This window comes from Castanea sativa, chromosome 11 (assembly GCF_040712315.1).
Source record: "Castanea sativa cultivar Marrone di Chiusa Pesio chromosome 11, ASM4071231v1".
NCBI classification, from domain to species: Eukaryota; Viridiplantae; Streptophyta; class Magnoliopsida; order Fagales; family Fagaceae; genus Castanea; species Castanea sativa.
In genome coordinates, this window is record NC_134023.1 from 49,327,728 (window position 1) to 49,399,816 (window position 72,089).

The following is a 72,089-nucleotide window of genomic DNA, read 5'->3' on the forward strand; positions in this document are numbered from 1 at the left end:
TCTGTTAATGGCATAAATCTCTGCAATAAATTTAAAACACGATGCCCAAGACAGATTGTAGAATACTACAGAGCAGTAACAAGTGACCTATAATAGAATTTACAGCTAAAGAAACCCTTATAATTTGATGATAAATGTGCTACTATAATGCTCTAAGTTGAAGGAGAGTGCTTCCACCTTTTGAATGGCATATCAGTTTGAGAAGTTTATAAGCACATTCACTCCCCTTTCATCATAGTCTAAACATTATGATAATCTCACAATTTCCCTAAAGAGAGAGAAAAATTGAACAACTTTGGCTCAAATTGCATTTCCTTTTCTTCACACAATCAACCCGATAAACAAGCCCAACATCAATAATCCATTTCAAAAATTAAAGAATCAAAGAATTCAGAGGAATAATTTCATTTTTGACTAGAACACATCCTAATATATTACCAAACAAACAACAAAAAAACAGATAACACATTGAACACAACACATCAGATAATAAAAAAAATAAAAAAATAAAAACTCATGAGGTGGCGGCGACGAGGTGGTTTGGAGTTGCTAGGTGGCGGCCACTGAGTTGACGTGGTTTGGTGGTGGTGGTGGTGGGGTTGTTGTGAAGACAGTAGCAATGGTGGGATTTTGGGTCTGTAAGGGAGAGTGAGAGAAAGAGAGAGAGAGAGCTAGAGAGAGAGAGATAGGGTTTAAAAGATAGATAGTGTTTGGATGGGATTTTGGGTCTGCGAGAGAGAGCCGGGACTTTGGGTCTCTGAAGTGAATGAGATAGAGATACAGTGAATGAGAGAGTTACATTGAATGAGAGATAGAGAGATATAGTGTTTTTGGCAAAAATGAAAAGCCAAAAAAAAAAAAAAAACCAGAGGGAAGGTTTGGGGAGAGGTGGTGATTTAGAAGGTCTATAGCGGCGGTCCAACTTGCCGCTATAACTAAGAAAAACCACCGCAAAAAGGAGTACCTATTGCGATAGTCATGCAAACACCACTATAGTTTGCATATTGTGGCGTTTTTCTTTACCGTCACTATAGTATCTGCACAAAATGAAGTATTTATTGCGGCGAGTTTCAAGAGCGCCGCTATATCTGAGTTACTGCTGCTAAAACATATATATTGCAGCGGTTTTATGTCCCACCACTGTAGGGCACTGCAAAAGACTATACATATAGTGGCGGTCCCAAAAAATGCCGCAATAGACCCTATGTACAGCGGCGGTCACAAAAAACGCCACAATTGGTGACATATAGCGGCAGTTTTTGCACCTACCGCAAAATAACCGCCGCAATAGTACATATTTCTTGTAGTGGAAGTCCAAGTCTGAAGTTAGGCAATTAATTCTCTCTTTTTATACCATGGTACATACTCAATTTGAACTAAGAATCAAAGCTATAAGAACTGATAATGGTATGGAATTTCATATGCCAGAGTTCTTTAATGTTGATGGTATAATCTATCAACATAGTTATGTTTATACTCCACAACAAAACTCTATTGTGGAGAGAAAACACCAACACTTACTTTCCATAGCTAGAGCCTTACAAATACAATCTCACCTTCTAATCCAGTTTTGAGGTGATTGTGTTCTAAATGCAGTTTATCTGATCAGCGAACTACCTTCACCCTTGTTGAATGATAAAACCTCTTTTGAACTTCTTTTCACAAACCTCTAGATTATGGTCATCTCAAGGTCTTTGGTTATCTTTCTTTTGCCTCTACTATTGCTCAAACTAGAAATAAGTTTTCTCCCAAGGCTAGGAAGTGTGTTTTTCTTAGATATCCTTTGAATGTGAAAGGTTATAAGCTATTTGATCTTCAATCCTACACTGTTTCATTTCCAGGGATGTTGTGTTTCATGAAATTGTTTTTTCCCTATGGGTCCATTGCTATGCTTCTACTCTGTCCGATTCTACCATTTCTCTTCCTTTGGTTTTCAATTAAGAGCAAAAAAAGACTAAATCATTGCTCAAGAAAAACACAAATAAATCATAATAAATTTGAACTAAATTGATAACAAACTATTTGTAGATAAATTCTATATTAATTTTTTGATTCAAATAGTAAACACTAAAAATTATCAAAAGCTTTAGAAACATATTTGAAAACATGTTAAGAGAAAAATAACTTGCAAAAATTACACCCAGATGTCATAACATATGAAGTGACAACAGTTTCCATTTAGTTTATTCCGTAGGAATTTTTACTAATTAAGAGAGAGAGAGAGAGAGATGAACTTGGTGCCGCTGGAAGGAAGGAGAAGGTGTCGTTGTCCTCACGTTAGGGATTTTGGATTTTAGGGAGATAGTGTTTTAGATGGGTCTACCCTTGTCTAACAAAATAAGTAAAATTTATTATCAAATTAAAAAGATTTGATTTTGGTTTTCTAAAAAAAAATTGACGTGTTATCTCAAAAAAAAAAAAACTAACATGTTAGTCTAGGTGGCAGTTGATGTGGCAATTTAAAAAAAAAAATTTATTTAGATTATTTGACACATCAGACTTTTCCATTTAAGAGATAACGACAGTGACTAAATTGATACAACACTGAAAGGTTAGGACCAAATTGACACAATTTAAATGTTAAGAACTAAATTGAAATATGATGTAAAGATTAAGAACTAAATTGAAATATGGTGTAAAGAATAGAGACCAAATATATAATTTACCATTTTGATAATTAATCCAATTATTCATTTTTACCAAATTTCTGATAGACAAACCTATACATAAAATATGACAACATGAAAGCATATGAATTTGTTCTCTGAACTGTAACGAAGTTTTGTCTTATCATAATTTTGTTTTTGTGAACCCCAAAAGAAACTATATTCCTTTGATTCGACTCCTATCCCTCTAGTCAAAATAATCATTGGTCCTTGTATCTTGCAAATGGAATATGGATCCCTTCTTTATTCTTTCCTTTCAACAAATCATGCGTACGGTTCCGTGTGCAAAGTTTCAGGATGCATAAAGTGCTATGGTATTGTTGAAGTCTCATAAACTTCAATGTGGCATCGTCTTATTCTTTCCTTTCAACAGATGATACCCATGCTTTTAACAAATGATTCGTATGGTTCCGTGTGCGAAGTTTTATGATGCGTAAAGTGCTATAGACTATAGTATTGTTGAAGCTCCATCTATTCAATGAGATTTTGTATTATCATAATTTTTATGCGAATCGCGAAAGAAAATACCTTCATTTAATTCTCCTTTTTCTCTCCATTGAAAATAGGCATCAATCCTTTGTGTATCTTGCATCCTGATCCCTTAATCCCTTAATTATTCTTTCCTTCCAACAAATCACATGTACAGATTCCATGATGCGTAAAGTGCTATAGCAATTTGTGGAGCACCCATGACCACTGATTTCTCTCTATAAATAATGCCAATTACCATTATTTTTTCAAGAAACTAATTCCAAAGACATGGCTGACAGTAGCAACGAGTCCAGCGGTGCTCCTGTCAACAACCCAAACAAGGCACCCGGTATGTTTTCCTCCTAGATATTTTATAAAAGTACATCATTATTGCGATTTATTTTTTTCCTACTTTAAGTTGGAACTCTTTGATGGCATATACTTTAAATGTATGAAGAGAACTCCAAACTTCCGAAACTCCAATCCATGGGAGTTTTTTTAATTTCCCATCTACTCTTTCTAAAGATTTAAATTTAAAAAAAAACGATCTTTAATAGTTAGATAGACACCAAGCTAGTCTCAAAAAAAAAAAAAAAAAAAAAAAAAAAAAAAAAAAAAAAAAGATAGACACCAAGCTTACTAATGTAAATTTTATGTTAGTATGTAACTATACCATTTCTTTTATTGCTTATTGCACAAATTTTATGAAGGAGAATAAATTATTATATAAAATATTTAAGGTTCTATTAATTTTTTTTTATATTAATTTTGAAAGATAATAGTAATAATAATGTTCTTTTTTCCCATTTTGTTTAAATCTTATCTTCATCCTAGAAAAATTAATATATCAATAAAAAAAATACATCAAAGAAATTCACCAAGTAAAAAGAAGAAAAGAAAATAGAATATAATTGGAGAGAAGGAAATAATATAGATTATATATATGAGTTGTTTAATTTCCACTCTACTCTTTCAAAAGATTTAAGTATTAAAATAACGATGATATCTTAAATCCGTTCGCGAGCTGGCGAGATATTGAAGTGGGCATAACAAATGAAAAGAATATGATCATATTATGAGGATTATAGGTTTTTTTGGTGTGTGTCGGTCTTCCAATCACTATCATAGATTATTACTTATTATCAGGGAAATTAATGGAGGGCTTATCTCGATCATCTAAAACAATAAACATTTGGCAAATATACAAATTACATCTTTTAACTTTGATGAGTTGTCATTTTTGTCTCATAATATACATACACACACACACACACACATATATATATATATATATATATATATATATATTTTTTTTTTTTTTGGAGAGAGAGTTCATCTCATAAGTTTTCTTCTTCTTCTTCTTCTTCTTCTTCTTTTTTTTTTTTTTTTTTTTTTTGTAATTTTTCATATCTAAAGTTCACATCTGTTACTAATATTAATCCTTCTACCCTCAATTAAAATTTGTGCCAACTAATTGAGTTATAATTATTATTATGGTTTATTTGAATTGGAATATTGTTTCAAAAAAAAAAAAATTGGAATATATGTGTTTTGGTAGATTTGTGTACTACTTTGTGAATTAGGAAAGAAATTTCATAAAAAAAAAAAAAAAAAAATTTGTTTGCTTAGACCCCTTAAAACAGAGATTGTTTATGAAAGTTCGGATTTGTGTTAAAAACACAAGAGCTATTTAGACTCCAAAATAAAAAATTACGGCTCAGTTGATTTTACTCTAACTTATCTAAGTGTGGAAACAAAAGTAAATGAAGCGCAAACAACCGATACTACTCTAGTGCATAAACATGAACAAAAAAAAAATAAAAATAAAATAAAGCACAAGAGTAAGGGAAGAGAGATGTAAACACAAGATAACACGCTAATATGTTATCGAAGAGGAAGCCGAAGAACTCGGCGAAAAACCTCTCCGCCGCCCTCCAAGGGGTAAATCGATTCATTAGACAATAAGTTGAGATACACGAATAGCAAGAGACTCTCTAAGCCTAATCTACTCAATGTACCTAAGCCTTCCAAGCTCCTACTCCAACAAGGCTTCTTAGAGCCGTGTCTTGTCTATCTTTTTAGGTCCCGCAATATGCCCGATTACCTCCGCTAAGCCTCACCGGCTTCTTTTGGCAAATCCCCAAAACTTCCCAAGTTCCAAAACACTTTCTACACTCTGAAAATGTGTGGGTTGTGTTTGGGTCCAAATCTCCTCTTAAGGTATGATAATGGAAAAGGAAAGGAGAAGAGACTAGGATGATTTCTCACTAAGTATTAGTAGCTCTCTCTCTAAAAGATGGGTTTGTGTGTGTGTTGTAGAAAACCTATCTAGGGTTTTTTCTCTCTGAATGGCCTCTTTACAATTTTTGTGGATAATGAGGGTAATATAGTATGGGTGAAGGGTAAGAAAGTCACACTTAAAAAACCTCCAAGCAGAGAGTTTTGCAGGTATCTCATGGGAATGCCTTACCTGCGAAATACTCGCGAAATTGACAACCTGACACAACTTTTCAACTTCCAATCATGTTCTTCTCACATGCTCTTTTCGCGGGAACCCTTCTCGTGAGCTAGTCGCGAAATGCACTAATCTTCAATTAAGCTTGAGTCTTCACCAACTTAATACTAAACTCAATACAATAGAATCCCACAAAAATACAAGAAAACAAATTAAAGCAATTACAATACTTTTTGTCATGGAATAAAGTCAACATAAAACATAATTGTAAATTACAACTTTACAGTTTAACCTAATTAATTAACCAAGTTAATAGTTAGGTTTATTATTCAGATTTAGGTTAAATAGAATTAAATCATATCATGCAGTGTGGAAAAATAAATAAGGCAATGATACGATTACCTAGGGAAACCAATAAAACCAACAATTTCAAGGTAAAAAATCTGGGGAGGATTTAACTTGACTTATCCTAAAGGCAAACAAGTCCACTAATAGAGAATTGAAGTTTTTACAATAAGATTTAACCCTAAATCTATTGCTACCCCCAGTAGTAACTTACTAACATAACCACGTTTAAGCTCCGAATCCACAGACTCTTTTCTCTTAGATTTACAGCACACAAGCTCCCACGTTTATGACTTTGAGATCTCACTCAAAGATTTCAGATCACCACTTGTTGATCTTGCAGCAATAACTAGATTACACCAACACTTGATTGTAGATTTTGTTTTGGTAGATACTTGTAAAGTTAGAAGGCACAAAACCTCCAAGATCTCACAGGAGTAACTCAAAGGTCTTCTAAGAGTCTTCACAATGTAATTAGCGTTTTCCTTTTTTACTTAGGAATGTTGGACTGAGACCCTAACTGTTTTCACAAGCTTGGGCCTAATTAAAAATTCTACAGAATCTGTTTTTCTGCAATTTTCAATTGGTTGAGCCTGTCCTTTGATTAATTGAGTTTCACTGAAATTTAATGCCTTTTTTTGCAACTTGAATGTTCTTAAGACTTGACTTGAATCACCTTGAGCAATGTCTAACACCTATTCTAGACATATTTTTGTTCTCAAATGTTTTCAAAAACCACATTCTCTTCAACTAAATCAATTATTTATCAAGATTCAAAACTTTTCTTCTAAAAAATCACATGTATAATATTTAACAAAGATTTGCGTGAAGTGTGTGCAACTAGTAAGTGTAAAAGATACATAAAAGGTGATACGTAAATAGTAATTAAACAAATTTTCTACAACTTCAGCTACATTAGTTTGAAAGTGACTATCACCTAAATAGTTATATCATATAACTCCCACATCTCTTAAAAAACCCATTTGCAATTATGTAAAAGCATTTTATTTTTATTTTTTGCTTTTCTTTTTCTTTTGATTTTCTTATTCTTTTTGAAATTAACACCTTGTTTAATCTTGCTATGCAAGTGTTATACCTTATTGAACATAGCTTTTATGATTTGTACGCGGGTGTTCATGATTGGCGAGTAACAGTAGTGAGATGGTTATTTATGTCTTTTTCCTAGGATTTTTTAATCCTTAAAATCAAAAGAATGTGACATCAAAATTAAGAGCATATGTTTAAAAACCATAAACAACTCACGTAATTAAGTATTACATAACACAAACTAGCAAAGTGCAGGAAAATAGCTCATCAAAGCTAAACAAGGTACAAGTCATGAAATGTAACTTTCATTGGCCAACCTTAATTACACACTTGGTGATGTTTAATACAATTTTTTTTTTTGTTTTCTATTTTATTTTATTTTAAAAAAAAAAAAACCTAGAATGAAATGCATGATTGTAGTACAAAAGAACTCACAGGTTTTATAAGTTTTGAATTATGGTATTTGTTAGTGTTGTATATGTGATAAATTTAAGTATACTCTAAGCTGTGGAAGTTAAATGGGTTTATTACTTGATAATTGTTCATTTTGAAATTAATAAATGTTGTCCACACCATGTCAAGCTATATTAGACATTGAAACTTAAGAATTATGATTCTATCCACGTACTTCAAATAAGGTACAGTATTTTGAAACTTGGTTTTTTTTTTTTTTTTGTTGAGAAAATGGGTTTATTAAATTGTTCATTTTGAAATTAATAAACGTTGTCCGCTGCATGCCAAGCAGTATTAATCATTGAAACTTAAAATTTATGATTCTATCCACATACTTTAATTAAGTTACTGTAATTTCAAGTTATAATTGAAACCCATTAAAAAAGAAATGAAATAAGAGTTCGAATATGTAACAGGCCGAATATATGCAGTTGTTAATGCACGATTCCAAAGAAATTTTTGCATATTAATTTTTTATTTTTTCATTCTTTTGTTTTCAATTAATGTTTCTTTCAATAATCGTTTTCTCATCTATGAGCCTTGTTGTAACGTTGTTAGATAATGTGATTGGGGTTAATAATGATTTTCAATACTTACCCAATATTTATAATGATTTTCATTACCCAATATCTATAGTTTGCCTCTTAATATTAAATATTCTATTGCAGCAATTACAAGATCAACAAGGGATTTACCTCCAGCTCATTTTTCACTTAAGATAGAGTCATACTCTTTACTGTCCCAGGCTGTACTGGAAAAGTTTGAGTCCTGTGTTTTTGAAGCTTGCCGGCATAAATGGTGGACTTCAATGCTCTATCTTCGTAATTGTTTGTTCCATCAAATTACTAGTATTTGCTTAGTCAGTCGTCTCTTTTTTTTCTAGGAGGTTGTATCTCTATCCAAGAGGAAAGGCGAAAATCATTGGGACTGGTCACATCTCTCTTTACTTGGCAATTGCTGAGACAGAAAAACTTCCTCTCGGTTGGGAGGTTAATGCTAGCTTCAAATTTTTCTTGTTTGATCAGATTCGGGACATGTACTTGACCATTCAAGGTTTGTACTCTCCCAACAAATATGCATGCTTAATATTATTATTTTTCATGATTTTGTTTGTTATATATCTTCTTTTGGGTACGTGTAGACTCTTTTGGGACAATTAGAAGATTCAATGACATAAAGAATGAATGGGGCTTTGCCAAAGCTCTTCCCGTTGACACTTTCAATGATCCGTCTCAAGGATACCTTGTCAATGATTGTTGTGTATTTGGCGTAGAGGTTTCTGTTTATGAGCGAAGTAACAAACGACAGTGTATTTCCATGATTAGAGAACCCCCAAACCGTACTATGACTTGGAAGATTGAAAAGTTTTCAACACTAGATGAAAGATTTTACTGTTCTCAAGAATTCACTGTTGAGGGTTTAAAGTGGTATTTTTTTTGGGGAAATAACTCTCACACACACCATATACATTTCAGTTAAAAACATGCATGTGTGTAATAACCATTGCTATTTATTTTTGTATTTTTATTGTTATAAAAGGGAAAGCTATTTTTTCTGGACTTACAAGCCGTTGTCTCCAACTCTTTTTACTGAATCCAGGAAGTTAAAGGTCTATCCTAAAGGAGATACTGATCAAATACCCGAAGCGATATCCATCTACATCACTTTATGCGACTGTTTTCCATCTGAGCACAAAATATATGCAGAATATAAGCTACGAATAAGGAACCAAGTCCAAAGAAATCACATGGAAAGACTAGGTAATTCAAATGTTTAATCATTTTCATTTTAATGATGGGAGAAGAGGGGGCGTCCTTTCAACATGCTTGATATAAGTATAGTCGAACTTGGGTTTCCTTTCTTCACTATGTAATTCTTTCCTGTAAGCGTAATTTGTTTAAATTTTTTTCTTTACAGGTAAACATTGGTTTTCTAACTCAGCGGGCTGGGGGTTTCGACAATTTATGTTTTTGAATGACCTCCATGATGCATTTAAGGGGTTCCTAGTAAATGATACTATAATTGTAGAAGCAGAAATTATTGTTATGTCTACTGTTAAGTAGATCCTAATTAGTAACAGTTCATATCTTGGAACTACTTTGGTTTGGGAATATCATTGTTGCAATTTGAGACATTATTATCAATACTAATACAGTTTTAATTCGTTAACACTGCTTTCTAAAAGTCCAAGCCAGATGGAAATAGCAAGCCCAAGTATTGCTGGGTCCATTATTTTGTCTTTTTCTACATCCTTGTGCCTAAAGCCCATATGATACTTTAACTGTACAAGCAGAAATTATAGTAATGTCTAACTTTATGTAGTCAAGAAACAGTACATACTTATCTTGGAACTACATTCACTGGTATTGTAGGATATTATTGCTGCAATTTAGACGTATTGATTAGTTATTGTAATGTTAGAATCACATATAGTTCTACTGTATGGTAAATTGCACTTCTTTTTTTATACAAGATAAAATTTTTATTTTAACTTAATCTAAATGTATATGTATGTGAAGTTTTCTCTTGGAGATTTAAACATCGGCCCTTACTCCTCACACCTCTCAAGTATTTATACTTGTAGAGTGACCACCGTACCAAAGGGAGCAGTGGTAGTAAATTGCACTTCTAAAAGTACTAATAATTTACTATTGTGTAAATTACACTTGATTTTGAAATGAAAGGGGGACCGGGAGACATCGAAATTGAGAAATATTTAGAATGGGAGAGAGTGAATAAAATAAAAAAATAAAAAATACTATGGTGTTATCCTACTTGTAAGCGCACAATTGCACCTGGCCCCAAGAACAGTTATGGGCTCAGGCCCAATGAGCCTTAAACAATATGAATTTGTAGAGTGTGGGCTTGAAACCCAGGTTAGAAGTGTCTGAGGATTAAATGACAAGTCAAAAATTGTAAACACTTGAAAAACAACAAGGAATATTGTTCTTCAACCCGCTCGGACGTAAGCCGAGAGCTGTTCTTATATTATCTCTTTCTCTTTTTTCTTTTTCTTTTAGATTACAAAAAAGGGAATCTCTATTCCTGTTCTAGATTGCTCCTTAAATACTCCTCTTTTTGATACTTTGTACACGTGTTGCCCCAACTCCCCCTTAGCCTAGATATTTCTTTTCTCAGTGCCTTTGAATAGTAACCAGAAGTTTTCCTTCCACTGTTCAGGTGTCACTTCCCCATTAATGCGGCCAGGGTGGTAGGTGCAGGGTCTTTAATGTGGAGGTGGCAGCCTTTATCTTTGGTATTTCTCTAACATCGATGCTTCCAGGACATTCAAGGGTTCACCCCTTTTAACCATTGGTCTTGACCGTGTCATTCCCTAACCTTTACCATGAAGTCCCTAGTTCTCCGATGTCCGTCCGAGGAAAAATTCACCCTCGGCTGGATCCTCGGATCCTCGGCGTATGGGCCGACCCGTAGTACTAACAAATTCTAAACCCAAGAGCAGGTCGGCCTTCTTTAGCATGGCCCAAAGGCCCACATTCCCATCAGGGTCTTTTTACCCCCCACAATAGCCCCTCAAAACTCTAATTTTCAACGTCCGAGGAGAAAAATAGGGTTTTGATCTGACGAGAACCTACTCCACACACTTTGTGAGTGATTGCACGTGTGGAAATCGTTTCGCGTCCCAGAAGACGCCACTTGGCGGTTTTATTTTCAAAAACGCGCGCATTTATTGCTGTAAGCTACACTTTGTTCCCCACGTTCAACGGCGAGATGGGTATCCAACGGTCCTTGTTACTCCACGAAAATTTGGGTGGGACGAATATAATTTCGAGGCCGCTTTTCCGCACATCGTGACGCTTCGGGAACCTGCGCCTCCATTTAATTCCCCAGGGACTAATCCCATCAAAACATCAGCAATCATACTTTACCTGCAGAAAACCGTGGAAATTTGCACACCTTCAACTTTGTAAGTTCTTGCTCTTTCTCTATTCTTAACCTTTTCTCCTCGGACATAGTCCTCGGCTGTCCTCGTAGATATTCTCCCCTTTAGAGTTTAGCCTTTCGCTCATTTCTGATGGGTAGGTTTAAGTGTCTAGTTGATACCGCCGCGGGAATGGAAGGCTTCAGAGCCAAGTATCACATTCCCGGCGATGTAGGTTTAGAATATTTCCCGGCAGAAGCCGTGGCCGATTCTAGAAAAGAGGGAGAGGTTATCATCCCAATGATAGCCTTTATAGAGGGTGGGATGACCCTCCCAATGAAACCTGTAACTAGGGAGTACCTTCGCAGCCACCGGTTGTGCCCCGATCAGTGCCTCCCAAACGTTTTTAGAGTTTTGGGTAGCGTCGATGCTCTAAACAAGCAAATGGGTCTAAACCTCACTTGGCACGATGTCTTCTTTCTGTATGAATCCCACAAACTCTCCAAAGTAGGTTACTACATTAAATCCCGTTCCAGCGTCGTTAGGCTAATCTCCTGTCTACCCAAATCCAACAAAGGCATGAAGGACGACTACCTTATCGTCTCTGGGAACTGGCACGACGGCCTCCACTGCCCAGTTGAGTGGGGAAATCCAGGTGCAACACCTTAGGATTAACCTCCCCATCTCACGACTTCCTTTAATACTCACAAACATGCACACTAACATGTATTTATATTTGTTTAACTTTATCACTTGCTGTGTGAATCTGACCATGTTCGTTTGCTTTGGTGTCTTTCTTCGCAGATAGGCAACACGTGCGCCCACGCTTAAGCCACTGCAACGTTGCAGATCTCAACCGAGTGCTTCGCTCCGAGATGTTTGTCAGCGAGGACTTACAACTTAGAGCTGCTCATCTAATTCTGGGGTATACTCCCATCTCTTCGGACTTCCAGGAGATAGAAAACGCCATAATCGCGGGTGACCGAAGACGAAGGAGAATAAACGTAGCCCGGCCCCACTTCTTGGACGAACACGATCTCCCTGACGCCCCTGACACCGTTTTGTACAACCAGCCCATAGCGGCAATTCCCCTCGCTGTGCACTCTCAGGCAATTGCTGTTCCAGAAGAGCAGGTGTCCTCTTCAAACACGCTAGACGAGGAGATAGAACAGTTCCAACTTGAGGACACCGAAAGACCTCGAGGGAGCCAGTTCATTGTACTCTCTGACGAGGAAGAAGAAGCCACAGAGGCTTCAGGAATTGCAGGGTTAGTTGTTGCCCAGCCAGAGGACGAATCCGAGGAGGATATGGACAGGATGAAGGGTCTCCTGACTAACAGAGCTGCGAAGGTTGTTGAGAAAAAGACGGGGACGTCCCAAGCTCTTCCATCTTTGCCACCTCCCCCTCCTCCAACCGAGCTAAAACTCCCAGCCGAGGACCCCAAAAAGAAGAGAAAGGGGGAGGCCGAAGAGACGATCAGCAAGGACCCCAAGAAACCATGACGACAACCTCCACCAGTTCAGCAGCATAAGCTGGACAAAGGCAAGGGTAGGGCTCGCTCAGTTAAAGCGGGGAAATCAGGGACGAGGCCGAAGTGCGCTGAGCACCGACCACCTGGTCCCCTGACTTAAGACTGGACGGCGCACCCATCTCCTGCCAATCCAGTATAAGGGCGGTTCAACAAGGCCATGCTCACCACTTGGCAGAAGTATTGGAGCGCCCTCTTTTGCTGCCCAAGGACATGGAAACCTTGGAAAAAATGAGCCAGCCACAACTATTCCTCTCTTTAAAAAGAGACTTAGCACTGGTAAGTTTACCCCTTTTTAGGAAGATTCCACCTTTAACAATATTCATAAGTCTTTTACTATTCCTGATTCCATCATACTTTGTTACAGGCCATTCAAGAGGTCTTTATAGCCGAGAAGTTCATAGAAGACACTCGGAAGAAGGCTAGAACTGAGCTGGAGATCAGAATGGAGACTGAGAAGTCCTTGGGCACAGCCCTTGCTGAGAATGAGAAGCTTACCTCGGAGGTGGCTGATCTAAAGAGAGAAAAGAATGGGGCCGAGGCCAATCTGAAGACCATGAAGACCCAGATAGAAGGGCAGCGCAAGCTCCTTCGCGAAAAAGATGACGAGCTCTCCCAAGCCCAAAGGGAGCGCTCGGATTTGGAACAGGAACTTGCGCGAATGAAGGAAGAAGCCAGCTCATTCCAACGCTCTCTATAGGCTGCTAAGCAGACGAGCTACGAGGAAGGGGTAGCGACCACCGAGGAGCAGCTGACAGAGGCTTTCGGGGCTTTGTGCCGGGAGTACTGTCAGAAAGTCTGGGGGGAAGCCCTAAACGTGGCTGGAGTTCCTCTATCCTCGGATCTGAGGAAGTCCGAGAACGTTTGGCTTCCCCTGGAGATACAGGAGATTGAAGAGGCTCCTGCTGCTACTCCTACCCCTGAGTCAACTCTCCCTGCTCTGCCTCCGATGGTCCCACAGCTAATTCTAGATCCTACAGAACCTTCTGGTTCCAACAAAGAGAAGGAAGGAGGCGGGGATGCAGAGAAGGACTTGAGCCAGAAAGTGGAACCCAACATCCTTCCAACGAAGACAACAGACAAAGGAAAGCAAGTCCTGTCTTCCTTTGAGTTGGAGTTGAGAAAAATCGAGGCCACCAGTACTTCTCAGCAAGACCCCCCTCCAAAAGCAATAATAATAATAATAATAATAATAATAATAATAATAATAATAATAATAATAATAATAATAATAATAATAGTTTAGAATTTACTTGAATCTAGATTGTTTGATTTTTGCACTCAATAATTTACTTGTCACAAAAATTTAAAATTAGATGGGACACATGGTGTAAAATTAAACTCCAATTAAAATTAAGTTTTGAATTTAATTGAATTTAGACTCTTTGATTTTTGCACCTATTAATAAACTTGATGCACAAATTTAAAATTAGATTAAACACATGGCGCAAAATTAGACTCCAATTTAGAATTTAATCAAATTTTCTTTCAGATTTGGCTATTAATATATTCTAATATGTAACTCGTGTTTCCACACGGAAATGGTCAATTGTAGTGGTTCTATTGGTGTTAACTTAAATTATTAAACATAGTTATTTTTATTTTATTTATTTATTATTATTATTTGGCTGTCAATCTGTTGGCAGCCTAAACAACCCTCTAAAACTAAAAAAGACAAGAAAATGGTTGCTAAAACCATTTGAGACTCATCTAGATTTCAACCTTTTTTTTTTTTTTTTTTTTTTTTTTTACAATAAAAAATATTATACACATTGTACAATACACCAACCAAGGCATGGAAGAATGTCGATGTGCCTAGATCTATACCTTACACGTGGAGCGACTATGAGCAAGGGAGAGGAAACGTTGGCTACAAGATATTATCCTTAGCTCGTGCCAACGGTGTGACTACCTTGGAAAAGAAGTAAGATATGAATCTGGCGTGGGTACTCAAGCACTCACAAAAAGGGAGATAGTGACCTCTTAAGGTTAGATACTATGGAAACATCCCTTATTGGTTGAGTGAATGTTGGACCACTTTGGAGACACGTGTATCGTCCTCAACACCTTTAATGTCCCTCTCCTTGCTTAAGAATTGTTCCACATGCCACAGTCTTGATATTGGCGTTCTCTATCCTCTAGCCACCAAATAGTACCTTTGTTGTAGTAAGGTTCAAAATAAGGAAACGATGACTTGACACCTATCTTTGTATTCAGCCATATTCCTCAAACTATAAGAGGAACATGCTACTAGACTATTAGAGCAAGAACCTAAGTAGATCTTTTGAGAAAAGAGTAGAAAGTTGATAAGGAAGTAAGGTAGGAAACAAGGTCTCTCTTCTGAGAAAGAACATCCTTATTGTACAAGAGATACCCTTATTCCCCACGTAATATAAGCTAAACAGAGCAAGAGTGATTCTGTCTTGCTCAAACTGTGATTTTTCATCCCTTTGTTAGGGTTTTCCACGTACATCCATTGCCTACTTTACATTCTTGTAAACACTTTCTTTTTCTCTAGATATTATGATGTCAAAGATTGCATTTTTGTCACTTATGAGCCTTTTCATCAAGATGTACTGTTAGATAGCTTATTTAATCTCTCATATAAGTTCAAATCTAACTTGCATGTACATTTTTGGTGATTGCATTGGGGAAATCTCTGGTTATTTTCTTTTTGAGTAGGTTTTCTATTTATTCGCATATTTTCAACTATTTTCATCCTCTTTATGCCTTTAAGGAAGAAAGGCATAGGAGCACCAGCTGGTTCGAATGAAAACCAGTAAGTGGAGCCAAGTGCAGATCATATATCCATGCATACCGAAGGCATGGAGTCTTCTGATGAAGTTGGTCAACCAAAAAATAGAAATATTGTGGCAACTATTGAGGACCTCCAGCATTCTCAGGCTACTATGTGGGCAGAATTCTAGTCTCTGCGCTAAAGGACATTCATACCTCAGGTCCCACAAAGTGGTAAAGGGCCTCACAGGGATTCAAAAGGTCGAATCTTGTTCCACCTCAGAATTAGAATCTAGACTTAGACCATAGGGCACCTCTACAAGATGAAGGTCCTTAGGAATCTCCATATTTGACTAGGGAAGATATTATTCGAAGCCAAGAAAGTACTGTCTATATTGATATCAGGTCTCCCTATCCCAAGGAGGTGGCTAGTAGGCCTTATCCTATATCTTTCCTATGTATGATAGCATGACAAGGAACACTTAGGAGCACATCAAGCAGTATGTAGATGCATTAAGGGCTCATTACCATGATCATGAGCTAAGGCTCAAGGAGTTTTCCAAGTATTTAAAAGGCCGTGCCTTTACTTGGTACACTAGTCTTGCACTAGGGTTTGTTATGAGTTGGAACAATATGGCAACACAGGTCATGAAAAAGTTCTTTGCTTTGGAAAAGAAGCTCACATTGTCAAATCTACAACAAGAAAAGCAAAGGGTGTCTAAAGGATTGTTGGAGTACATTCGTAGGTTTAGAGACCTCTCTTTGCTATGTTATGACCCTATGGAGGAGGAAAGCTTGACAGATGTTTGCATCTTTGTTATGTCATATGAATATCGTCCTTATCTTAAGAATCTACAGATCTCCAGCTTTAAAAGGGTTGTAGAAGCATCAAGAAGAGAAGGACGATTATGTATGTAAGGAAGCATTCAAAGGGCTCGACTTCACAAACTTCGAATGCACCTAGGCAACCTTGGTGGATAGAAGGCGAAGGTAGAAGTTGTTGTGGTGGAAGAGTCCATAAAGGCATCCAAGGGTAAAAATTAGGAGAGAGGAAGTAATCCTCCTCCTTTTACTATTTCAATTGAAGAATTATACAGCATCCTAGAAACCTGGTTAAAGGATGGCGTGGTGGTGTTGCTTGAGTGCAAGTGTGAGCCCACAGATGAAGAAAAGTGGGGTCCACTTTACTGTAGGTACCACAGAAGGTGTGATCATCATACCATGGACTGTTATGCCTTAAGGAATATTTTCCATGAAAGGGTAGCCAAAGGTGACTTGGTTATCAAAGGTGGGAAACGAACATTCCCAAGGATGCATAGGCTAGAGGTGGCTATGACTTTCTTCATGAATCAAGAAGATCCCATGGAAGAAGAAGTTGAGAATATGGCTAGTAGTAGTTCAGTGCATCCACCTTTACAAGATGAGGAAATGGTTTTGAGAATTCAGCAAGATGATAAGATACATTCCTTCCTTGAAGGAATAGGTCTTAGGCCATTGACCAAGAGAGAAGTAGCCCAAACTCTGACTAGAGTGATGGGAAGGAATCAGGAAGTGGTAGCTTGTGAAGGAAGTTTAATGCAGGTGGCATACCAGGAAGCAAGGGATTCAGTTACCTTTCAAATAGAGATTTGGCCAACCAGATTATTGATGGTGATAGACCTCTGTATCTTACTACCTTTTTAGGAGCCTCTCAAATCAAAAGGGCCTTGGTAGATACTAGCACATCCACAAATATCCTGCCTCTCCCTACATTCAATGCTTTGGACATCCTAAGAGAAAAGATTATTCTAGAGCCACTTCAGGTGGCAAGAATAGGGTCTTTGCAAAAGTGTACACTGGGCCATGTGTCTCTAAATCTTAGGGTTGGGCCAATTCAAGCATCTACTCTCATGCACGTAATGGAGGGGAATACTTCTTATAATATTATACTAGGCTACTCGTGACTTAAGGTGTATAAAGCTGTGGCTTCCACATATCGCCAATGTGTAAAGGCTGTCTAAAGGAATAGGCAGGTGGTCATTAAGGCCACTAGAATGCCTTTTGACAAAGCGGAGCTTCATTTTGTTAAGGCAGCCCTATATCAAAAGTATAAGCTCGAAGGGGAAATTTTTTTTTTTTTGCCTTTAATCCCATTTCTTTGGAAAGAGAGGAAGAAGATAATGTCAAGGTTATGGAGCCAAAAAGGCTCTCTAAGATAAGGAGAACCACCAACCCTAGTGGCAAGGTGGTGTTCGAATTTTTACGGTTAGAAGAAGGGGATGAAGAGGATGGCGAGCCTGATCCTCCAAATCTAACTTAATAGCCAAAAGAGGTTCATGTAGTTGAAGAACTTGTGAAAGAAGCTTCTGAATACATGAATGATGTTGTAAAGAATGTACAAGAGGAGCTTGTTAAGATTGATCTAAACAATGGAGAGGGAGAAGAAAAGCTAGTTAAAGTTAGCAAAGGACTGCCTGAAGAAGAAAGAAGAAGGTTGATAGCCTTGTTGAAGGAATACAAGGATGTCTTAGCTTGGAGTCAAGAAGAAATTCCAGGTTTGAGTCCAGAGTTGGTAACACATAAGTTAAAGGTGGATTCTAATGCTAAGCTTGTAAAGCAACCACCAAGAAAATATTGTCTAGATGTGGAAGAAAAGATCACAGCTGAAGTAAATAAGCTTCTGAGGGCAAGATTTATAAAGGAAATTGAATGTCCAAATTGCTTGGCTAATATAGTTCCTGTAAAGAAGAAAGGCGGCTAGATAAGAATTTGTGTAATAGGGTTGTTCTTGTATTTAAGCATTTCATAATATATGTAAGTTTTGTTATGAATTTTTGAAGGGGGAGATTGTTAGGTTCTAAAAGTTTAGAACAACTGGCAAACCGTGAGCACAAAATTGTCTAGGTATTGAACTTAGAGTCTATAGAGTTTATTAGACAATGCACAAGGTACAACAAGTCAAAATACAAAAACATTCAAGCGGCAGAAAGGAGAGTTCAAATTTAGTGAAATCTGACTGATTGAAAATTAGATCGGATGATAAAAAGGATCCACAGTTGCAGTCGAATCCAAAAAAGTCTCTTTAGTAGCAGGCATGGTACCACAAGCAAGAGCTGTAGTAGAAGCTTCTTCTGGTGATCTCTTTAACGTCCTAGTGCTTAGTTCAGTACTTTTCATTTGTGTCTGTCACTATCTAAGAAAGGTGGCTCTTATGGGGGCAATAATGTGTACTAACTCTAAAGGAGGAAACTCAAATAATCCTAAAAACCTCAAAATCCTATAAATGTACATGGGAAAGAACAATTTTTTACCTTTACTCTTACTCCTAGAAATATCAAAAATGGTTTGGAGAAACAAAGATGGAAAACACATAGAACCATCAGTAACAAGAGCATAAAGAAAAGCACATCTATCTTTGGGAATTGTATGAACATGAGATATAGGATAGATGTTATGACATGAAATCCTTAAATATAAAGAATTAGGCTCTGTAAATTTACAAGAATTGATTCTTGGTTTAGTACCCCAAGAAATAGACCTACCACAAAGAAGAGACATGATATCATCAACAGAAAGGAAATCAGTGTATGGGTAAGTGGGTTTGCGAACTAAGGGCACTCCTAAAGCTTCAGAAACTATTTGTTTGGTAATGGTAAACTCTTGACCTCAAATCCAGGAAGTCAAGTAATTAATGACCACTTGCAACCTTAGAATAGATAGAGAGGTTAAAGTAAAACACTCTAATCAAAGCTATAAGAGGAGGATCATACACCTCACACAAAGACACCCAGTTCCTAGACATAAAGTTTCTACGAATGGAGGGATCCAACTCACTCAGAATAATTTCCCTCTCACCCCATATAGACCTATATTTAGTTGAGGTTTCATAAGTCTCCTCACATTTGGCAAACAATAACCTAACTCTATCAACTAAGGTAGAGCCAGAAGAGGATGACCCAAGATTCCTATTAGCTCTAGTCTTAATTTTCCTACCTACCTTAGGGGCCACGACTAAAGACAAAAACAAAACAACACAACAAAACCGAGGGTAGACTACATTAAGAAGGGTTAGAGACAAGATAACATGAAATTTTTTAAAAAGTATATGATGCAGGACGTTAGAATTCATGTGATGCATGCTTTAATGTTTTTAAAATAGTCAAATTTCATGACAATCTTGAAAATTTACCAAGAAAATTAAGAATTTTAGAAAATCCTCAATTTGGAAAAACTTAATTTAAATAAAAAAAAATCTTATAATGATTAATTGAACAGCATAACAAGCATCAATCATGTTATAATCACTTAATCTATCAATAACACAAGCCAATTTTATTCAATTTTACCCAATTTCACAAAATCTCTAAATCTCTCAAGAACTTAAGAACCCTAATTTCAAAAAATTTATAAACCATGAAAATTTCAAAATTAGAGTATGGGAATCATGTTTAAATGATACATGAAGAAAAACCCATGATTCAGTTTTGAACAAAATGCCCAAAAACATCAAAAACCCCAAATTTCTAAAAATGCAAAAATCCCTAAGAAAATGCATGAAATCATGTAATTTGATGAAAAAGAAAGGGCAAAAGTGTCTTACCTTAAGATTTTGAAGAAGAAATTTGGATCTTTGACCAAACGGGAAAAAAAAAATTGCAAGAAGGGATCGAGAGAGGAATCAGAGAGAGAGACAAGGAATGGTTTAAAAAGTTTGATTTGATTCCTATATGTTAAAAAAAATGAAATCCGATCGATCAAGAGGAATCAGGAAGGGATTGAAATATTCATAAAAATAGGCTCGACTAATCGAAAGGAATTGGGAAGGAATTGAGAAAGCCTGAGACTTTAAGCTGAAAAACTTAATTTTCCTCTTCCCTTTTTGTTCAGTTGAAAAATAGATTCGATCAATCAAATTCTAAAGAAACATAAATTTTGAAAATTCTGGAAAACTTTTTCTGCAGAACCATTTGAAAACATATTATTATGATATGAGATGTATGTTCATGATTTCAAATGTTTTACAAAACCAAAATTTTCTAAGAAAAATTGAAACTTTAACAAAACTCTTCAATATTTTCTTTCCTCACTCCCCTAAAATGCATTAAACACATCAAGAAGTTAAATTTGGGAAGGCCATAAAACTTAACACACAATCACATGTATAGAGCTTAACAAAGATTTGCTTGTGGTGTGTGCAACTAGTAAGTGTGTGAGATACTCACAAGGTGATATGTAGACAGAAAATAAGCACAATTTTTACATTATTCATCACATAAGTTTGAAAGTGACTATTACCTTAAGAGTTACATCATATAACTCTCACATCTCCTTAAAAACACACGCTTGCAACCATGCAATTTTTTTTTCTTTTAAATTTTGCTTTTTCTTTTTCTTTTTCTTTTGAAGCATATTTTTCTTTATTTTTCATTTTACTTTTTGCTTCATTTATTTATTGTACAGTAACACTTTAAGTATTTTGCTGTGCACGTGCTACACCTTACCAAGCACAACTTTTATGATTTGCAACTAGTAAGTGTATGAAATGCTCACAAGGTGATATGTAGACAGAAAATAAGCACAATTTCTACATTATCCATCACATAAGTTTGAAAGTGACTATCACCTAAAGAGTTACATCATATAACTCCCACATCTCCTAAAAAACATGCTTGCAACCATGCAATTTTTTTTAATTTTTCCTTTTCTTTTTCTCTTGAAGCATATTTTTCTTTATTTTTCATTTTACTTTTTGCTTCTTTTATCTATTGTACAGTAACACCTTAAGTATTTTGCTATGCAAGTGCTACACTTTACCGAACACCATTTTTATGATTTGCACACAATTGTTCATGATTGGCAAGTAATAGTCGTGAGATGGTTATTTATGTCTTTCTCCTAGGAGTTTTTAGTCCTTACATTCAAAAGAATGTGGCTTCAAAATCAATATCATGTGTTTAAATATTATAAACAACTCACACAATATGAGCACTATATAGCACAAACTAGCAAAGTGTAAAAAAATAAAGCTCATCAAAGCTAAACAATGTATACAATTATGAAATGTAAATTTCATAGGCCAACCTCTATTATACATCTTGAAGATTTATAATACAAAAACCTTTTTTTTTTGTTTTCTGATTTTCTATTTTTTTATATTAAAAGAAAACTAAAAAATAGCAAAAACAAACCTAGAATGCCATGTATGAATGTTATGTAAATGCAAACCCTAAAGAAAAACAATTTTGGTCACAAGAGATTGAAAAAATTAACACAAGGACCACGAAACTCATAGGTGACTAGGGACATGTGATCACACCAATCACTTGACGAAGAGATTCAAACTTACTTCTATTAAGTGGTTTGGTAAAGATGTTAGCATCCCAACCCTCAGTAAGAATGTACTCAAGAGCAACAACCTTTCTTTGAACAAGATTCCTATTGAAGTGATATCTAATCTCTATATGTTTAGTCTTAGAATGTTGTACTGGATTCTTAGAGATATCAATAGCACTAGAATTATCACAGTGGACAACCATAGTTTCTTCTGATAGACCATAACCACCTAAAAGCTTCTTCATCCAAAGAAGTTGTGAAAAACAACTTCCAGCAGCAATATATTTTGCTTTTGCAGTTGATAGAGAGACAAGTTTTTTTCTTTTTTCTCATCCAAGCAACAAGATTGGTTCCCACATAAAAACATCCTCTAGTGGTGCTTTTCCTACCTTTAGCATTACCAGCCCAATCTACATTTGAATACCCAGCAAGAGAGACATTTGACTCTTTGCTATAAAACAATCCAAACTCACAAGTATGACTAACATATTTGATTATTCTCTTTACAACATTAAGATGTGATTCTTTTGGATTAGATTTAAATCTAGCACATACACCAACACTAAAAGCTATACCAGGCCTACTAGCAGTCAATTACAATAGACTACCAATCATACTTCTATATAAAGTGATATCAACAGACTGACCTGATAGATCATTCCCAAGTTTTGTATTGGTAGCCATTGGTGTTCTAACATATGCAACCTTTTCAAGTTCAAATCTCTTGATAAGGTTTTTAGCATATTTTGCTTGGTTAATGCATATTTCTGTGTCCGTTTGCTTTATCTGCAATCCCAAAAAGTAGGTAAGTTCACCTACCATGCTTATCTCAAACATTTTCTTCATTTCATCTGCAAAATATTTAGCAAAATAATTATTAGTAGAGCCAAATACAACATCATCAACATAGACTTGAGCTACAACAAAATTATTTTTATCCTTCCGAATGAAGAGAGTAGTATCAACATTTTCTCTCTTGAATCCATTCCTTGTGAGATAAGAGGTCAGTCTATCGTACCAAGCTCGAGGAGCTTGTTTAAGACCATACAATGCCCTTTTTAGTTTGTAGATATCATCAGGCCTATGAGGATCCCCAAATCCTTTGGGCTGCACTACATTCACTTCTTCTTGCAAAATCCTATTCAAGAAATCACTTTTGACATCCATTTGATACAACTTCAAATTCAAGTGGCAAGCAATGGCTAAGAGTATCCGGATAGACTTAAGTCTAGCTACATGTGCAAATGTCTCATCCAAGTCAACTCCTTCAACTTGAGTGTATCCTTGTGCAACAAGTCTTGGTTTATTTCTAATGACTGTACCATGCTCATTAGACTTGTTTTTTAAGATCCATTTAGTGCCAATTACATTGACTCCTTCATGCCAATTCCCACACATCATTTCGAACAAATTGATGGAGTTCTTCATGCATTGAGTTAATCCAATCAGCATCTTGCAAAGCTTCATCAACTTTCTTAGGTTTGGGAAAGATAACATGAGTGTGTAATGACATTCAATGCTTTAGATCTTAGTCTCATGTGGTAATTTAAACTTCCCAAGATATTGGAGGAAGGATGATTAAGCATGTGGTCATTTAAGCATGACTCTACTAGATAGACCTTTCACTAAAGAAGTTGTTGTATTCTTTTGCCCAGATGGTGTGCTTGACTCATCCTGTTCCTACGGAGTTTCTTTAACTAGGGTTATTGGTTCTAAAACAGTATCATTTAGAATTAACAATTTTCATCATTAGACTTTTCAACATACTCCTTAGGGAGAGTATCTTCAACTTCTGTAGATCTCTCTTGAACACTTTGAGCTTCTTCAGCATGAGTTTCAGCACATTGTTCATCATTGATCACCACATTAGCAGATTCCATCACAGTTTTGGTTTTGAGATTGTATGACCTATATGCTCTGCTTGATGAACAATATCCAAGAAAGAACCCTTTATCACTTTTTGCATCAAATTTTTCAAGGTTCTCTCTATCTCAAAAGATGTAACAATCACTGCCAAAAATTCTGAAATATTTTACCACCGGTTTCTTTCCCCTCCAGAGTTCATATGGGGTCTTCTTAGTATCAGGAAGAAAGTCCACTATATTCAAGGTATGACATGCAATGTTTACAGCTTCTCCCCAAAAAGATATTGGCATGCTTTCGTTATTCAAGATGACCCTAGCCATCTCTTGAATTACTCTATTCTGCTGAAGTGTCTTGGAGTGTAGAGAATTCTTGTTTTGTTCTTTGATCATTGCAAAAAGATATGAGTTTAAAGTTGTCAAATTTTCTTCCATGATCACTTCTGTTCCAAGCAATCATGATATTCTTCTCTACTTGCAACTTCTTACACAAATGAATTATCTTGTCAGCAGCTTCAAACTTTTCTTTCAAAAGAACCACCTAAGTATATCTTGTAAAATCATCCACCATAACAAGGATGTACTTCATTCCACCTAAGTTTTGAACTCTGGCAAGACCCATAAGATCAATATGCAGCAACTCCAAGGGTCTAGATGTTTGAACTTCACTGATTGATGGATGCCTAGATTTCACTTGTTTGCCGATCTGACATGGTCCACAGATACTTTTCTCTGTCTTTTCAAACTTTGGTAGCCCAAGAATTGCCTCACACTTGGAAATTTTTTCTATTTGCTTGTGACTAGCATGCCTTAGTCGTTGATGCCATAAATCCACCTGATTAATTTTTACACTATAACACTTATGATTTATGCTTGGTGTTATACTATAACAATTATTAGCTATTCTTATTCCGACACATGTACAATCACCTCCGACACGTGTAGTTACCTCCGTCATCAAGTATCTCACATTTATACTTAGTGAACAACACATTCAGCCCAATGTCGCAGATTTGATTGATACTCAACAAGTTCGCCTTCAACCCATCCACAAGCCACACATCTTCAAACACGGGCAGTCCTGGAATGTCTATTATTCCAATGCCTTGAATGACTGACTTGCTTCCATCTCCAAATGTGGCAGTACCAATCATTCCTTGAAAAAGAGTCTTGAATAAAGCTTTGTTACCTGTCATGTACCTGGACCAACCACTATCCAAATACCAAAGACAAGTATCATGTGTCTTTAAGGTAGTTAAAGTAGTATAACAAACATGATTATTGCAAGAAGTAGTTATCCGTAACTATTCAAGGATATGATTAGCACATTTAAAAAGCCATATAGTCCAAGAAGAAATAAATTCAATTCTCATCCTAGTTACTTTCAAGAAAAGAGACAAAGAATCCATAACAGTAGGGGTCAAGGATTAACTCTAGGTTAAGAAACCTATAAACAAGAGCTAACTCATTCTGATACCACTTGTTTGTTCGTTTAAACCCCTTATATCAAATTGTTTAACCTAATATATTAACCAAGTGATTATTTAGATTAATTATTCAGATCTATGTTAAACACAAATAAATCATATCATGCAAAGCAGCGAAAAATAAATAACACTACAATATGATGACCTAGGAAAACCGATGAAACTAACCGTTTCAAGGTAAAAATCTAGGGAGGATTTGACATAACTATCCTTAAGGTAAAGTAAATACACTATAAGAGAGTTGAAGTTTTTACAATCATATTTAACCCTGAATCTATTGCTACCTAATGTAGTGACTTACTAGCATGACTACATGCAAGCCCCAAATCCACATACTCCTTCTCTTCTTGGATTTACACCAACACAAACACTCTTGCTTGTAACTTTAATATCTCACTCAAAGGTTTTAGATCACCATCAGTAATGATCTTGATGTAGTAACTATGTTCTACCAACACTTGATTGTAGATCTTGCTCCCGTAGATTCTCGTGTAGTTAGAAGGTACAAAACCTTTCAGATCTCACAAAAGAGTAACACACAATTCTTCCAAAAGTCTGAAAAACATAATTAGGGTTTCCCTTTTGTATGTGAAGAAGATTAAATAAATCCATAAACGTTTTCGCAGGCTTGAGCCCGATTTAAAAATTTGCAGAATTTCTATTCCTGCAATTTTTGATTGGTCGAGTAAGGCAATAACTCTCTTCCTTTTTCTGCAGTCGGCTAGACTTGAAAGTTAAAACCAACACTTTTAAGCATTGCCTAACACCTAAATTAGACGTGTTTTGTTCTCAGTTTGCCAACATAATAAAAATATGATTCTAAACATTTAAACCTAAATCTTTAGAACCTAACGCATATGGTTCCATGTGCAAGTTTCATGATGCATAAAGTGCTATGGTAATGGTATTGTTGAAGTTTCATAAACTTCAATGAGGCATCGTCTTATCATAACTGTTTTGTGAATCACGAATGAAAATACTTTCCTTGGATTCTTCTTTTCACTCCAATCAAAATAGGCAACGATCCTTCTTCTATCTTGAATATAAATCCATTCTTTATTCTTTCCTTTCAACAAATCATACATATGGTTCCGTGTGCGAAGTTTTATGATGTGTAAAGTGTTGTAGACTATAGTATTGTTGAAGTTCCATTTACTTCAATGAGATTGTCTTATCATAATTTTTACGTGATTCACGAAAGAAAATACCTTCATTTAATTCTCCTCTCTCCAATCAAAATAGGCATCAATCCTTCGTGTATCTTGCATCCTGAAACCATCCCTGAATTATTCTTTCCTTCCAACAAATCCCATGTACGGATTCCATGATGCGTAAAGTTCTATAGTAATGTTGTGGAGCACCCATGACTATTGATTTATCTCTATAAATAATGCCAATTAGCCAACATTTTATTTCAAGAAGGACGATTTTCAAGAAACTTATTCCAAAGACATGGCTGGCAATAGCAACAAGTCCAGCGCTGTTCCTGTTAGCAACCAAAACAAGGCACTCGGTATGTTTTCCTACTATTGTTTTCTTTCTTATTTATTTGATTTCAATATTTATAAAAGGACAACATTATTGTGATTTCTTTTTGCCTAAACTTTAAGTTGGAACTCTTTGATGGCATATACTTTGAATGTATGAACAGAACTCCAAACTTCCGCAACTTGATCCGTAGCCGTGATCATGCAAGAAATGTAATATATAGGTTTAAGTATTAAAATTCCGCAACTTTTTCCCTACTACTCTTTCAAAAGATTTAAGTATTAAAATAACGATAATTTCTTGAACCCTTTGAGCTGGCGAGATATTGAAGTGGGCATAACTATGATCAGTGGCGGAGCTAGGATTTTAGTTTAGAGGGGACAAAATTAAAAGACGATATTAAAAATAAAATTTATCTAAAAAACATTAATCAACAATAATAACAAAATAAATAAACGATTGTAAGCAAATATGAATATATTTCATATTATTAAAATAAATAAACAAAAACAACCAATTCATAGCTACTAAAAAATTTATAAACTGATGGAGTAAAAATATGATTAGTGTTACTTAAAAAATATAATGAATAAATGTTTGAAATTATTTTTTATGATTGATAACATGCCAATTTGTAAGACATAAGTAGTAAAATTTATAATATCTCTAGCATCATTCAAAGATAAAATGCTGTGAAAAGTATCATAAATATTAAAAATTGTGTAAATAATGATATAAAATAAAAATAAAAAAATAGTGAAATAGGTAATTTGGTCACTTTCAAGTTTCAATATGTAGAATTTTTTTTATTTTTTTTTCCCTCCATGTGACTACTAATACCAAAAAAAAAATTAGGAGTCAGGGGGGGCAGGTGCCCCCCCTCGCCCCCCTTTGGCTCCGCCAGTGACTATGATCATATTATTAAGTTGAGGATTATAGGTTTTTTTTTTTTTGGTGTTTTTATCTCAGTCTTCCAATCCCTGTTACAGATTATTACTTAATGTGTGTTTGGATGGCACTGATAAATGAGGCATTTTGTGTTTGGCGTTTTTTCCCTGGATCTCGTGCATTGTTTATAGGACCCGCAAGTACGAAAAAACACAAATTTTGCTTTAAAACTAGGTCCCACGGCACTATTCACATATTTAAAAATTATTTTACTACAGTATTTTCAGCAATAAATTTTCAGTTTTCAACAAAAAGCGGTATCCAAACAGACCCTTATTACCAATTGGGAAATTAATGGAGGGCTTATCTCAACCATCTAAAATTAGTATTAAAAAAAAAAAACCATCTAAAATCATAAACATTTGGCAAATATACAAATAACATCTTTTAACTCTGATGAGATGTCATTTTTTTCTCAAATTTTTTTTAGAGAGAGAATTCGTCTAATAAGTTTTTTTATTTTTTCTTTTCTTTTGTAATTTTCATCTCTAAATTTCACATTTTTTGCTAATGTCAATCCTTCTATCCTCAATTCAAAGTTGTGCCCCAGCTAATTGAGTTACAACAGTTACTTTAGTTTATTTGAATTGGAATTTATCTGTTTTGGTAGATCTGTGTACTGCTTTGTGCAATTAGGAAAGAAATTTCGTAGTAATTTTTTCTTTGATTGAGATAATTTGGTAATAATTTTCTGTCTTTCTTCTTTTTCTGGTTGGATTTATTTAATTTTTATTGGTATTATTCAATTTGGTTGATGAGAAAATGAAAGAAAAAAGGATTCATTTTATCATATATTACCATATTTATTTTGTGGATTTTTGTCCTGGTAGATTTTCCAAAGCTTGATTTAATTTATTTTATTTTAGTGTGTGTGTTTTAATTTTATTTATAATTAAAATAAATTTTAATAGCTTTTGGAAATAAAAATCATTTTTAATGGGCAACGGTGGTTTGTGACAAAAGGACCAAGGGTGACAACAAATTTGAACTGCATATACCAAAATGAAAAATATAAATTTAAGGGGAAATAATGAAAATTCACAAACCTTAACACGTATAATTGTTTTTAAAATAACATTTTTTTACACTAGTTTTTGGTGGAGTTTGTGTAATGTTTTTTGTGTTAGAACCTTGTTTCATATTTTCTATGTGTGTATTTGTTTCAAAAAAATAATTGTTTTGTATTACTTAAGAAAGTGCGTTGTATGTAATATAATCTGTCTCACTATCCCTGAAAAGCTATACAAAGATGTTTGGGTGAATCATAAGTGTACAGCTGTTGGTGAATTCTCACCCTCCCTTATTATCTGAGGCATGGGATGTATACTGGTGTATTCTCTTTCATTAATATTTTGATTGTTTCATATATATATAGAAAAAATATGGCTACAAACTTAGTTATAGCTTAAGGTTACAACTTCTACTAATAAAATTAATATGGTCACATATTTTCAAAATCGAACTATTGGATTGTATGTTTTTATACTCTTAACACATATGTCAAATTTTGTGTCAATGAGATATTATTTAATATATATGATCTAGAATCTTATTTTTTATGCAAAATTTTAGGTTACAAAAATTTAAAATTTAAGCAATTGATTGATTATATAATCATTGATCTTTAATTTTCTTGAAATTTTGCAAGCATTGAGGATGTATGAAGAAAATATAATTCAATAGTAGATTTGTCAAAACTCACCTCCAATAAAAAGATATGATGTGAAGTTGTTGCCAAACTTTTTCATATATATATATTGAATTTTATGCTTTACTAACCGCATATTCTATCTTATTTCTTAAAAAAACAATACATATTCTTATTCTTTTTCCAATTGCCACGGTCTCAAAATTTAGTGCTATATCCCCCTGAGCCTTTACAACAATTTCCTTCTGAAACAGATGCATCCCCAAGCAAGGGAAAACAACCATTAATAACACCACGCTGCATTCCAGTTGGAGAAGGGAAACCATCAAACATGGAGGCTTTTAATAAGCTCAGAGATGATATCTCTAAGACCATAAGTGAACTGGAACCAAAACCCAAGTCTACCAGTTCCTCTTCTTCTAGTTCCACAAAAGAGACCACTTCTGATCAACTACTCTGCGCGCGTGAAGAGCTTAAAGTTTGTTTAAATTCCCCCATTGATAGTGCCTTCAAAACTTGTGCTGACTTAAATTTGTTCAGAGAAGATGCTGAACTCCTAATTAATAAGAGTCAAGATCTTAACGATACCGAGCGTGGCCTTTTAGCTGTCTTCAGCAATGACCTTGATAGGATTGATAATAAAATAAAGAGTGCAGGTGAAACAAAGAGAGAGCAAGACAAGGATGCAGTAGAGAAAAACAAACTGGTCAAAACACGAGACGATTACAAGAGTGAGCTTCAAAGCTGTCTAGATGAAATGAATAGGTTGACTGATGAGTATGAACAACTGCAGAAGAAGCTTCGTGAGCATGAAGCAAAAATGAATGAAAAAAAGAGAAATTGCCACGAAGTGTATCGTAAAAAACCCTTCATTTTTGGAACAATAGCGCAACTTAAAGAGCTTGAGGCGCGTTGCGAACAAGAAGCTGCTGAGATTGAAAAATTGCGTAAAGTTCCTGAAATTGGTTGGAAGGGTCTGAAAGATATTAAAATCTTGCAAATTAGTTAAACAATAAGAAGGTGTTTAATGCATGTTTTTAAACAACAATTTTCACTTTTTAAACAACATTATATGAATTTCACACACTTTTTCATCCACACGTATTTAAAAAAAAACATTTTAAACTTGAAAACTATTGTTGAAACATACGTACCAGACGGACTCCAAATTTGACTAAAGTAAATTTTATGTTTGGAAAACAAACAATAAATAATTTTCCAAATTTAAATTTGTATGGATGAATAAATATGTACGATTCTTTATATTGATTGTTGAAAGTAAACGAGAAGAGTCGGAAAGAGATATTGAAATTGTATATATTATATATTGCTTGTTTATACGATACAAGAGACAATGTATGATCACGTGTTTACCCATTATTATATTTTCTGCATTTTATTATTGGCATTTTATTATTGGACCATTGCACATTAAAAATATAACATCTCAGCATTTTGTTAGGATACCCAGTATAAAAGTTAAAGAAAGTTAGTGGAAGGACATAAAGTTTAAAATAAAAAATTTTCAAAATTTTAGAGATCAAAAATTAAACTTTTTAAAGTTTGAAGACTAAAAACAAACTCTTTGCAAAGTTTAAGAATAAAAATGATATTTTAGTTATTATTATATTTTTCGCATTTGCAGATATTTTGAGTGACTAAAATTGCTAGTCAACCTGAAAATAATTTTAGGTTGATGGTAAAATAAAGACTCTTTGTGGGTATCTTGAATCAATCTAAGTTTTGCAAACTCTAACACCACAATCTCTGCCTTTGTACCACCAATCTCAATTTCTCTACCTTCTTTTTGCAACCATCAATCATCCACAACCACCGCTAATTTGTCCTATATTGATCACCCACAACCACTGATCTCTCTCTCTCTCTCTCTCTCTCTCTCTCTCTCTCTCTCTCTCTCTTTGTTTTTTGTTATTTTGAATTTTATTGGTTGAAATGTAATATTTTTGTTTATCAATATTTGTTTGGGAGATAAGAAAATGCTAGAAAGTAATCAAAAAATATGTTTTTCATAGCATTTTTCTAACCCAGTGAGACCCTTTAGGACGCATAGTTTCTCCCCCAAAAATTACTTCTCTAGAAGGTGAACGCATTAGAAATTTACCTAAACCGGCAAGTCTTTTGATCCCATGTGAGCCCAAAGGTTAACATAACAGTAAATACTTGAGCTTAAGAAGATTCTGGTCCAACGACCTCTAAAATTACTAGGATAAGCAGTAATATTGAACCCAAAAAAAAAAAAACATAAAAAAGATAAATCGTCTAAACTATAAGACAAGTAAGCATTCCTAGATCATACATGCACATGGTGTGTCCATACAAAAGGTTTTGTTAAGATTTTGGAAATAAAAGTTAAAGGCTTATTAGAGTATAAATAAGAAAGATTTAGTACTTGTTTGATATTGTCGTGGAATGTAGAGTTTTAATCATAGAGTAGCTTTTACGATATAGAGGTTTAACTAAAGGTATGTTTAGCAGTTGGACTTCTTAAAAAATAAATTATTTAGCAGTTAGAAATTTACTTTGAATAATACTTTAAGGTTTTAAATTTTTAAAACTTGAATAGTGCTTTTTCCCAAAATTTTTAAATTTCAATTTTAAACTTAAAGTTGCTTTCAGCTTTATGGTCCTCTCAAAATTCTCTAGCAAAATTTCCAAAACATTGGTTATTTCAACTAAAAGTGTCTTAACCCCTTAAAACAATTCTTGACCCCTCCAAAAGCAAACCAAACAAAACCTAAATATTATATACATTCTAAAAGAGATTAATGTATATAGAGATTGTCTTGAAAAACTTTAGTACAGTTAGACATGGCAAAGAAGGCGCGTTGGGTCAAGTTGAGTCAGGTCGGGTCAATCGGGTTGCGGGTCAAACAGGGAGTGGGTCAAAATGGGTCATTTTAAGTGGGTTAAAAATGGGTCCGAGTTAATCAGGTCGACCCGTATTTTTCACATTAATTTTTCTTTTTTTTTTATAAAAAAAATAATACGTATTTTCCATTTGGAAAGTCATGCAACAAATTGCTTGATGTAAAATGCATTACTTTGAATTCACCACTTATATCAAGAGTGAACTCAATTAAACTTATTAATACTTATTTAATAATTTTAAAATTAAACAAATTCTAACATTGCTATCTAAAACAAAATAACACAAAGATAAGTAAAATATATACACAAGTTTTATTTCTACACAATATCAACATCCCAAAATATGAAACAAAATTACAAATTACTTATTAGATAATTTATTTGATAAAGAATAAAAACATATAAGAAATTTACAATCTTGAAAATTTTATAATCTATTGTCAATTGTGGTTGGCACTCTATTTCAATTTGAAATATACATTAAAGTTTGATTGTTTACTTATTTATACATGGTCTTTTTTATGAATATCATATTATTGTTAAGAAACACACACTCAAGGAAATATCATAATTTATTTTGAAAAATTATTTATTTTGGACATAAATTGTTAAAAAATAGGTCTAAGCATTCATAATTTATGTTAATTTGATACTTTGGCTTTACTATTTTCACACTTGTTAGTTTTGAAAAGTTTTGGACTTGATTGGTATTAGCCAAAATCTCAGTGTAGGTTAACGGAATTTACCCATATTTCAAAATTCTTCAACTTTTAAGTTTTCTTATTTACTTATGATAGTGCACGTAGTTGGCAGGTGAACAAAACAATAAAAGAAGTAGATGAGAAGAATAAGAAGCAAACACAAATGATGAAGACGAAGACGCAGCTGTAGTTGGGGAGAGGGTGATCACTAATTTGAAAATCACCGGAGATATGGTGGTGACTGGTAGAGACGACAAAGACCCACGTTTGACTTTTTTTTGCTTCTTCCGGTCCGGTATTGATTACCAGTTGAAACATCTAATTTTCACTGCAACGTTTGGTATAGTCCTGTACTGGCTGGTATTTTGAGCGGACGATATGGAGGTGCTTCTATTCCAATTGACTAACCGGTAGGATAAATACCGGTCGTACCAACCAATATGGTATGGTATTCACTCCTTTGGTAATTACACCTAAAGATTTTAATAAACTTTCTTTTAGTGATTTGCACTAAACCCTAAAGTGCTCAGAAAGGAGGTGACACAATGTAGAAACTTCTCTAGCACCTTTTCTAGGGGAATTAAGTCCTCTTAATCTGGAGAGGATATCATTGAGCTCTTTTTATGTAGGATAGTTAATCCATCATGCTTCAATATGGTCAAAGCAGTTTGCACCTATTGTGGCTAGATTGGTACCAATTTATTATGCAAAAATGCCAAAAGAAAAAACAATCATTTTACTTGAAAAAAAATACTTTTAATCAGAGTTTTGACTTCGAATTCATCCATTTTAACTTTGAATTTGATCGACGAACTATCGTTTTGAAGAGATTTTCATGATATTTAAGATAGATAAAAATTTATCTCAATCAGATGGTAGGATCAAAAGGTCAACTTTTTGACTAATCTCAATTATTGTTTAGTCAATGTTGTCCAAACTTAGCCAAAAATGGCAAGTTTGAGATTTTGGACTCTTGGGTTATTAAAATGATATGTTCCAACATCCAATTAGGTTAAATAAGATTTCATTTCATGTAGTTCCCTACTTTCTTTTCTTTTTTTTGTTGTGAAAACATGGTTTTCAACCTTTTAGGCTTAAATCAGCATTTTGACACAATAATCGAGACCAGACAAAATATGGCAACAAAAGACACGAAGCAATTCAAAGGAACATCTATGCCTAAAGCTGAAATTAAATCAAAAGATCAATGTAAAGAGACAAATTGTAACCACATTATCCAAATGTATCTCAATTCTCAAAATACCATACATAAGAGTAAAAAGTACCCAATAAACTACAATCAGATCCAACAAAATATAAAGAAAACAAAAGCAAACTCCCCCTGAATCTGTGCAACTCTCCTTGTCACTATGCATATCCCCTAACTATAATCCCAAAATTGCTCTGAATCTCCCCCTCAGAACACAACTTTCTATGGAACAAAGTTTCTCCCCAAACTTCTCATATATTTCTTTTTCGGGTGTGAGTTTTGAAAATCCAACCGTTGAATTTCATGTTCTTTATGTTCTTAACATGCATATCAAATTTCGTTCAAATTAGATATTATTTACTATTTGATTAATTTACTTTTTTTTTTTAATATACAACTTTAGATTACAAAAACTTGAAATTATAATAATTCTTTGATGACATAGCAATTGATCTTTGATTTTCTTGAAATTTTGCAAGCATTAAGGATGCAATAAGAACATGGGCCAAAATGGGCATTTGCCCCTTTTGCTAAAAATTTTCAGCAAAATGCCTCATGTCTGAAACTATTTAAGGAAATGCCCCTATTTTGAAACTCGATTTTCTAAAAATCAAGTTTCAATTTAAAACTCGATTTTTAGACAATCGAGATATAGCAAATTGAAACTTAAAATGAAATAAATAAAAAATTGTGGAACTCGAGTTCCAAAATCGAGTTTCAATTTAAAACTCGATTTTTGGACAATCGAGATACAATGAATTGAAACTTTAAAAAAAAAAAAAAAAATTGTGGAACTCGAGTACCGTTCAAAGAATTCGAATTCATGGAACTCGAGTTTCTTGAAAATATTCAAGTGGAACTCGAGTTCTTTGAATGGTACTCGCGTTTATGGAACTCGAGTTCCAAATTTTTTTTTTCCAAGTTCAATTTCGCTATTGCTCAATTGTCTAAAAATTGAGTTTTACATTTAAAACTCGATTTTCTAAAAATTGAATTTCAAAACAGGGGCATATCCCTAAATAGTTTCAGGTAAAGGGCATTTTGCTGGAAAGTTTTTGAAAAAGGGGTAAAACTCCATTTTGGCCTAAGAACATGCAATCTAACGGTTAGATTTTCAAAATTCACACTCAATATAAATATATATGATGAGTTTGTAGAGTTTGTCTCCAAACTAGTTTGGAGAGAAACTTTGTTCCTTTCTATACATCACCATTTGCCTCGTTTGTCATGAAATGACAAAGGGACTCAAGTCGATGATTGATCATAATAAATAACATCCTCATGGAGTAGTTCTCCAATATCACGAACCGTGAGGGAAAGAGGGTTTTGATCTTTTAGAGCTTTGAGATACTTTTCCCTTGCCTTTGGATTGTGCTGAAAAAGATTGACCATGCTTAGTAGCCATCAACAAAGAAGTATATGTCCAAAAAACGAGCGTAGACAAGACAAGAATAAGGACTAATCCCAAAATGTAAGGTGTATATGATATGCATGTACTAGCCTATGTGAATGAAAAGCAAGGAGCAAACACAAAAAATCAAAATAGGCGCAAACAAGCATGTAAGGCCTGAAGGCAATGGCATGGTATAATAAGTGGAAATTGGCTACCAATTCAACGAGTGTGGATTCACCAATTTTGGCCTAGATATACTTTAAAATACCACAAGGAGCCAACATCAATATCACAAATCCACATATAACCTAATTCAATCAAGAAATTAGAAGAACAATGACAAATTAACCCAACTAAAACTAACCAAAACCCAACCATGATTGATGCAATGTATGATTCAAAAATGAGAAAGATGGATTAGGATTAGCTTAAGATGATGTTTGGAATGGATTTGAGTTGATTTTGAATGAATAAAAGCAAATTTGAATATTGGGAGTAAAAGGGGAAATAACAGATGAGTTGGACAACTGAAAGACAATTTAATTGTTTAAAATAATAGTTGGACTTAATATTTTATTGAAGAAAATATTTTAATTGCCACCAAAAGGGTAAAAAAAACAACAAAAAGACAATTTTTTTTCTTTCTTTCTTTTTAGGGTCATTTGGGTCTTTAGGGTCATTACTCATCGATTGAAATGTTGCAATGGCGAATGCTTTTTCTTTTTTCACGGGTCATAGACAGTCAGGCCAGAATGTGGGGACGCCAACACAAAGTTGTCAAGCACTAATTTTTTTTTTTTACTTTCTTTTTCTATCGTTTTGAGCATTTACATTGAAGTGTGTCATAAACTTAGCAATATGATTCTAAAAAAATACTTTATTTATTTTACTTTTTTATTTTATAATATATTTAACGTAGATCTATATTTTAAGTTATTTGATTAAAATAATATGAAAAATTCATTCAGAGGCCTTCAAGTTTTTATTTATTAAAAAGTAGTGTAAATGCAACAATTTAATAATATATATTTTTTACCTATGTGTTACTGTGCACAAGTAAAAGTAGCTGTACACTTTAGTTATGAAGTCAAAAAATATAGTTTTAGCTTCATCAATATAATCACATTTTAGTATTTGATAGTGCTAAAAATAATAATATAAGGACTATTTAGTAAGATTTTTTAAACAATAATTTTTAATGTTTAAAATACATTATATATATTTTCACATATTTTTTTACCCACATATATTTTTTTATACTTTTTCACTCGCATATATTTCTAAAAAAATATAACCAACGATATTACCGAACGAGATCACAGCTTTTTAACACTACCAATAGCAGTGCTCTAGAGTCTAGACATTTACCTCCGAGTCTCCGACCCTCCAAACGCGCCTTTATTTCCCTCTGTCTTCTAAAAAATTCTGAAAAAGAGGATTTTCAGAAACCAGAAAATTTTGAAGTGATGAAGTCTGGCGACTCTGCTACTACCAACTTCGGCGATGAACTCTGTATGTTCTCTTTTCCCTTCTCTTCACAATTATAAAATTTAAGTCTATTATGCTCTGTTTTTTTCGTTGTTTATTTCATTTCAGTGTTCATAAAAGTACATCATGAATATTATTTATTTTTCCATATGAGTTGTATGAATTTCCCAACTTCTTTTCTAAAAAGAATTAAGCAATTAGAATAAGTTCGATTATTATTATTATTATTTTTTTTGAATCAGTCTGTCGAGCCCGCAAATATTTTGCTGTAGTTGTATGTGATAAACATTAGAATCGTCATAATTGAAGTCGGCATCTCAAATGAGAAGTATATGATAGTCTGTTGCTGGAAAATAGGTTGGTGCTTACTAAGACCTCTCCAAAACCCCGCAAAAATAGAAGCTTTGTGCACTGATCAGGAGGACGTTTTTAGGTCTTTTCTTACTGCTTAATATTTGTAGAAAATGGCTCAAGTTAGGGTTAATAATCACTTTCTAAATGTGTTTTGCACTTCACGAAGAATGTCATGTCCGCATTTAGATTTTATCACTTCAATTAAATCATTGTATTTTCAAGTTGGATGCTTGGGATCCATTTAAGAAAAAGGGTCAAAATGGTCTTTTAAGTATCCATATAAACCTCAAATACTGGGCATTATGGAAGGTGCTGGTCCCACTGGACTAAGAGCTTGAATCCCCCGAAAAAAAGTATGTATGATTCCAAAATATTTTTTGTAGGAGTCTTGATCAAGTAGAGAATATATGTGATAAATTACAAAATGACATCTGCTTGATTTGCATGAACCAGTACTGCATTATTCAATTTAAAATTTCTTTGAGTTCAATGATTCTGCTTTAGGACTGCTTGTTGAAGACATTTCCGATCCCCAATCCATTTGTCATTACCCAATATTTAGAAAATTGCCTTTTAAATATTCCTAATGTATTTGCAGCAATTACAAGATCAAAAAGACATTTACCTCCAAGTCATTACATGCTTAAAATAGAGTCATACTCTATACTGTCCGAGACTGTGGAAAAGTATGAGTCCGGTGTTTTTGAAGCTGGCGGGCACAAATGGTGGACCCTAATGTTCTACCCTCTTAATTATTTTTTCAATAAAAATATAAATGTTTTCTTTGTCAAGAGGTCTGTCTTCTTTTACAGGAGGTTGTCTCTCTATCCAAAAGGAAACAAAAAAATGAATGGGACGGGTCATATATCTCTTTACTTAGCAATTGTAGAGACAGAAAATCTTCCTCTTGGTTGGGAGATTTATGTCAACTTCAAATTGTTCTTGTTTGATCAGATTCAGGACAAGTACTTGACCACTCATGGTTTGATCTCTCATAATTGATGCAATTAAATATGCATGTATGTATAATGGTTTCGTAAATTTATTTTCTATATCTTCTTTTGTCCAGATGCTGATGATAGTTCAATTAAAAGATTTCATGACATGAAGACTGAATGGGGCTTTACCAAATTTCTTCCCTTGGATACTTTCAATGATATTTCTCATGGATACCTTGTCAATGATTGTTGCCTATTTGGTGTCGAGGTTTTTGTTCATAAACATAGTGCCAAATTGGAGTGTGTTTCCATAACAAAAAAACCTGATAATTGTACTTTGACTTGGAAGATTGAAAACTTCTCGGCACTAGACGAAGAATCTTATTCTCAAGAATTCACTGTTGCAGATTCACAATGGTACTTTTTTTTTTGGATAAACAATTCACAATGGTACTTTTATTACTGGAAGTTGCACTTTTATTGTTATTAAAAGGAAAGTTAATTTTTATGTTTATCGGCATTATTTTTAATTCTTTTTCTTAATCCAGGAAGATACTGGTTTATCCCAAAGGAAATTCTAATGGAAAAGCCAAAGCGATTTCTGTCTACCTCTGCTCATGTAATTGTCTTCTATCGGATCTCAAATATTTTGCAAAATTCAAGCTGCGAATAAGGGACCAAATCAACAAAAATCATGTAGAAAACACAGGTAAATCAAATATTTTAATTTCAAATGTTGGGGAAATATAGGCTCCGGTGGGGGTTTTGTTTCTCAATTTGCTTAATATTCTACCAGAGCTATGGTTAAACCTGAGTTTCCTCATTATGTATGTGTTTCCTGTTCTCCTTCACTTGTTTTGTTCCATTGTAAACTTTGTTTCGTTCTCTTTTTTCAGCTAAACATTGGTTTTCTAAATCATTGAAAGCCTGGGGCTTTTCGAAATTTTTGCTTCTAGAGAATGTCAATGATGCATCGAAGGGTTTTCTGGTGAATGACACTTTAATTGTGGAAGCAGAAATTATGGCTGTGTCTAACATTAAGCTGTTCGCATAGTGATGGTGCCTACTATTTTTCTTGGAACCGCATTTGGTAAGATAGGGAGATTTTCTTTTTTCTTTTTGGAGACTGGGAGATTATCCTTATTGCAGTTGTAGAGATAATATCAAACTTGGAATAACTTATATATTTGTCATGGTTATCATAGATTGTGCATATTATGTTAAACGAATGTTCTGACTAATCTCTTTAGCTCCTAGTGTTTTGCATGCATATATATATATATATATATATAGAAGGTTTATTTATTTATTTATAGTTAGTTGTAGAAGGCAAAATCCGAGTAACTCGGGGCAAGTGTAGGCCGTGGTTGTGCTTGCAAAAATTCAGAAAGTGAGTCCTGAGCTTGCTTGTAGACTGAGTTAATGGGAAAGACCTGAGATGAATCTAAAGCTTGTTCCTTCTAAACCAGATCATCCATGAAATCATAGATAAAAGATCAACGTTGTCCTGGATTCCGTAACATAATGGACTAACTTTGAAAAGCTATCAAAAATATCATTCAAACGAAAATCCCAGTGGGAATCTCTTCTCCAAACCTCTTAAATACCTGGGCAGGACCACAACGCGTGGAGGGCATCTTCCAGATCGCGATGGCACACGCCACAGGTTGGATCATCAAACACAGTTCGGTGAGCAAGGCTAGCCTTTGTGGGAATAGCATTTTTGCAGGCTCTCCAAATAAAATTTCTAACTTTAGCCGGAGTTGATGAGCCCCAAATATTCTTCCAGAAAATTCCTGTTTGTCCTGTGATTGCAGAATTGGGTTGTAGCTGATGAGATTTAACAGAATAGAAGGTCTTTAGCAGTTGGGAAATTACTTTCAGCAATACTTGGTAAATTGTAGTGCTTTTTCCTATAAGTTCTGAATTTCAATTTTAAACTTCAAAATTGCTTTCAGCTTTAAGTTCCCAGTTAAAATTCTTTAGCCAAATTGCAAAAACGTTGGCAATTAGAGTTTTAACCCCTTAAAACACTTCTTGACCCCTCCAAAAGCAAACCAGACAAAGCCTAAATATTGTATATATTCTAAAAGGAAATCAAAGTATATAGATAATGTCTTGAAAAACTTTGGTATGGTGTCAAATTTTAATACTTGGGCATTTCTTTCAATTTATTCTTAAGTAATCAAGGTGTCTATTTAAAAGACCCCCCACCCCACTCATCACCGCGGACCAGCAAACCCATCAAAACCCATCGAGCCATAGTGACAACTTTGACCCACCTAAGGCCTAATTCGAGAGCCATAGTGACAACTTTGACCCACCTAAGGCCTAATTGGGGCTAGAGACCCAATACGAGGCACAACAGCAGATCTCTCACTCATCAAGACTGGCAACCGCGGACCCATGGCCATCTCGCAACACTATCGACAAATCCATGACCTCTAGCCATGTTGACTACTTTTGGGACAAATACCTTTTAATCTACAGTAAGCATAAAAAACAAAACACCCTCTATATTTTAAGTTATATGTTTTGGAAATCAATTTATTTATTTATTTTGTAACTTATACTCATTTCTTAACATTTTTTGGAATTAAATTTATTTTATGTTTTATATTTTAATCTTTTCCTCTTTTAGCTAAATCTCTGTTTGTCACTTTTAGAGTATTTACATTGTCTCCTCAAATATTTAGCTAAATTAATCCCAAAAAAATTTATTTTTGCTTGTTTAGCTATGTATTATTTTCATACTCATACATCAGTCTCAATATTTTATCAAGATTAAAATTTTATTATAGTGAGAATAGAAACTTACTACATGTAAAGATGAAACTATCCTCTTTAAAAACTTTAATTAATTTAGTGAGGTTGATGCGTTCTTATTTGGGTTGAGTTTAAATATTTTTTTGTTAAAATATTAAATTGGTGAAACTTATGTAAATGCCCCATACGATACACAATTGTTCTTCTTAATTGGCTATAGAAAATTTTCTTTAAAAGAAAAAAAAAAAGGTGGCTCTAGAAAATAGTGAACATTATTATATATGTCAATCACTAATCTCGCTTGAAAAATGTACCATTATTTTTATATGTATCTACAAATTTAACTGGATAGCCTTGTTCCCCTTCACCTCCAAGTTCAAACCAAAGACTATTCAGTTTGTTTAACTTTAGAGTATGTTTGTTTGGAGGTAAAATATGGTGGATGGAAAATTTTAGAGAGAAAATGAAGAGGCAAAATATTTTAGAGGGAGTTTGATTAGGAGGGAGAGAGGAACAAAATATGGTGGAGCTTGGGTGTGTTTTCTCCCTAGGCTTACCAAAATATTTTCTCCTTAAAATGGGGAGAAAATTATGAAAGATAGTGTGATTTGTTATATGGACAAAAATGCCCCTGTTGCTTTCCAGGGCAACGTTGGCTTTTTCTTTAATTTTTTTTTTTATAATCTTTTGCTTTCCTGCGACGCTTTGCGCATTTTTTATTTTTATTCTTTTGATTTCTTGGGGCGTGGGATGACAGTGATTTGTTCTCTTTTTGTTTGTTTTTTTTCTTGTTTAACTAGACGTAATCTTGTTTTTTATATGATTTTTATATTTTAATAAATTTGGGTGATTTCTTTTTCTTTTTCTTTTTTGCTTGTTTGTTACTTTTTTTTTTTTTTTAATTGGGCATTATTTTTTAACAAGAGTATGTAAGTAAATTTATATAAACTAATTTTTTTCCATTTATTCACTTTTTCACTCTCAACCAAACAAAAAGGAAGGAAATTAAAATATTTTCTATCATCCAACTTTTCTCATCTTGCCAACGTTTTCTATCCTCTCACTTTTCCACTCTTTCGACCAAAGACCAAACAGACACTTAAAGTGCATTGCATTGTTGCGAATTGCAGAGTATAAATGCACTTTGATTTCCCATGATTTGTTTAGTGCTTTGGATTGTTCCAAGGTATACATGACCTTTGATTTCCCTCTATAAATATAGCCATGGTAATTGATATAAAAGTTCTTTGCATTGTTGCTAGGTACACATGCCGTTTGATTTCCTTTGATTTCTATCTATAAATACATGTCTTACATTGTTATTTTTTGCTCATATTAGTTCAATATATTGTTATCTTGTTATAAAAGGTAGTTCCAGTAACCAAACTCTTCAGTAATGGGCGGTTCTTCTATCAACCAGAATGAACTCTGTACATTCACTTTCCCTCAAAAGTTATTTCGTTTCTTATTTATCCATTTTTATGTTCATATAAAGTATATATTATTTTCTATGATTAAAAAAAAGTCCACCATATTTTCTAGCGTACAAGGTACAAGTACTTATGGTTACGGTGGACTTTTTGATGACATTAGATTCTGAAGGTAAGAAAAGGACTCATAAATGCCAATACCCCATTCCAAAGGACCCAATCCCATCGAACATAGGGATATTATTTCAAATCTAAACCTTTTATTATTATTATTATTATTATTATTATTATTTTCTATAGTAGATAGAGATGATTGAATTTCACTTTTCTAAAAAATTGAGCTAGTAGAACATGCAATTCCATTCAATATGTCGTTTGCTAAGTTGTATATACTGAATCGTGAACACATTGGAATCGTGATTGGATTTGGCTTCTCAAATGAAATGCAGAAGATTTGTGTTTATCTAATGATTGCCTCTTTATTGTACCTACTGTATTTCAGCAGTCACAAGATCAGTAAGACATTTTCCGCCAACTCATTTCTTAAGATAAAATCAACAATCATTAGATAAACACAAATCTTCAGATAAACACAAATCTTCTGCGTGTGAGAGTGGATTAGGATTAGCTTAAGATGACGTTTGGAATGGATTTGAGTTGATTTTGAATGAATAAAAGCAAATTTGAATATTGGGAGTAAAAGGGGAGATAACAGATGAGTTGGACAACTGAAAGACAATTTAATTGTTTAAAATAATAGTTGGACATAAAATTTTATTGAAGAAAAATATATATATATATATATATATATATTTATACAAAATAAAATTATACTTTAGCCTAATCTAAGTGTATATGTATGTGAAACTTCCTCTTGGAGACTTGAAACCGACTCTTGCCCCCACACCCTACAAGCACTTGTACTTGTAGAGTGACCATCGCACTAAGGTCGTGCGGTATTGAAGAAAATATTTTAATAGCCAACAAAAGGAAAAAAAAAAAAAAACAACAACAACAAAAAGACAATTTTTTTTTCTTTCTTTCTTTTTAGGGCCGTTTGGGTCACTTGGAGTGTTTGACAAGCAAATTTAAACACGTTTTTACATATTTTAAATAATATTATACATTTTTTTACACACTTTTTTATTCACACGTATATTAAAAACAGCCAAACAACTTATATAAAACTATTCTCACACACAGCCCCTCTAATTCTTCAGTTGAAGTGTTGCCTTGGGGAATGTTTTTTCTTTTTTCACTGGTCGTGAACAGTCAGTCCAGATTGTGGGGGACGCCAACACAAAGTTGTCAAGCACTATTTTTTTTTTTACTTACTTTTTCTATCCTTTTGACCATTCACATTGGTAGATCCATCAATTTAGTAACATGAATCTATAAAAAAAATACTTCCTTTATTTCAGCTTCTTACTTTATAACATATCCAACATTAATATATCTATACTTTTAGTTACTTGATTAAAATAATATAAAAAATTTATTAAAAAACAGTGTGAACACAACCAAAAGAAATTTTTTTTATTAAAAAGCAGTGTGGACACAACAATTTAAAATATGTATATATTTTTTTTAAACATATAAGCTACAGTTTACAACCAAAAGTAACCATGCACTGTAACTATAGAGCCAAAAAATATAATTTTGGCTCTACCAATATAGTTTCATTTTGATATTTGGTGATGCTAAAAAACTAAAAATAGCAACATAGATTTTAGTACCACCAATACCAGTGCTTTTAGACATTTACCTCCGACCCCCCAAACGCGCCTTTATTTCCCTCTATCTTCTATATATAAAGAGGGATGCAAACTATCAATATTTTTCTCAAAAAGAGGATTTCCAGAAACCAGAAAATTTTGAAGTGATGAAGTCTGGCGACTCTGCTACTACCAACTTCTGCGATGAACTCTGTCTGTTCTCTTTTCCCTCCTCTTCACAATTTTAAAAAATTTGAGGCTATTATGCTCTGTTTCTTTGTTGTTTATTTCATTTCAGTGTTCATAAAAGTACATCATGAATATTATTTATTTTTCCATATGAGTTATATGAATTTCCCAACCGATTATTCAGCGTGATTCTTAAAAACATCGGGGTGGATTCTCAAAAATAGACAAAAAAACAAAAAAAAAAGAGTCAAAATGGTCTTTTAGGTATCCATATAGAGGGGAAAAAAGGTTTTCATGTAACAGGTCTGCAGTTGTCAATTTATGATCCCAAAATATTTTATGTTTATCTGTATGATATTTCCAAACTTAAAATTAGATTCTATTACTGTGCTTCAATTAAATCATTGTATTTCAAGTTGGATAATTGAAAATCATTAAAGAAAAAGAGTCAAAATGGTCTTATTATTATTATTATCTTTTGCTATGTAAAAATGGAGGGGTGGGGGGGAGATGGTGGGGGTTGGGTTTAAACCTCAAGTACTGGGCATTATAGAGGGTGCTGGTACCACTGGACTAACAGCTTGAATCCCCCAAAAAGAAGTATGCATGACTCCAAAATACTTTTTGTAGGATTCTTGATCAAGTAGAGAATATATGTGATAGATTACAAAATGACATCTGCTGCATTTGCATGAACCAGTACTGCATTGTTCATTTTAAAATTTCTTTGAGTTCATTGATTCTGCTTTAGTACTGCTTGGTTGAAAACATTTCCGAACCCCAATCTATATGTCATTAACCAATATTTAGAAGATTGCCTTTTGAATATTCCTAATGTATTTGCAGCAATCACAAGATCAAAAAGACATTTACCTCCAACACATTACATGCTTAAAATAGAGTCATTCTCTATACTGTCCGAGACTGCGGAAAAGTATGAGTCCGGTGTTTTTGAAGCTGGTGGGCACAAATGGTGGACTCTAATGCTCTACCTTCTTAATTATTTTTTCAATTAAAATATAAATGTTTTCTTTTTCAAGAGGTCTGTCTTCTTTTACAGGAGGTTGTCTCTCTATCCAAAAGGAAACAAAAAAATGAATGGGACTGGTCATATCTCCCTTTACTTAGCAATTGTAGAGACAGAAAATCTTCCTCTTGGTTGGGAGATTTATGTCAACTTCAAATTGTTCGTGTTTGATCAGATTCGGGACAAGTACTTGACCATTCATGGTTTGCTCTCTCATAATTGATGCAAATAAATATGCATGTATGTGTAATGGTTTCGTAAATTTATTTCCTATATCATCTTTTGTCCAGATGCTGATGATAGTTCAATTCAAAGATTTCATGACATGAAGACTGAATGGGGCTTTACCAAATTTCTTCCCTTGGATACTTTCAATGATGTTTCCCATGGATACCTTGTCAATGATTGTTGCCTATTTGGTGTCGAGGTTTTTGTTCATAAACATAGTGGCAAACTGGAGTGTGTTTCCATGACAAAAAAACCTGATAATTGTACTTTGACTTGGAAGATTGAAAACTTCTCGGCACTAGATGAAGAATCCTATTCTCAAAAATTCACTGTTGCAGATTCACAATGGTATTTTTATTACTGGAAGTTGCACTTTTATTGTAATTAAAAGGAAAGTTAAATTTTTTGTTTATCAGCATTGTTTTTAATTCTTTTTGCTGAATCCAGGAAGATACTGGTTTATCCAAAAGGAAATTCTATTGGAAAAGCCAAAGCGATTTCTGTCTACCTCTGCTCATGTAGTTGTCTTCTATCAGATCTCAAATATTTTGCAGAATTCAAACTGCGAATAAGGGACCAAATCAACAAAAATCATGTAGAAAACACAGGTAAATCAAATATTTTAACCATATTTTCATTTCAAATGTTGGGGAAATATAGGCTCCAGTGGAGGTTTTGTTTTTCAATTTGCTTAATATCCTACCAGAGCTATGGTTAAACCTGAGTTTCCTCATTATGTATCTGTTTCCTGTTCTCCTTCACTTGTTTTGTTCCACTGTAAACTTTGTTTTGTTCTCTTTTTTCAGCTAAACATTGGTTTTCTAAATCATTGAAAGACTGGGGCTTTTCGCAATTTTTGCTTCTAGAGAATCTCAATGATGCATCAAAGGGTTTTCTGGTGAATGACACTTTAATTGTGGAAGCAGAAATTATGGCTGTGTCTAACATTAAGCTGATTGCATAGTGATGGTGCCTACCATTTTTCTTGGAACCGCATTTGGTAAGATAGGGAGATTTTTTTTTTTCTTTTTGGTGAATGGAAGATTATCCTTATTGCAGTTGTAGAGATAATATCAAATTTGGATTAACTTACATATTTGTCATGGTTATCGTAGACTGTGCATGTTATGTTACATGAATGTTCTTACTAATCTCTTTAGCTCCTAGTGTTTTGCATGCGTATATATACACGGAAGGGTACCTATCAAAAATATATAGTGAAGGTTTTTTTTTTTTTGGGTTAGTTGTAGAAGGCAAAATCCAGGTAACTCAGGGCAAGTGTAGGCCGTGGTTGTGCTTGCAAAAATTCAGAAAGTGAGTCCTGAGCTTGCTTGTAGACTGAGTTAATGGGGAAGACCTGAGATGAATTCCAAAGCTTGCTCCTTCTAAACCAGATCGTCCATGAAATCATAGCAAAAAGATCAACGTTGTCCTGGATTCCATAACATAATGGACTAACTTTGAAAAGCTATCAAAAATAACATTTAAACAAAAGTCCCACTGGGAATCTCTTCTCCCAACCTCTTAAATACCTGGGCAAGACCACAATGCGTGGAGGGCATCTTCTGTATCGGGATGGCATATGTCACGGGTTTGATCATCAAACACAGTTCGGTGAGCAAGGCTAGCCTTTGTGGGAATAGCATTTTTGCAGGCTCTCCAAATAAAATTTCTAACCTTAGCTGGAGTTGATAAGCCCAAAATATTCTTCCAGAAAATTCCTGTTTGTCCTGTGATTGCAGAATTGGGTTGTAGCTGATGAGATTTACTTTTAACTTTTAGGGAACTGATAACCCGATTTAACAGAATAGAAGGTCTTTAGCAGTTGGAAAATTACTTTCAGCAATACTTGGTGAATTGTAGTGCCTTTTCCTAGAAGTACTGAATTTCAATTTTAAACTTCAAAATTGCTTTCAGCTTTAAGTTCCCTGTTAAAATTCTCTAGCCAAATTGCAAAAACGTTGGCAATTAGAGTTTTAACCCCTTAAACACTTCTTGACCCCTCCAAAAGCAAACCAGACAAAGCCTAAATATTGTATATATTCTAAAAGGAAATCAAAGTATATAGATAATGTCCTGAAAAACTTTGGTATGGTGTCAAATTTTAGTACTTGTGTATTTCTTTATTTTCTCAATTTATTCTTAAGTAATCAAGCTGTCTATTTAAAAGACCCCCCCACCCCACTCATCACCGCGGACCAGCAAACCCATCAAGACCCATCGAGAGCCATAGTTACACTTTGACCCACCTAAGGCCGAATTGGGGCTAGAGAGCCAATGCGAGACACAACAGCAGATCTCTCGCTCTCCCTCTTCAAGACTGGCAACAACGGACCCATGGCCATCTCGCAACACCATGACAAATCCATGACCTCTAGCCATATTGACTACTTTGGGACAAATATCTTTTAATCAACAGTAAGCATAAAAAACAAAACACCCTCTATATCTTTCTTAACATTTTTCGGGATTAAATTTATTTTATGTTTTATATTTTAATCATTTCCTTTTTAAACTAAATCTCTGTTTGTCACTTTTAGAGTATTCATATCAGTCTCCTCAAATATTTAGCTAAATTAATCCAAATTTTTTTTTACTTTTGCTTGTTAAGCTATCTATTATTTTCATACTCATACATCAGCCTCAATATTTTATCAACATTAAGATTTAATATAGTGAGGACAGAGGCTTACTTTTTCTTTTTCTTTTTTTATACACGATAGAATTTCTACTCTAGTCTAATCTAAGTGTATATGTATGTAAAACTCTCTCCTGGAGGCTTACTACATGTAAAGATGAGATTATCCTCTTTAAAAACTTTAATTAATTTAGTGAGGTTGATGCATTCTTATTTGGGTTGAGTTTAAATAATTTTTGCTAAAATATTAAATTGGTAAAACTAATATAAATGCCCCTTACAATACACAATTGTCCTTAAGTGGCTATAGAAAATTTTCTTTAAAAAAAAAAAAAAAAATTGGCTCTAGAAAATAGTGAGCATTATTATATATGCCAATCACTAATTTGACCTGAAAAATGTAACATTATTTTTCTATGTATCTACAAATTTAATTGGATAGCCTTGTTCCCCTTCACCTCCAAGTTCAAACCAAAAACTATTCAATGTGTTTGATCTTAGGGTATGCTTGTTTGGAGGTGAAATAGGGTAGATGAAAAATTTTAGAGAGAAAAAAATGAGGGAAAACTTTTTAGAGGAAGTTTGATTGGAAAGGGGAGAGGAAAAAAATGTGGTGGGGCCGGGGTGTGTTTTCTCCCCAAACTCACCAAAATATTCTCCCCAAAATGGGGAGAAAATTGGGAAAGAGAGTATTTTTTATATGGACAAAAATGCCCCCAGTTGCTTTCCAGGGCAACATTGGCTTTTTTTTTCTTTCTTTCTTTTTATTTTTATTTTTATTTTTTTATTTTAATCTTTTGCTTTCTTGCGATACTTTGCTTTTTCCTTTTTTTTTTTTTTTTTTTTAATTTCTTTTGATTTCTTGGGGCATGGGGTGACAATGGTTTGTTTTCTTTTTGTTATATTTTTTTTCTTGTTTAACTAGACGTGGTTTATTTTTTTCTTGATGTGATTTTTATTTTTCAATAAATTTGGGTGGTTGCTTTTTCTCTTTATTATTATTTTTTTTCTTGTTTGTCACTTTTTTTTTTTGGGTTTTAATTGGGCATTATTTTTTAACAAGAGTATGTGAGTAAATTTATACAAACTAATTTTTTCCATCCATCCACTTTTTCACTCCCAACCAAACAACAAGGAAGGAAATTAAAATATTTTCTATTATCCAACTTTTTCATCCTCTCATCATTTTCTATTCTCTCATTTTTCCATTCTTCCAGCCAAACAGACCCTTATGTGGCGTTTGGTACGGGGAATCTACATTACTCCTGGCATCTAGATTCCCAGGAATGTGATTCTTAGGAATGTGATTCCTAGGAATGTAGCTATTCCTATGTTTGGTTTCATTGGGAGATTCCCAGGAATGTGAGATGATAATGTTTGGTGTATTCCCAGGAATCTTAAATGAATTATTTGTTTTTCCCATTTTGTCCTTAGATTTGAATGTGAAGTACCAAGCCCATTAAAAAAAAAATCTTCCTTTAAATAAATAATGAAAAAATATATATAAACTATTAATTAGTCCTTTAAAAAAATATCTTACTCTAAATAGATAGATAAAAAACATTATATAAACTATCAATTAGCAACACATTCATTAAAACTGTGATCTAACATTTCAAAATGACAATAACTATTAGCAGAGTTATTTATCCTGTTTATGTTGTTTTGGCGGGAAAAGATAAAGACAAGAGAGAAGATATTGATAATTTGTTTTATAGTTTATCTTAATTGCTTAAATGATAAGAAAAAATGGTTAAAATTGTCAATTTATAAAAAATACAATTTCTTTTAAGTTTGGGAATCTGGATTCCCACCTGTTTTAAAGGGAATCCACATTCCTACTGAGAGGGGTTTAAGGATTCCCCTGGCATCTGATTCCCTAACGTAATTTGCAACCAAACATAGAAATCTTTAAACATTCCTGGGAATCCTAAAATATTACCCCATACCAAAAGCCACCTTAAGGTGCATTGCATTGTTGCAGATTGCGGAGTATAAATGCACTTTGATTTCCCATGATTTGTTTAGTGCTTTGGACTGTTCCAAGGTACACATGAACTTTGATTTCCTTTGATTTCTATCTATAAATACATGTCTTACATTGTTATTTTTTGCTCATATTAGTTCTATTTATTGTTATCTTGTTATAAAAGATAGTTCCAGTAACCGAACTCTTCAGTAATGGGCGGTTCTTCTATCAACCAGAATGAACTCTGAATGTTCACTTTCCCTCAAAAGTTATTTCAACTTTCTTATTTATTCATTTTTATGTTCATATAAAGTATATATTATTTTCTATGATTAAAAAAAAAGTACACCATATTTTCTAGTGTACAAGGTACAAGTACTTATGTTTATGGTGGACTTTTTGATGACATTAGATTCTGAAGGTAAGAAAAGGACTCATAAATGCCAATACCCCATTCCAAAGGACCCAATCCCATCGAACATAGGGATATTATTTCAAATCTAAACCTTTTATTATTATTATTATTATTGTTGTTGTTGTTGTTGTTGTTGTTGTTGTTATTTTCTATAGTAGATATAGATGATTGAATTTCACTTTTCTAAAAAATTGAGCTAGTAGAACATGCAATTCCATTCAACATGTCGTTTGCTAAGTTGTATATACTAAACCGTGAAAACTTTGGAATCGTGATTGGATTTGGCTTCTCAAATGAAATGCAGAACATTTGTGTTTATCTAATGATTGCCTCTTTATTGCACACACTGTGTTTCAGCAATCACAAGCTCAATAAGACATTTTCCACCAACTCATTTCTTACTTAAGATAGAATCGTATGCTACTATGCTTTATCGTCCGAGGCTGTGCTGGAAAAGTATGAGTCCGGCGTTTTTGAATCTTGCGGTCATCAATGGTGGACTTATCATCCGAGGCTGTGCTGGAAAAGTATGAGTCTGGTGTTTTTGAATCTTGCGGTCATCAATGGTGGCCTCTAACGCTATACCTTCATCAATGTTCGTTACATTAAATTATTGTTTGCTTTTTCAATTTATCTGTCTTCTTTTCCAGGAGGCTGTCTCTCTATCCAAAAGGAAAGGATAAAATGAATGAAATTGGTCACATCTCCTTTTTCTTGGCAATTGCGGTGATCGAAAAACTTCACCTCGGTTAGGAGGTTAATGCCAGCTTCAAGTTCTTTGTGAATGATCAGATATGGGACAAGTACTTGATCATCCAAGGTTTGTACTCTCCCAATAAACATGCATGCGTAATTTATTATTTTTAATGATTATATTATTATTCTTTTGTGTACATATAAATGCTGATGAGACAATTAGAAGATTTCATGACATAAAGACTGAATGGGGCCTTGACAAAGTTCTTCCCCTTCACACTTTCAATTATGCGTTTCATGGATACCTTGTAAATGATTGTTGCGTATTTGGTGTAGAGGTTTTTGTTTATGAGCGTAGTCGCAATTCGCAAACGAGAGTTTGTTTCCATGATTAAAGAACCTGCAAACCGTACGTTTACTTGGAGGACTGAACACCTTTCAAAATTGGATAAAAAGTTCTACTCTTCTCAAGAATTCACGGTTGAAGGTTTAAAATGATATTATTATTAAAAAAATACTGACAAATGCCCTTAGAATAATGATTAATAATTTATTTTTTTAAAAAATTATGTTAACAGTTTTTTCATTTTTCATAAAAGTGGTGTCAAAATTTTTCTAAAATAAATTGTTAACCATTGCCTTAAGGGTACCCGTTAGCATGACCCTTATTATTAATATTATTGTTGGAAGTTGCACTTTTATGTGTTATAAAAAGGGAAGCTAATTATACTAGACTGGACTTGTAAGCTATTGTTTCCAACTCTTTTCATTGAATCCAGGAAGTTAATGGTCTGTCCCAAAGGAGAAATTGATGAAATACTAAAACTGATCGATGTCCATTTACTTATGTTCATGCGACTGTAATGCCCCAAAATCATAAATAATAAAAGTCTATTCAATCTAAATAATCCATAAAATATTAAATAAAGGCAACTAACAACCTAAAATTTCATCACAGTTGTCAAAGCTCTAATCCCACCAAAGATAAAATATTCACAAAATAATTCTCTAGTACAATACTTAATATCATAAAAATAATCATAAAATCCTTAGTTCCATAAAATAATTTGTAACTGTTGTCTTCCAAGAATCTCTACTCCAATAATTCCTCTAATGTATTTGTAAGGGAGAATAAATAGGGGATGAGATAACTCAATAAGTAGAATTTACTAACATTGGGACGTGAGAACAAACCTTTTAAATGAATAATTCATACAACAAATATATAACTTTCAAACCATCTATATTTTTAACATCAAATATTTCGTATAGAAAATATCATTATATTGTGAGCCATTATGATATATCAACACCATTCTATAAATAATTTCCTAAGCTTTTTTCGTGATTAACGCTTACACCTCGTTGATAGGGTTGTGTTGTCCTTTTTTTGGGATTGGAACTCCCTTTTTATTCCTTTTCTTAAAGGTGGCTCCTTTGGAACCTAATGGTGCACTCCTATGCTAAGGAGCTCCCTTTTCAAATCCTTAGTGGTATACTTCCTTGCTAAGAAGCTACCAAATGTGCACTGTCCCTTTTCTAGGATCTTCCCTTGCTAAGGACTAGTTACAGTATGATTTTCCTTTACTTTGCTAGGGACTAAATATAACACTGAGCTTTTAATCACAACTTGCCATAGAATTCAAAACAAATTCAAGATGCTCACAACAAATAATCCATTCATAATACTCAAAAATACAAAGATTTATCCACACATACAAGTTTAAATAAGTTTAGGTTGTCCTACAAGTTTTTCATATAACAAATAGCTTGCTAAGACCATTGTTATCAATGTTTGCTACAATTAATGAATCAATTTGTTTTCCTTTCAGGAATAGCTTAAATATTTAGGTAACATATTTTCTGCTAATTGCATAGCCATCTCTATGAAAATAGACAACTAATGGTGAATCTGTTAATGGCATAAATCTCTGCAATAAATTTAAAACACAATGCCCAAGACAGATTGTAGAATACTACAGAGCAGTAACAAGTGACCTATAATAGAATTTACAGCTAAAGAAACCCTTATAATTTGATGATAAATGTGCTATAATGCTCTAAGTTGAAGGAGAGTGCTTCCACCTTTTGAATGGCATATCAGTTTGAGAAGTTTATAAGCATATTCACTCCCCATTCATCATAGTCTAAACATTATGATAATCTCACAATTTCCCTAAAGAGAGAGAAAAATTGAACAACTTTGGCTCAAATTTCATTTCCTTTTCTTCACACAATCAACCCGATAAACAAGCCCAACATCAATAATCCATTTCAAAAATTAAAGAATCAAAGAATTCAGAGGAATAATTTCATTTTTGACTAGAACACATCCTAATATATTACCAAACAAACAACAAAAAAACAGATAACACATTGAACATAACACATCAGATAATAAAAAAAATAAAAACTCATGAGGTGGATTGAAATGAGGTGGCGGCGACGAGGTGGTTTGGAGTTGCTAGGTGGCGGCCATTGAGTTGACGTGGTTTGGTGGTGGTGGTGGTGGGGTTGTTGTGAAGACAGTAGCAATGGTGGGATTTTGGGTCTGTAAGGGAGAGTGAGAGAAAGAGAGAGAGAGAGCTAGAGAGAGAGAGAGAGAGAGAGAGATAGGGTTTAAAAGATAGATAGTGTTTGGATGGGATTTTGGGTCTGCGAGGGAGAGCCGGGATTTTGGGTCTCTGAAGTGAATGAGATAGAGATACAGTGAATGAGAGATAGAGAGATATAGTGTTTTTGGCAAAAATGAAAAGTCAAAAAAAAAAAACAAAACAGAGGGAAGGTTTAGGGAGAGGTGGTGATTTAGAAGGTCTATAGCGGCGGTCCAACTTGCCGCTATAGACCACCGCAAAAAGGAGTACCTATTGCGATAGTCATGCAAACACCGCTACAACTTGCATATTGTGGCGTTTTTCTTTATCGTCACTATAGCATCTGCACAAAATGAAGTATTTATTGGGCGAGTTTCAAGAGCGCCGCTATATCTAAGTTATTGCTGCTAAAACATATATATTGCCGCGGTTTTATGTCCCACCGCTGTAGGGCGCTGCAAAAGACTATACATATAGTGGCGGTCCCAAAAAATGCCGCAATAGACCCTATGTACAGCGGCGGTCACAAAAAACGCCACAATTGGTGACATATAGCGGCAATTTTTGCACCTATCGCAAAATAACCACCGCAATAGTACATATTTCTTGTAGTGGAAGTCCAAGTCTGAAGTTAGGCAATTAATTCTCTCTTTTTATACCATGGTACATGCTCAATTTGAACTAAGAATCAAAGCTATAAGAACTGATAATGGTATGGAATTTCATATGCCAGAGTTCTTTAATGTTGATGGTATAATCCATCAACATAGTTATGTTTATACTCCACAACGAAACTCTATTGTGGAGAGAAAACACCAACACTTACTTTCCATAGCTAGAGCCTTACAAATACAATCTGATGCGAACCTCAATCGACACGCTTTGAGACCCAACAAAAATATTGGAATATTTAACCCAGGAAAGCTAAAAATCAGATTTATGATAGAAACCCTGACCCAACGTTTATAATCGAAACGCGAACCAAAGGTATAAATTGACCTTGACCCAATGATTATAAAGAATCACGAACCAAAGGTATAAAGTTTGAACGCCACAAGGAAGAATCCTTGATAAGTTCACAGTTCTTGAAGAACCAAAAGAGAGCAAAGCCTCACCTTTTCTGAATTTTATTCAATAATAATCTTAAAAACGTTTACAGACTTCAGAGCCTATTTAAGGACTCCACAAAACTTGACAGACAAGAAAATATATTCTGAAATAACTTCTAATTGATACCTTACCATATCAGGAATCAAGTTTGACCTAAAAAGCATTAAATGCACCTAAAAACAAGGAAAATACCTAAAAAACGTACTAAATAATAAAACCCTAAATAAAAGCTGATTTGGTCTGAAATTAGCAGATCCAAAATAGGAAAAAATCTGCCCTAACTGATACAGAGCTGGAAAGTCAATCAGCCATTAATTCATGCCATAAATCACTCCCAATTAAGTCAGATTAGCCCTAAATAGCTTGAATTAAATTTACTACACTTTCATCTTCCTTTGGGCCAAGCTTGGAACATCCTGCGTGAGAATCAGCCCAAATCTCTTGAATCAGCCCATTAAGTACTTCTTGGGTCTTCTTGGATCTTGCTCTTGTAATAGGCCCAACTGGAACATGCAATGGATCCTTGAATGCTTGTTGATTCTCATCACAATCTCACCTTCCAATCTAGTTTTGAGGTGATTGTGTTCTAAATGCAGTTTATCTGATCAGCAAACTACCTTCACCCTTGTTGAATGATAAAACCTCTTTTGAACTTCTTTTTCACAAACCTCCAGATTATGGTCATCTCAAGGTCTTTGGTTGTCTTTCTTTTGCCTCTACTATTGCTCAAACTAGAAATAAGTTTTCTCCCAAGGCTAGGAAGTGTGTTTTTCTTAGATATCCTTTGATTGTGAAAGGTTATAAGCTATTTGATCTTCAATCCTACACTGTTTCATTTCCAGGGATGTTGTGTTTCATGAAACTGTTTTTTCCCTATGGGTCCATTGCTATGCTTCTACTCTATCCGATTCTACCGTTTCTCTTCCTTTGGTTTTCAATTAAGAGCAAAAAAAGACTAAATCATTGCTCAGGAAAAACACAAATAAATCATAATAAATTTGAACTAAATTGATAACAAACTATTTGTAGATAAATTCTATATTAATTATTTGATTCAAATAGTAAACACTAAAAATTATCAAAAGCTTTAGAAACATATTTGAAAACATGTTAAGAGAAAAATAATTTGCAAAAATTACACCCAGATGTCATAACATATGAAGTGACAACAGTTTCCATTTAGTTTATTCCGTAGGAATTTTTACTAATTAAGAGAGAGAGAGAGATGAACTTGGTGCCGCTGGAAGGAAGGAGAAGGTGTCGTTGTCCTCACGTTAGGGATTTTGGATTTTAGGGAGATAGTGTTTTAGATGGGTCTACCCTTGTCTAACAAAATAAGTAAAATTTATTATCAAATTAAAAAGATTTGATTTTGGTTTTCTAAAAAAAAATTGACGTGTTGTCTCAAAAAAAAAAAAACTAACGTGTTAGTCTAGGTGGCAGTTGATGTGGCAATTTAAAAAAAAAAAAAAACTATTTAGACTATTTGACACGCCAAACTTTTCCATCTAAGAGATAGCGACAGTAACTAAATTGACACAACACTGAAAGGTTAGGGACCAAATTGACATAATTTAAATGTTAGGAACTAAATTGAAATATGATATAAAGATTAAGAACTAAATTGAAATATGGTGTAAAGAACAGAGACCAAATATATAATTTACCATTTTGATAATTAATCCAATTATTCATTTTTACCAAATTTCTGATAGACAAACCTATACATAAAATATGACAACATGAAAGCATATGAATTTGTTCTCTGAACTGTAACGAAGTTTCGTCTTATCATAATTTTGTTTTTGTGAACCCCAAAAGAAACTATATTCCTTTGATTCGACTCCTATCCCTCTAGTCAAAATAATCATTGGTCCTTGTATCTTGCATATGGAATATGGATCCCTTCTTTATTCTTTCCTTTCAACAAATCATGCGTACGGTTCCGTGTGCAAAGTTTCAGGATGCATAAAGTGCTATGGTATTGTTGAAGTCTCATAAACTTCAATGAGGCATCGTCTTATTCTTTCCTTTCAACAGATGATACCCATGCTTTTAACAAGTGATTCGTATGGTTCCGTTTGCGAAGTTTTATGATGCGTAAAGTCCTATAGACTATAGTATTGTTGAAGCTCCATCTATTCAATGAGATTTTGTATTATCATAATTTTTATGCGGATCGCGAAAGAAAATACCTTCATTTAATTCTCCTTTTTCTCTCCATTGAAAATAGGCATCAATCCCTTAATGCCAATTACCACTGATTTCCCTTTGTGTATCTTGCATCCTGATCCGTTAATCCCTTAATTATTCTTTTCTTCCAACAAATCACATGTACAGATTCCATGATGCGTAAAGTGCTATAGCAATTTGTGGAGCACCCATGACCATTTTTTTCTCTCTATAAATAATGCCAATTACCATTATTTTTTCAAGAAACTAATTCCAAAGACATGGCTGACAGTAGCAACGAGTCCAGCGGTGCTCCTGTCAACAACCCAAACAAGGCACCCGGTATGTTTTCCTCCTAGATATTTTATAAAAGTACATCATTATTGCGATTTATTTTTTTCCTACTTTAAGTTGGAACTCTTTGATGGCATATACTTTAAATGTATGAAGAGAACTCCAAACTTCCGAAACTCCAATCCATGGGAGTTTTTTTAATTTCCCGTCTACTCTTTCTAAAGATTTAAATTTTAAAAAAACGATCTTCAATAGTTAGATAGACACCAAGCTAGTCTCAAAAAAAAAAAAAAAAAAAGACACCAAGCTTACTAATGTAAATTTTATGTTAGCATGTAACTATACCATTTCTTTTATTGCATATTGCACAAATTTTATGAAGGAGAATAAATTATTATATAAAATATTTAAGGTTCTATTAATTTTTTTATATTAATTTTGAAAGATAATAGTAATAGTAATGTTCTTTTTTCCCATTTTGTTTAAACCTTATCTTCATCCTAGAAAAATTAATATATCAATAAAAAAAAATACATCAAAGAAATTCACCAAGTAAAAAGAAGAAAAGAAAATAGAATATAATTGGAGAGAAGGAAATAAAATAGATTATATATATGAGTTGTTTAATTTCCACTCTACTCTTTCAAAAGATTTAAGTATTAAAATAACGATGATTTCTTAAATCCGTTCGCGAGCTGGCGAGATATTGAAGTGGGCATAACAAATGAAAAGAATATGATCATATTATGAGGATTATAGGTTTTTTTGGTGTGTGTCGGTCTTCCAATCCCTATCATTGATTATTACTTATTATCAGGGAAATTAATGGAGGACTTATCTCGATCATCTAAAACAATAAACATTTGTACAAATTACATCTTTTAGCTTTGATGAGTTGTCATTTTTGTCTCATAATACACACACACACATATATATTTTGGAGAGAGAGTTCATCTCATAAGTTTTCTTCTTTTTTTTTTTTTTTTTGTTGTAATTTTTCATATCTAAAGTTCACATCTGTTACTAATATTAATCCTTCTACCCTCAATTAAAATTTGTGGCAACTAATTGAGTTATAATTATTATTTTGGTTTATTTGAATTGGAATATTGTTTCAAAAAGAAAAAGAAAAAAGGAATATATGTGTTTTGGTAGATTTGTGTACTACTTTGTGAATTAGGAAAGAAATTTCATAAAAAAAAAATTAAAAAAAAATTGTTTGTTTGCTTAGACCCCTTAAAACAGAGACTGTTTATGAAAGTTCGGATTTGTGTTAAAAATACAAGAGCTATTTAAATTCCAAAATAAAAAATTACGGCTTGGTTGATTTTACTCTAACTTATCTAAGTGTGGAAACAAGAGTAAATGAAGCGTAAACAACTGATACTACTCTAGTGCATAACCATGAACAAAAAAAAAAAAAAACAATAAAAATAAAGCATAAGAGTAAGGGAAGAGAGATGCAAACACAAGATAACGCGCCGACATATTATCGAAGAGGAAGCCGAAGAACTTGGCGAAAAACCTCTCCGCCACCCTCCAAGCGGTAAATCAATTCATTAGATAATAAGTTGGAATACACAAATAGCAAGAGACTCTCTGAGCCTAATCTACTCAATGTACCTAAGCCCTCTAAGCTCTTACTCCAACAAGGCTTCTTGGAACCGTGTCTTGTCTAGCTTTCTAGATCTCGCAATACGCCTGATTGCCTCCGCCAAGCCTCACCGGCTTCTTTTGGCAAATCCCCAAAACTTCCCAAGCTCTAAAATACTCTCTACACTCTGAAAATGTGTGAGTTGTGTTTGGGTACAAATCTCCTCTTAAGGTATGATAATGGGAGAGGGAAGGAGAAGAGACTAGGATGATTTCTCACTAAGGATTAGTAGCTCTCTTTCTAAAAGATGTGTGTGTGTGTGTGTTGTAGAGAACTTATCTAGGTTTTTTTTTCTCTCTGAATGGCCTCTTTACAATTTCTGTGGGTAATGAGGATATATATAGTATAGGTGAAGGGTAAGAAAGTCACAGTTAAAAAACCTCCAAGCAGAGAGTTTCGCGGGTATCTCGCGGGAAGGCCTTACCCACAAAATACTCGCGAAATTGACAACCTGACACGACTTTTCAGCTTCCAATCATGTGCTTCTCACATGCTCTTTTCGCGGGAACCCTTCTCGCGAGCTAGTCGCGAAATGCACTAATCTTCAATTAAGCTTGAGTCTTCACCAACTTCATACTAAACCCAATACAATAGAATCCCACAAAAATACAAGGAAACAAATTAAAGCAATTACAATATTTTTTGTCATGGAATAAAGTCAACATAAAATATAGTTGTAAATTACAACTTTATAGCTTAACCTAATTAATCAATCAAGTTAATAGTTAGGTTTATTATTCAGATTTAGGTTAAACAGAATTAAATCATATCATGCAGTGTGGAAAAATAAATAAGGCAACGATACGATTACCTAGGGAAACCAATAACACCAATAATTTCAAGGTAAAAAACTTGGAGAGGATTTAACTTGACATATTCTAAAGGAAAACAAGTCCACTAATAGAGAATTGAAGTTTTTACAATAATATTTAACCCTAAATCTATCGCTACCCCCAGTAGTAACTTACTAACATGACCACGTTTAAGCTCCGAATCCATAAATTCTTTTCTCTTAGATTTACAGTACACAAGCTATCACGCTTATGACTTTGAGATCTCACTCAAAGATTTCAGATCACCACTTGTTGATCTTGTAGCAAGAACTAGATTACACCGACACTTGATTGTAGATCTTGTCTCGGTAGATACTTGTAAAGTTAGAAGGCACAGAACCTCCTAGATCTCACAGGAGTAACTCAAAGGTCTTCTAAGAGTCTTCACAATGTAATTAGCGTGTTCCTTTTATACTTAGAAATGTTGGACTGAAACCCTAACTGTTTTCACAAGCTTGGGCCTAATTAAAAATTCTACAGTATCTGTTTTTTTGCAATTTTCAATTGGTCGAGCATGTCCTTTGATCAATCGAGTTTCACTGAAATTTAATGCCTATTTTTGCAACTTGAATGTTCTTAAGACTGGACTTGAATCACTTTGAGCAATGTCTAACACCTATTCTAGACATATTTTTGTTCTCAAATGTTTTCAAAAGCCACATTCTCTTCAACTAAATCAATTATTTATCAAGATTCAAAACTTTTCTCCTAAAAAATCACATGTATAGTATTTAACAAAGATTTGCGTGAAGTGTGTGCAACTAGTAAGTGTATAAGATACATAAAAGGTGATACGTAAATAGTAATTAAACAAATTTTCTACAACTTCAGCCACATTAGTTTGAAAGTGACTATCACCTAAAAAGTTATATCATATAACTCCCACATCTTTTAGAAAACACGTTTGCAATTATGTAAAAGTATTTTATTTTTCTTTTTGCTTTTCTTTTTCTTTTGATTTTCTTATTCTTTTTGAAATCAACACCTTGTTTAATCTTGCTATGCAAATGTTACACCTTACTGAACACGGCTTTTATGATTTGTACACAGATGTTCATGATTGGCAAGTAACAGTAGTGAGATGGTTATTTATGTCTTTTTCCTAAGATTTTTTAATCCTTAAAATCAAAAGAATGTGACATCAAAATCAAGAGCATATGTTTAAAAACCATAAACAACTCACATAATTAAGTATTACATAACACAAACTAGAAAAGTGCAAGAAAATAGCTCATCTAAGCTAAACAAGGTACAAGTCATGAAATGTAACTTTCATTGGCCAACCTTAATTACACACTTGGTGATGTTTAATACTATTTTTTTTTCTATTTTATTATTTTTTTTTTAAAAAAAAAAACCTAGAATGAAATGCATGAATGTAGTACAAAAGAACTCACAGGTTTTACCAGTTTTGAATTATGGTATTTGTTAGTGTTGTATATGTGATAAATTTAAGTATACTCTAAGCTGTGGAAGTTAAATGGATTTATTACTTGATAATTGTTCATTTTGAAATTAATAAATGTTGTCCACACCATGCCAAGCTATATTAGACATTGAAACTTAAGAATTATGATTCTATCCACGTACTGCAAATAAGTTATAGTATTTTGAAAGTTGGTTTTTTTTTTTTGTTGAGAAAATGGGTTTACTAAATTGTTCATTTTGAAATTAATAAACGTTGTCCGCTGCATGCCAAGCAGTATTAGTCATTGAAACTTAAAATTTATGATTCTATCCACATACTTTAATTAAGTTACTGTAATTTCAAGTTATAATTGAAAACCATTAAAAAAGAAATGAAATAAGAGTTCGAATATGTAACAGGCCGAATATATGCAGTTGTTAATGCACGATTCCAAAGAAATTTTTGCATATTAATTTTTTATTTTTTCATTCTTTTGTTTTCAATTAATGTTTCTTTCAATAATCGTTTTCTCATCTATGAGCCTTGTTGTTAGACAATGTGATTGGGGTTAATAAATATTTTCAATACTTACCCAATATTTATAATGATTTTCATTACCCAATATTTATAGTTTGCCTCTTAATATTAAATATTCTATTGCAGCAGTTACAAGATCAACAAGGGATTTACCTCCAGCTCATTTTTCACTTAAGATAAGAGTCATACTCTTTACTGTCCCAGGCTGTACTTGAAAAGTTTGAGTCCTGTGTTTTTGAAGCTTGCCGGCATAAATGGTGGACTCTAATGCTCGATCTTCGTAATTGTTTGTTCCATCAAATTGCTAGTATTTGCTTAGTCAGTCGTCTCTTTTTTTTCTAGGAGGTTGTATCTCTATCCAAGAGGAAAGGCGAAAATCATTGGGACTGGTCACATCTCTCTTTACTTGGCAATTGCTGAGACAGAAAAACTTCCTCTCGGTTGGGAGGTTAATGCTAGCTTCAAATTTTTCTTGTTTGATCAGATTCGGGACATGTACTTGACCATTCAAGGTTTGTACTCTCCCAACAGATATGCATGCTTAATATTATTATTTTTCATGATTTTGTTTGTTATATATCTTCTTTTGGGTACGTGTAGACTCTTTTGGGACAATTAGAAGATTCAATGACCTAAAGAATGAATGGGGCTTTGCCAAAGTTCTTCCCGTTGACACTTTCAATGATCCGTCTCAAGGATACCTTGTCAATGATTGTTGTGTATTTGGCGTAGAGGTTTCTGTTTATGAGCGAAGTAACAAACGACAGTGTATTTCCATGATTAGAGAACCCCCAAACCGTACTATGACTTGGAAGATTGAAAAGTTTTCAACACTAGATGAAAGCTTTTACTGTTCTCAAGAATTCACTGTTGAGGGTTTAAAATGGTATATTTTTTTGGGGAAATAACTCTCACACACACCATATACATTTCAGTTAAAAACATGCATGTGTGTAATAACCATTGCTCTTTATTTTTGTATTTTTATTGTTAGTTTCATTTTTATTGTTATAAAAGGGAAAGCTATTTTTTACTGGACTTACAAGCCGTTGTCTACAACTCTTTTTACTGAATCCACGAAGTTAAAGGTCTATCCTAAAGGAGATACTGATCAAATACCCGAAACGATATCCATCTACATCACTTTATGCGACTGTATTCAATCTGAGCACAAAATTTATGCAGAATATAAGCTACGAATAAGGAACCAAGTCCAAAGAAATCACATGGAAAGACTAGGTAATTCAAATGTTTAATCATTTTCATTTTAATGATGGGAGAAGAGGGCGCGTCCTTTCAACATGCTTGATATAAGTATAGTCGAACTTGGGTTTCCTTTCTTCACTATGTAATTCTTTCCTGTAAGCGTAATTTGTTTAAATTTTTTTCTTTACAGGTAAACAATGGTTTTCTAACTCAGCGGGCTGGGGGTTTCGACAATTTATATTTTTGAATGACCTCCATGATGCATTTAAGGGATTCCTAGTAAATGATACTATAATTGTAGAAGCAGAAATTATTGTTATGTCTACTGTTAAGTAGATCCTAATTAGTAACAGTTCATATCTTGGAACTACTTTTGGTTTTAATTTGGGAATATCATTGTTGCAATTTGAGACATGTTATTATCAATACTAATACTGTTTTAATTCGTTAACATTGCTTTCTAAAAGTCCAAGCCAGATGGAAATAGCAAGCCCAAGTATTGCTAGGTCCATTATTTTGTCTTTTTCTACATCCTTGTGCCTAAAGCCCATATGATACTTTAACTGTACAAGCAGAAATTATAGTAATGTCTAACTTTATGTAGTATCCCAAGAAACAGTACATACTTATCTTGGAACTACATTTACTGGTACTGTTAGAATGTTATAATCACATATAGTTCTATTGTACAGTAAATTGTACTTCTTTTTTGACACAAGATAGAATTTTTACTCTGATTTAATCTAAATGTATATGTGTGTGAAGCTCCCTCTTAGAGACTTAAACTCCGACCCTTACCCTCCACACTCCTCAAGTATTTATACTTGTAGAGTAACCACCGCACTAAATGAGAGCAGTAGTGGTAAATTGCATTTCTAAAAGTACTAATAATTTACTATTGTGTAAATTACACTTGATTTTGAAATCAAAGGGGGACCGGGAGAGATCGAAATTGAGAAATATTTAGAATGGGATAGAGTGAAATAAAAAAATAAAAAAATACTATGGTGTTATCCTACTTGTAAGCGCACAATTGCACCTGGCCCCAAGAACAGTTATGAGCTCAGGCCCAATGAGCCTTAAACAATATGAATTTGTAGAGTGTGGGCTTGAAACCCAGGTTAGAAGTGTCTGAGGATTAAATGACAAGCCAAAGATTGTAAACACTTGAAAAACAACAAGGAATATTGTTCTTCAACCCGCTCGGACGTAAACCGAGAGCTGTTCTTATATTATCTCTTTCTCTTTTTTCTTTTTCTTTTAGATTACAAAAAAGGGAATCCCTATTCCTGTTCTAGATTGCTCTTTAAATACTCCTCTTTTTGATACTTTGTACACGTGTTGCCCCAACTCCCCCTTAGCCTAGATATTTCTTTTCTCAGTGCCTTTGAATAGTAACCAGAAGTTTCCCTTCCACTGTTCAGGTGTCACTTCCCCATTAATGCGGCCAGGGTGGTAGGTGCAGGGTCTTTAATGTGGAGGTGGCAGCCTTTATCTTTGGTATTTCTCTAACATCGGTGCTTCCAGGACATTCAAGGGTTCACCCCTTTTAACCATTGGTCTTGACCGTGTCATTCCCTAACCTTTACCATGAAGTCCCTGGTTCTCCAGTGTCCGTCCGAGGAGATATTCACCATCGGCTGGATCCTCGGATCCTCAGCGTGTGGGCCGACCCGTAGTACTAACAAATTCTAAACCCAAGAATAGGTCGGCCTTCTTTAGCATAGCCCAAAGGCCCACATTCCCATCAGGGTCTTTTTACCCCCCACACTACTGATATTTCTAAGCGCAATTTTTTGGTTACACCTAAATATTATATTATATTTCTCAATTTTGTATTTATTTTTTATTTTTTACTTTTTCTCCATGTGAGACTTTCACAGTCACGTATATATTCAACATTTTTCTTATTTGTTTTATAAAATTCATTATTGAGGTTCACTTGACAATATTTTAAGAGAAAAAGTGTTTTAAGGTCCGGAAGCTATTATTACTAAATCATCTAAATATAAAACTTTAACCCTCCAATAAGCCTCAAAGATTCACTAATTTACTCTTCATGTTTCAATAGTAATTACTAGGGGTGTGCATGGGTCAGATTTGGCAAGTAAAGACCAATATTTTTATTCAATTCGCTACTAGTGGGTTGGGAAAATTTCAATCCACCACCGACCCATCAAAGTATAAATCTAGCTAATTGGTTACAAATTTTGATGGTTTTAACTTGGCAGGTTAGGCGGGTTGGGTAGGTTGGCATTATATAACAATGTTCTTTTAAAAACAATTATCACAAACTACAATTCATTATTGCATAATCTCAAAATACAACTAATGCACACAAAAAACTGAAGGTGGATTGCATTAAATAATCTCAATTCCAACACAAACATAGTATCAGTGAAAAAGAGATATCTCATCTCTAATAGACCATGTCTCCACAAAAAGAAAAAGAAAAAACTGTAACCTGCTACCTTCCAACTGAGGAATACTAAATCAATAAACCCAAAGTCTTACCATTTCCAAAGTCACATCAAGGATTCAAAATAATAACATACCAACATAACAAATAAACTTCAAAATGGTATGCATGTCTCAAGATTTACAAGAATATATGAGACCCAAATTAAAAAGACAAACAATATACTCAATAAAAATATAGATACAAAAAAAAACTTATATGGTTGTCTAGGAGAGAACACAGCTGATCGAAGGTGAAGAATTGAAGGGATTAAAAAAAAAAAAAAAAAAAAAAGAGGCTTCAAAAAGGTTAAGGAAGAAAAAGATAAAACAACATGAAAGAGGGAAGGAACCGAAGCGGCTAAAGGTGAATGCTAAATACAGGGTGTATGTAGTATACGGTTGAAGTGAGTTTAGAGTTTTAATGTTGACTTTTTATATTTTGTTTAAGGACTTGATTAATGATTAGATGTAAAAATTGATTAGGTAAATTGATTAAGAACTAATATATATATATATATATATATATATATATATATATATAATTAAGCGGGTGGGTCGGGTTATAGCGGGCTGGCAATGTTTCAATTCATAATCCAACCTAATCCACTATTTTGGGGGGTCTAACCCGTCCAACCCAAATCGTCTATCTTAATGACCCGCACAAGGTGGATGAATCAGCTGCATATCGGACGGGTTGGCAGGTTAAGCGAATATTCTATATACCCCTAGTAACTATTGAATGTGCATTTTCAACTATTATGCTTATCAAAACAAAGTTTTGCAACAAGATGACAAATGAGTTTTTTTTTTTAATGATTTTTTAACCATACATGTATATAGAAAAAGACTTTGATAAAATTTAGTTTAAAATCAATTATAAATGATTTTAGTACTATGAAAGAATGAATAACTCAACTTTGTTGAGTTAAAGTTAATTTATTAAACAATATTTTTTTAAAAAAATTTACTGTAAGAACAATGTAATATATTGCCCTCTAAAAAAAATTTTGAGTTCCACGGCTATTTTTTTTTTTGGATAAGGATAATTTATTCATATGAGATAAAGGGAGACTAGAGGAAACTTGTCCATCAACATCCACATGAGCCCAAAAAGGGATGGAGTTGATGGGCAGAGTTCCCCAAGTCAGACAAAAAGAGATCCAATGGGCCAAGTTTTGGGCCAGATCAATAATAGATCTAAGGAAAAATAAAATATACAACTATCAAACAAAGAGCTTTCAAAAACAATTGTTCTAATATTCCACTAGGAGCTTTCAATTAGGTTGCGGTAGTGTATAGATAAGAAAGATACACATTGTTCAAATTCTTATAAGAAATTATTAAATTAAGAGTAATGCGACAATCACAAACTATTTTACAAAACTTTAACAAATTGCTGATGGCTTTAGTATTTTCCAAATAATTATTCGTAAGTAAAAATATGATGTTAATAGTGGGTCCAGATTAGAATTAGTAAGAATTTGCCACATCAATGGATTGTAAAAATGTCGTAAAATAATTTGTGATTATAGCATTACTTTTAAATCAAGCATAGAATGATTTCAAAATTTTAAGGTTACCATCGCACACCCTTAGTGCGATGGTCACTCCACAAGTATAATTGTTTGTGGAGTATATATAACAAACTTCAAGATACTATAATCAGTGCAATCCAGATACAACTCACGCTTTTCATCTTCCTCAAATTTGTTAAAATTACGTACTTCCTCATCTTCGATTGTATTTCTTGGTTCCCCTCTAATTCGGTCATCTACCAAGGCATCGATACCATCCATATCATCATCATTCGGCATTACATTATCATGAATGTTCTCGTTCAATACACAAGATTCTCCATGATTATACTAATTAATGTAAGATTGCATTATCCCACGATGAAGCAAATGGATACACACAGTATGAAGAGATTGTCGATAGCAATTCACACAGTGAATATATGGGAACAAAATATTACCACTCAAGTCCACAACCGCCCTTGCAAAATTAATAAATGCATTGACCCCTTCAATATATGGATGACTTAATCTGTCATCAGGTGTCTTACCCATTGTCATCCAACTTTTATCCATGTTTGACTACAATTGCAAGGTGAATTCTATTTTAGTAAAATAAGGATAATTCATGCATAATGTGTTCTAGCATCTAAGTCTATAAGCTACTTAGATAAAGTTCTATCACATTCATGAATGCACAAGTCTATATTAATATTTAAACAAATATATATTACACAATCAAACACTCTTAATATGAATTTAAACCATCTTACAATACCACGCAAGTCACCCGCTTACTCCAACTCAGCAGCCCACCACAAAACCAATCTCAAACATCACAACTATAATGCTTACAAGTATTGAAATCAAATAAAATACTATTCATCACATCTAATCAACAATACTCATTCACATTTGTAAGAAATGAAAAACACTACCAATAAATATTTAAACCACCTTATAACACCAAGCAAGCCACCCGCTTGCTCCAACACAACAACCCACCACAAAACTAATCACAAACATCACAACTATAATGCTTACAAGTATTGAAATCAAATAAAATACTATTCATCACATCTAATTAACAATACTCATTCACATTTGTAAGAAATGAAAAAAAAAAACCACTTCCAATAAATATTTAAACCACCTTATAACACCATGCAAGTCATCTGCTTGCTCCATCACAACAACCCACCATAAAACCAATCACAAACATCACAACTATAATGCTTATAAGTGTTGAGATCAAATAAAATATTATTCATCACATGTAATCAACAATATTCATTCACATTTGCAAGAAACTAAAAACACTCCTAATATGAATTTAAACCATCTTATAACACCATGTAAGCCAATAACTTGCTCCAACATAATATACCATCACAAATCCAATTTCCAACATCACAAGTATAGAGTTTTACTAATATTGAAATCAAATAAAATACTTTTCATCACATCTAATCAACAATACTCATCCAAATTTGCAAGAAATGAAAAACACTCCAAATATGTATTTAAACCACCTTTTAACACCATGCAAGTCACCCGCTTGCATACTACCACAAATCCAATTTCCTATATCACAAATATAGAGTTTTACTAATATTGAAATCAAATAAAATACTTTTCATCACATCTAATCAACAATACTCATCCAAATTTGCAAGAAATGAAAAACACTCCAAATATGTATTTAAACCACCTTTTAACACTATGCAAGCCACTCGCTTGCTCCAATACAACATACTACCACAAATCCAATTTTCAATTTCACAAGTATAATGTTTAACAAGTATTTAAATCAAATAAAATACTATTCATCATATCTAATCAACAACACTTATTCAAATGTGTAAGAAATGAAAAATAATCCCAATATGTATTTTGAACCACCTTATAACACCATGTGAGCCACCCGCTTGCTCCAACACAACAACCTACCACAAAATCAATTTTCAACATCACAAGTATAGAGTTTTACAAGTATTTAAATCAAATAAAATATTATTCATCACATGTAATCAAAATTACTCATTTACATTTCCAAGAAATGAAAAACACTCCCAATATGTATTTAAACCACCTTATAACACTGTGCAAGCTACCCACTTGATCCAACACAACAACCCCCACAAAACTAATTTCCAACATCACAAGTATAAAGTTTTACAAGTATTGAAATCAAATAAAATACTATTCATCACATCTAATCAACAATACTCATTCACATTTGCAAGAAATGAAAAACACTCTCAATATATATTTAAACCACCTTATAACACCATGTAAGCCACTTGCTTTCTTGAACATAACATACCATCACAATCCAATTTTCAATATCACAAGTATAGATTTTTACAAGTATTGAAATCAAATAAAATATTGATCAACAATACTCATTCAAATTTTCAAGAAATGAAAAATACTCCCAATATGTATTTAAACCACCTTATAACACCATACAAGCCACCCGCTTACGCCAACACAACATACAACCACAAATCCAATTCTCCAACATCACAAATATAGAGTTTTACAAGTATTTAAACAAAATAAAATATTATTCATTACATCTAATCAACAATACTTATTCAAATTTGTAAAAAATGAAAAATACTCTTAATATGTATTTGAACCACCTTTTAACACCATGCAAGCCACCCGCTTGCTCCAACACAACATACCACCACAAATCCAATTTCCAACATCACAAGTATAGAGTTTTACAAGTATTTAAATAAAATAAAATACTATTCATCACATGTAATAAAAAATACTCATTCACATTTGCAAGAAATTAAAAACACTCCCAATTTGTATTTAAACTACCTTATAATACCATGCAAGCCACCCGCTTGATCCAACATAACAACCCACCACAAAACCAATTTCCAACGTCACAAGTATAGAGTTTTACAAGTATTGAAATTAAATAAAATACTATTCATCATATCTAATCAACAATACTCATTCACATTTGCAAGAAATGAAAAACACTATCTATATGTATTTAAACCACCTTATAACACTATGCAAGTCACTCGCTTGATCCAACACAACATACCACCACAAATCCAACTTCCAACATTACAAGTATAGAGTTTTATAAGTTTTTAACTAGAATTTACTTACTATGCTCAAGCTAAGTTTACAACTTTAAAAAAAAATCCAAAGTTATTGCAAACCAAGTGTATTTAGCTTGCAAAAGAAAAGTTAAATTTATAAGTACAAAAGTTAAATAAAAGTTAAACCAACAGATAAAATAATAATTAGAACCAGTAATGAAGGAAGATATTTACAGGAGAATGAAAAGCTCGTAAACAACCAAATGTCAGCACAAATATGTAATTCTTTAGAATCACTACCCCAAACATGAAAACTAGCAAATAAAAGCCACAACCCAAAAACAACACTACTTGTACTATAATGGAAAAATCAGATTCAAAAATCAACCATTCAACTGAACAACTCTTTAGAGAAACAACACCAACTAATTCCTTTTTTCTTTTCTAATCATTTCATTTCCTTGCAAATTGCTCTATGTAATCAACAAGACCAACATTAATAATAATTAACAATAATATAAATGAAATCTTTGTAACATTAAGAAACTTTCTTCACAACCATTACACAATAAATGGAGTCTAATTAAACAAAACAAAAAAAATTAACATCAAGCATTTAGAATCATTACTTCAAAGGAAATCTCAAAACGTTCCACAAGAAATCAATTTGAATCACAAATGAAGCTAGAAGAATAATAAATGGGAGATGGGTACCTTTTGTAGTTTTTTGGTTGGGGGTGGGAGGCGAAGGGTTGCCATTGGGATGGAGGTGAAGGGTTATTGCAGAGGGAGGTGAATCGTCGACGAGCTGAGGCGGCGGCGAGCTAGATCGACAGTGGTGGTGAGTTGGATCAACGATGATGGTGGGCTAGGTGAGGTTGCTGTGAGGGAGAGAGTGAGGGAAAGAGAGAATCGAGTGAGTGAGGGAAAAAAGAGTGGGAGAAGTGGAAAAGAAAAAGGGGTTGAAAGTGCATTTAGTATGAAACTTTTAGTGATGACTTGTATGTCGTCACTATAGGCTAACTTTAGTAACGAAAATTAGGATTCGTCGCTGATAATGATACTGATGTTTATGATTTTCTTTTTAGTGACGACTTATTTTCGTCACTATTAGTCACATTTAGTGACGAAATGGCTTTCGTCACTAATAGTGTTCCTAGCAACACTTTTAGCGATGAAATATTTTATCGCAAAAAACTTAAACTTTCAGCGACAAAATAATTCGTTGCTATAGATGAATTTAGTTTGATGCCTACATTATCATTTGGCGCCCTTAGTTCAACACAGCATAGAACGACGAAATCTAATTTTCATCGCTAAATGTTACTAATTTTTTTTTTTTATAAATAACAATGAAATATAAATTTCGTCACTATATGGTACTTTTTTGTGACGAAAAAAATTTCCTCACTAATTTTCTTCACTAAAAATACATTTTGTTATAATAAGGGGGAAGGACCAAAGTTTAAGTCTCTAGGATGGAACTTCACACACATATTCACTTTTTTTTTTAGAGAGTTTCAACATTTGACCTCTACATTTGATGATAGTTAATTCTTTATTATCAGATCAAGACACCAATCAGTTTTTGGCGTAGGCATGGATTGAACCCCATATCTCTCATTCAACAATCAAAGACTTTACTAGTTGAGCTAACTGGAACTTACCACAAATATATATTTAGTTTAGGCTAGAGTATAATTTCTATTTAAAAAAAAAAGAAAAAGAAAAAGAAAAGAGACTCGGGTCAAACTAGAGAAAAACTAATTTAGATGAAATATCTTAACAATGAAAATATTAAATGAGGGTTATTTTAGTATTTAGCACTAAACCCTAGTTTGTGCTGGCCGAGTATATA

The 72,089-nt window shown here is 33.6% G+C and overlaps 5 protein-coding genes across 9 annotated transcripts; all 5 read left to right on the forward strand.

The window, feature by feature from the left end:
- The first annotated feature begins 3,409 nt into the window (after positions 1–3,409).
- Positions 3,410–9,509, forward strand: LOC142614626 (uncharacterized). Its single transcript, XM_075787180.1, has 6 exons — positions 3,410–3,486; positions 8,106–8,235; positions 8,321–8,490; positions 8,579–8,864; positions 9,037–9,197; positions 9,355–9,509. The coding sequence occupies exons 1-6, from the start codon at positions 3,426–3,428 to the stop codon at positions 9,498–9,500; spliced, it is 954 nt and encodes a 317-aa protein (XP_075643295.1). The 5' UTR covers positions 3,410–3,425; the 3' UTR covers positions 9,501–9,509.
- Positions 9,510–26,666: 17,157 nt separating this feature from the next.
- LOC142617976 (uncharacterized) lies at positions 26,667–30,473 on the forward strand. The gene is made up of 2 exons (XM_075790956.1): positions 26,667–26,758; positions 29,584–30,473. Exons 1-2 carry the CDS (start codon positions 26,698–26,700, stop codon positions 30,336–30,338), a joined length of 816 nt encoding a protein of 271 aa, XP_075647071.1. The 5' UTR covers positions 26,667–26,697; the 3' UTR covers positions 30,339–30,473.
- Positions 30,474–36,942: 6,469 nt separating this feature from the next.
- On the forward strand, positions 36,943–39,550 carry LOC142615217 (MATH domain and coiled-coil domain-containing protein At3g58370-like). Its single transcript, XM_075787923.1, has 7 exons — positions 36,943–37,034; positions 37,963–38,089; positions 38,177–38,346; positions 38,434–38,719; positions 38,851–39,011; positions 39,199–39,377; positions 39,422–39,550. Exons 1-6 carry the CDS (start codon positions 36,989–36,991, stop codon positions 39,354–39,356), a joined length of 948 nt encoding a protein of 315 aa, XP_075644038.1. The 5' UTR covers positions 36,943–36,988; the 3' UTR covers positions 39,357–39,377; positions 39,422–39,550.
- Positions 39,551–44,240: 4,690 nt separating this feature from the next.
- Positions 44,241–51,725, forward strand: LOC142617507 (MATH domain and coiled-coil domain-containing protein At3g58370-like). 5 transcript variants are annotated; one of them, XR_012840984.1, is made up of 8 exons: positions 44,241–44,426; positions 45,249–45,375; positions 45,463–45,632; positions 45,720–46,005; positions 46,105–46,265; positions 46,464–46,657; positions 51,037–51,206; positions 51,330–51,725. XR_012840984.1 is itself a non-coding variant. In XM_075790396.1 (7 exons), exons 1-6 carry the CDS (start codon positions 44,381–44,383, stop codon positions 46,619–46,621), a joined length of 948 nt encoding a protein of 315 aa, XP_075646511.1. In that variant the 5' UTR covers positions 44,241–44,380; the 3' UTR covers positions 46,622–46,657; positions 51,330–51,720. The 5 variants fall into 5 exon arrangements, 4 of the variants coding, with proteins under 4 accessions (XP_075646511.1, XP_075646509.1, XP_075646510.1 ...); XM_075790396.1 differs by lacking the exon at positions 51,037–51,206 and having other exon boundaries at positions 51,330–51,720; XM_075790394.1 differs by lacking the exon at positions 51,330–51,725 and having other exon boundaries at positions 51,037–51,245.
- Positions 51,726–54,629: 2,904 nt separating this feature from the next.
- LOC142616639 (uncharacterized) lies at positions 54,630–63,587 on the forward strand. Its single transcript, XM_075789451.1, has 7 exons — positions 54,630–54,720; positions 55,676–55,770; positions 62,182–62,234; positions 62,320–62,489; positions 62,578–62,863; positions 62,972–63,216; positions 63,374–63,587. The coding sequence occupies exons 1-7, from the start codon at positions 54,630–54,632 to the stop codon at positions 63,517–63,519; spliced, it is 1,086 nt and encodes a 361-aa protein (XP_075645566.1). The 3' UTR covers positions 63,520–63,587.
- The last annotated feature ends 8,502 nt before the right edge of the window (positions 63,588–72,089 follow it).

Bases quoted from the DNA above. Each gene is read 5' to 3' on its own strand.
- LOC142617507 (XM_075790396.1), top strand. From the start codon at position 44,381: ATGAAGTCTGGCGACTCTGCTACTACCAACTTCTGCGATGAACTCT. The intron at 44,427-45,248 runs GTCTGTTCTCTT...ATGTATTTGCAG, and splicing joins CAACTTCTGCGATGAACTCT to CAATCACAAGATCAAAAAGA. The intron at 46,266-46,463 runs GTAAATCAAATA...CTCTTTTTTCAG, and splicing joins AAATCATGTAGAAAACACAG to CTAAACATTGGTTTTCTAAA.
- LOC142617976 (XM_075790956.1), top strand. From the start codon at position 26,698: ATGGCTGGCAATAGCAACAAGTCCAGCGCTGTTCCTGTTAGCAACCAA. The intron at 26,759-29,583 runs GTATGTTTTCCT...CTTCTGAAACAG, and splicing joins CAACCAAAACAAGGCACTCG to ATGCATCCCCAAGCAAGGGA.
- LOC142615217 (XM_075787923.1), top strand. From the start codon at position 36,989: ATGAAGTCTGGCGACTCTGCTACTACCAACTTCGGCGATGAACTCT. The intron at 38,347-38,433 runs GTTTGATCTCTC...TCTTTTGTCCAG, and splicing joins CAAGTACTTGACCACTCATG to ATGCTGATGATAGTTCAATT. The intron at 38,720-38,850 runs GTACTTTTTTTT...TTCTTAATCCAG, and splicing joins ACTGTTGCAGATTCACAATG to GAAGATACTGGTTTATCCCA.
- LOC142616639 (XM_075789451.1), top strand. From the start codon at position 54,630: ATGGTACATGCTCAATTTGAACTAAGAATCAAAGCTATAAGAACTGAT. The intron at 54,721-55,675 runs GTATAATCCATC...TTCTAAATGCAG, and splicing joins AGAGTTCTTTAATGTTGATG to TTTATCTGATCAGCAAACTA. The intron at 63,217-63,373 runs GTAATTCAAATG...TTTTCTTTACAG, and splicing joins AAATCACATGGAAAGACTAG to GTAAACAATGGTTTTCTAAC.
- LOC142614626 (XM_075787180.1), top strand. From the start codon at position 3,426: ATGGCTGACAGTAGCAACGAGTCCAGCGGTGCTCCTGTCAACAACCCA. The intron at 8,865-9,036 runs GTATTTTTTTTG...TACTGAATCCAG, and splicing joins ACTGTTGAGGGTTTAAAGTG to GAAGTTAAAGGTCTATCCTA. The intron at 9,198-9,354 runs GTAATTCAAATG...TTTTCTTTACAG, and splicing joins AAATCACATGGAAAGACTAG to GTAAACATTGGTTTTCTAAC.